The sequence below is a fragment of the Rhinoraja longicauda genome, chromosome 36, assembly GCF_053455715.1.
Source record: "Rhinoraja longicauda isolate Sanriku21f chromosome 36, sRhiLon1.1, whole genome shotgun sequence".
Lineage (NCBI taxonomy): Eukaryota > Metazoa > Chordata > Chondrichthyes > Rajiformes > Arhynchobatidae > Rhinoraja > Rhinoraja longicauda.
The window spans coordinates 17,662,874-17,732,471 of NC_135988.1; the positions used below are offsets into that span (position 1 = coordinate 17,662,874).

The 69,598-nt window shown below is 46.0% G+C and overlaps 2 protein-coding genes and 1 pseudogene across 3 annotated transcripts; 2 read left to right on the forward strand and 1 right to left on the reverse strand.

Annotated features, from left to right (window-relative positions):
- The first annotated feature begins 4,228 nt into the window (after positions 1-4,228).
- On the forward strand, positions 4,229-21,123 carry LOC144610268 (WW domain-binding protein 1-like). Its single transcript, XM_078428859.1, has 4 exons — positions 4,229-4,384; positions 14,400-14,502; positions 15,867-16,028; positions 17,529-21,123. The coding sequence occupies exons 1-4, from the start codon at positions 4,301-4,303 to the stop codon at positions 18,131-18,133; spliced, it is 954 nt and encodes a 317-aa protein (XP_078284985.1). The 5' UTR covers positions 4,229-4,300; the 3' UTR covers positions 18,134-21,123.
- A 9,882-nt stretch (positions 21,124-31,005) lies between these two features.
- Positions 31,006-31,428, forward strand: LOC144610433 (profilin-2 pseudogene; annotated as a pseudogene).
- Positions 31,429-31,721: 293 nt separating this feature from the next.
- polr3d (polymerase (RNA) III (DNA directed) polypeptide D) lies at positions 31,722-54,374 on the reverse strand. Of its 2 annotated transcripts, none has more exons than XM_078429094.1 (9): positions 54,298-54,374; positions 51,425-51,605; positions 48,583-48,626; positions 46,796-46,950; positions 41,965-42,089; positions 39,411-39,564; positions 38,010-38,281; positions 36,443-36,595; positions 31,722-33,757 (listed from the first exon to the last, which is right to left on the reverse strand). In XM_078429094.1, the coding sequence occupies exons 2-9, from the start codon at positions 51,587-51,589 to the stop codon at positions 33,638-33,640; spliced, it is 1,188 nt and encodes a 395-aa protein (XP_078285220.1). In that variant the 5' UTR covers positions 51,590-51,605; positions 54,298-54,374; the 3' UTR covers positions 31,722-33,637. The 2 variants fall into 2 exon arrangements, with proteins under 2 accessions (XP_078285220.1, XP_078285219.1); XM_078429093.1 differs by having other exon boundaries at positions 51,425-51,603; positions 54,292-54,374.
- Positions 54,375-69,598: the final 15,224 nt, after the last annotated feature.

Genomic DNA, 69,598 nt, shown 5'->3' on the forward strand with positions numbered 1-69,598 from the left:
CCAGAGGAGGTAGTTGAGGCAGGTGCGACAACAACATTTCGAAGATACTAGACCAAGTGGACCCGTTGGGTCCAAACCTCTCCTGTATTGGTGCAACACCCTCCCCTCCCCCCCTCCCTGTCCCTCTCCCCTCCCTGTGCCTCTCCCCTCCCCCCTTCCCCTCCCCCCCCCCACTCCATCCCCCTCAACCCCCCTTATTCTCCCTCCTTCCCCCCCCCCAGGAGATAGATTTAAACTTTAAAATGTGAATAACTTTTAAAATATAACATCGATTTCAATGAAACTTCTTCCATTAGCACCAAAGGGACGACGGTGAGTAAGGTGGGCCTAAAATTGCACGCTATCATGTACCGTTTTGGCTGTAGTTCAGGAACAAACAAAGAAACAAATGAGAGTTTTAGTATATAGATTTGGACAGGTACATGGATAGGAAAGTTTAGAGGGATAGGGGCAAAATGTAAGTAGATGGGATGAGCAAAAATGGGGTATATTGGTCAGCATGGGCAGGTTGGTCAAAGGGCGTTCTTGTTTCTGTGCTCTATGACTGTGACTACATGGCTGATTGTCAGGGTCTTCTGCGTGTTCATACAGAAATATTAGTAAGTTCTTCAGCCACTAACCACATTTGATTTTATCTTTACACCACTGCTGTGATAAGGCGGAAGTGATACAAATGCAACAGTCATAAACTTTAATTCCGGTCTCTGAATCGTGAACATTTCTATGTACAGAATTAAAGAAGTGATACTTATTTCTGATTTCATTGGAGCTCGGCTAAAACAAATCTCCAGAAACAATCTGTGTTTTCGAAATAACCTCCTGTTGTCTCAAGGCTACACAGCATGTTCTGGTTCACAGTAGTTAGATTTTATGGTCTCGTAGGAACATGCTCAGGAACAATGGAATAATTCACTGCATCCGACTTGCTATAAAATACTGTTTATTCATTTCACCACAAACTAAATTGCAGATAGATTCATACACTCTTACAGCACCGATCTATTCCTCTCATGAGTTTGTATACCTCTATAAGATCTCCAGGTATTTATTCACAAAATGCTGGAGTAACTCAGCAGATCAGGCAGCATCTCAGGAGAGAAGGAATGGGTGACGTTTCGGGTCGAGACCCTTCTTCAGACTGATCTGTCGGGGTTGTTGCAAAGTGAGTGGAGGGCTGCACGTTCAGGAGGGGAGAGGTTGGAGTTAGTCAGGGGAGTGGAGAATTTGAGGCGGTTAATGTCACGCCGGCAGTTGGAGATGAAACGTTCTAGTGAGGGTAGTTGGCCAGCCGGGGGGGTCCACGAGGAGGGGGTCCGTTGGAGACAGGGGAAGGGGTCATCAGTGGGGGTGAGGACTCCTTCCCTTGGAAAAAGGCTCGGAGGCGGAGGCGACAGAAGAAGAGCTCCACGTCATGGCGGACGCGGAACTCGTTGATGTGGGGGCGGAGGGGAACAAAGGTGAGGCCTCTGCTGAGGACAGACCGTTCGGTGTCTGAAAGGGGGAGGTCAGGGGGGATGGTGAACACCCGGCAATTGTGGGGGTTGGGGTTGGATGAAGGCAGGGGGGCAGGCGGAGGTGGAGGGGATGTATGGTGAGGGGGTGGTGGGTTGACAGAGCAGAGGGGGGCATGAGGACCGATGTGGGGAGTAGTTAGGGTCGTCTGGCTAGAGGGGGAAGGGGGAGACCCAGTGGAAAACTTGCTGTGGTTACCTGTTGTAGGGGGTGGGCAGTAGGACCCAGCGGTGCTGTGGGGCTTTGCCTGTTGGGGGCTGTGGACCAAGCGTAGTGTCTGTGAGCCGGGTGGAGCTGCGATCCGTTGCTGGTCCTGGGAACCGGGTATAAGATCTATAAGATCTCCCCTCATCCTCCTGCGCTCCATGGAATAGAGAGAGACCCAGCCTACTCAACCTCTCCCTGTAGCTCACACCCTCTAGTCCTGGCAACATCCTCGTAAATCTTTTCTGAACCCTTTCAAGCTTGACAATATCTTTCCAATAATATGGTGCCCAGAACTGAACACAATATTCTAAATGCGGTCTCATCAACGTCTTATACAACTGCAGCATGACCTCCCAACTTCTATACTCAATACTCTGACTGATGAAGGCCAAAGTACCAAAAGCCATTTTGACCACCTTATCTACATGCGACTCGACCTTCAAGGAACCATGCACGTACTCCTAGATCCCTCTGCTCTACATTACTACCCAGAGGCCTACCATTTACTGCCATTGTTCATTGTCCCAAAATAATAATATAATAATAATATTCATTTATTGTCATTGCAACGAGTACAACGAAATTAAAAAACAGCCAATCCTGACGGTGCGTACAAACATATATGCAATAAATGCAAAAACAAATAAATACATAAATACAATTAAATTAAGTACAAGATTTTTTAACGGTGTTGCCTAGTGCACAGGTAGTGTTCAGTTCTCGTATGGCCCTGGGGTAACACCTCACACTTCTCTGTATTAAATTCCATCAACCGTTCCTCCGCCCACCTGGCCAATCGATCAAGATCTTGCTGCAATCATTCTGCAATCGCTCAGAACCATCTTTACTATCTGCAAAATCACTAACTGGCCTTGCTGAGGCAGCGTGGTGTAGTTGGAACCTAGATATCTGCCTCTGCCCACCTATGCTCTCTCACCACTGGGTACCTGTCCCAATAGAAAGTTGTGCCCATAAAGATGAGGTTGAATGGCATTGTTGTTTTCTCATAACAACTTTTCCATGCAACGGGCCAGGCAGCATCTACAGGATGAGTTATAACACAGAATTAGAGTGTGGCTTTCTCCTGTCCATGACGATTCTGTGCAACAGAGTTAACATTTCAGGCCGATTAACTTTTGTCAGAGACATGACCAAAGGTCGTCAATCGTGACATCAACTTTTTACAATAAATTCTGTCTGGATTGCTTAATATGTGCAGCAATTTCCTATTTCATGTTAAGTTTTCGCATTGTGGAATATCAAAAATCATAGCTCCTTAAAAGTATAAGATGAAGTAAGTTGCCTACAACTTCTGTTCAAAAGAAAACACTTCGGAAATGCACAAAAATGTTCATAAACATCTATCGAGAGTGCGAATAACATTCCTAAAACCTGTGACACTAACCATTTTCAGAGGTTTGAGTCAGATTCTAACTTGAGCAGAATTTTTGTGAAGTCCTATTGACTGTTAACGATGGTGACGATCGGTTTCAGCTGAACAGAGGAACGGATTGAACAAAGAAGTTCAAATATAAATATAAAGTTGTTGAAACTTTCTCATCAAAGTCTTCTGGAAAGGTTTGTTGAAACTTTCTCAAAGTCTTCTGGAAAAGTTTATTGAAACTTTCTCAAAGTCTTCTGGAAAGGTTTGTTGAAACTTTCTCAAAGTCTTCTGGAAAAGTTTATTGAAACTTTCTCAAAGTCTTCTGGAAAGGTTTATTGAAACTTTCTCAAAGTCTTCTGGAAAAGTTTATTGAAACTTTCTCAAAGTCTTCTGGAAAAGTTTATTGAAACTTTCTCATCGAAGTCTTCTGGAAAAGTTTATTGAAACTTACTCATCAAAGTCTTCTGGAAAAGTTTATTGAAACTTTCTCATCAAAGTCTTCTGGAAAAGTTTATTGAAACTTACTCATCAAAGTCTTCTGGAAAAGTTTATTGAAACTTACTCATCAAAGTCTTCTGGAAAGTTTTCCCGGGATGTTGGACAGGCCCTCTGTCCAAGAGACATGAGGAGGGGTGGGCGAACGTCTTCGGATTAACCAATAGCCGACGAGTAAACGCAGAGGGCGGGACCTGAGGGTGATTGATGTGGTCATGGACCAATGGCGGTGCAGTATTGGCAGCATCCGTCCAATTGGAGGTGGTGGGCAGGATCTGGTATATGATTGACACGGATATTGACCAATGGCAACGCGGTTCCAGGCAGCAGCCGGCCAATGGGAACAGGCAGAGGGCGGGCGGTGGGTGATTGATGCGGTATTGGACCAATGGGCGGGATCTGTGGGTGATTGACATAGGCCTGGGCCAATGGTTGTACAGTATTTGACAGCATCCGCCCAATGGGAGCATGCGGTGGGCGGGTGCTGGATGATTGATGTGGTATTAGACCAATGGGAGGTGGTGGGCGGGACCTGTGGGTGATTGACATAGATCTGAGCCAATGGTTGTACGGTATTTGGCAGCATCCGACCAATGGAAGCGGGCGGTGGGCGGGAGCTGGGGGTGATGGCGGCTGGGGTGGCAGAGGCGCGACGGGTAACGGGCAATAGATGAGCGTGGAGAGCGGCCGTGCGCCGGAGGCATGGAGAAGATGATAGTCGGGTTCCTCCTCTTCATTTCCCCGGCATTTCCAGTCGGCCCATCGCGGATGGAGCTGCAGGCTGAGGTACGGCGGGCCGGGGCCTACGCGAGGCGTCAGCAGGCGGGCTAGGCCGCGGGGGGCGGCAGTGAATGGGGGAGGCGGGGAGGGAGCTCTACCTGGCTCCGCAGGCACAGTCAGTGTGCTTGGAAAGGACCCACCCAAAGCTCGGCCCGAGGCCTGGAAGCGGGATGTTTGAATAAGTGTGTGTATAATATGTATGTATATGTGTATGTATGTATGTGTGCGTACATATGTGTGTGTATAATATGTATGTATATGTGTGTACATATGTGTGTGTATAATATGTATGTATGTGTATGTATGTATATGTGTGTGTGTACATATATATATATGTGTGTGTTTATGTATGTATATGTGTATATATGTGTGTATGTGTGTGTATGTATATGTATATGTGTGTGTATAATATGCATGTATATATGTATATATGTGTGTGCATACGTGTATGTATATGTGTGTGTACATATGTGTGTGTATGTATGTGTGTACATATGTATATGTGTGTGTGTTTATGTATGTGTATGTATGTGTGAATATATATGTATGTGTATGTTTGTATATGTATGTGTGTGTGTATACACTTGTTATATTGTTTACTGTACTACATTTACATTCTGTTGTGCTGCTGCAAGTTATGGGCGGCACGGTAGCGCAGCGGTAGAGTTGCTGCTTTACAGCGAATGCAGCACCGGAGGCTCAGGTTCGATCCTGACTACGGGTGCTGCACTGTAAGGAGTTTGTACGTTCTCCCCGTGACCTGCGTGGGTTTTCTCCGAGATCTTCGGTTTCCTCCCACACTCCAAAGACGTACAGGTATGTAGGTTAATTGACTGGGTAAATGTAAAAATTGTCCCTAGTGTGTGTAGGATAGTGTTAATGTACGGGGATCGCTGGGCGGCACGGACTTGGTGGGCCGAAAAGGCCTGTTTCCGGCTGTATATATATGATATGATATGACTCTTGAGATGTTCGGACCCTGTGGGGGCAGCAGCCAGTGGGTGTTAAAGTTATACAAATGGGGTGTTTCTTTACAATGAGCAGGATCTACAGATGCTGGTTTACACTGATGATAGACTCAGTGGACAGGCAGCATCTCAGGAGATAAGGAATGGGTGTGATCTGAAGAAAGGTCTTGACCCAAAATGTCACTCATTCCTTCTATCCAGAGATGTTGTGTGTCTGGCTGAGTTACTCCAGCATTTTGTGTCTATCTTGTTTCTAAGTTCTTTATGTCAAAAGTTGGTAAATACATGAAGCAAAACATCAAAATTAATTAAGAGAGATGAGAAACAATTATGGCCTAGTACAGATGTTGAAACAAAGAATTGCAGATGCCAGTTAATACACAAAAGGACACAAAGTTCTGAAGTAACTCAGTGGATAGTGGATGGATATGGATATATCCTTCACGTGGATAGTGTTTTCCAGAGATCCTGCCTGATCTGCTGTGTTGTACCAGCACTCTGTGTCCATATGCCTCAGTGGAACACAGGAGCAGGTCCTTTGCCATGGCAAGTTAATAGGACACAAACTGCTGTATTAATTCAATGGGTCAGTCAGCATCTCTGGAGAACATGGAAAGGTGACTTATGTAAACCTGCCTTGTTTCTACATGCTGCCAAGTTAAACAAATTTCCTCAGTTGACACAAGGAGCTGCAGATGCTGGTTTATATATTTTAAAAAACAAAGTGCTGGGTAACTCAGTAGGTCAGGTAGCATTTTTGGAGGATGTGCATAATCTCCCCTGCTTGTAGCTCCATATCCCTCTGTTCCATATCTAAAAACCTCTTAAATGCCCCCATTGTATCTGGTTGTATCACTACTCCTGGCAACATATTTCAGGAACACCATTCGATTTAAAAAAAACCTGTTCTGCTCACATCTGTTTAAACTTGCCCCCTTTTACCTAAAAGCTATGCCCTCCGGTCTTTGACATTTCACAACTTCCTAATGGTTTATTTCAAAATTGTGACTTGAAATGCACATTCATAAAGGAGAAGAGGTTTAATAGTGACTAGTACCAAGAAAGCTATTGTAGCGTCAAGTAGGATGAGGGATAGTGGGTGGAAGGGATGGTTACTGCCTGTGGTTTCCCCCACAAATTGTACGCTATTCTGGCTTGGAGCTACTTCCATTACTGCTGGGTCTGAACCCAGAACCTACCTGCCCAGTGGCACTGTGGGAGTGGCTTCACTGTGGGATGGCAGTGGTTCAAGAATGCAGCTGCCAAGTGCACTCAAGGGCAAGTTGAGTTGGACAATAAATACTGGCCTTGTCACCAGTGCCTAGATTTCGAAAATCAATGGAACAAATGCACTTTAAAAGTATATGGCAGGCTAATGGGTCTTAAGAATTTTTCCACACACTGTTGGAATACAAATTGTTTTTTAAAATACAGCAGAACATCATAACAAATTGGAAGGAGCATAACCCAACAAAATTAGATTTGGAACCGTGTAATAAACAGTGCGGAAAATTAGTAGATTTTTTAAGGTGTGTTTTTGAGGGAAGAAGGAATTTGGAGGGAATTGGCAAAATTGGGGTGTTGTCATTTAAAAGAACAGGAATGGTAGATCAATAGAAATTAGGAATACAGAAGAAGCCTTAAAACTGCAAATCTTTTGTGGTAGTCAGATATTAAAGAAGATGATTTATTTTTATTTCCTGAGATAAAAAATGAATCATCTTCTTTAATATCTTTATTTCCTGAAATAAAAAATGCAAGACCACTGACAGGAGGTAGTTATGCCAAAATGTTGTAAATTACTGATGTGGCCTTGGTATGATTATTGAGACATTCATCCTCTACCTGTTCCCCCTTGGTCAATTAATCCGCCGTCATGGTCTCAACTTCCACTGCTTCGCCGATGATATCCAGCTCCTCATCTCCACCAAGTCAATCTCCCCCACCACACTCTACACTGACAAACTGCATCACTGAAATAAAATCTTGGCTTCAATCAAACTTCCTCAAACTCAATTGCAACAAATCTGAAATCATCATCATTGGTCCAAAAACGCTCACCAAATCCACCCAAAACTTCATCCTCAACATTGATGGTCTCCCAGTATCCACCTCACCTCACATCCGGAATCTTGGAATCATCCTTGATCAAACCCTCTCCTTCGACAAACACATCACAAAGACAGCCTTCTTCCACCTCAAAAACATTGCCCGTCTCCGTCCATCCCTCTCCTCCACAGCTGCAGAAACCCTCATCCACGCCTTCATCACCTCCCGTCTGGACTACTGCAACAGCCTCCTCTATGGCGCACCCTCAAAAATCATCAATAAACTTCAATACATTCAAAACTCCGCTGCCCGTCTACTCACACACACCTCGATCCGTGACCATATCACCCCCGTCCTTTATAAACTCCACTGGCTCCCCATCCCCCAGAGAATCCAGTACAAAATCCTCCTCATAACATACAAAGCCCTCCATAACCTGGCCCCATCCTACCTGACCGACCTCCTCCACAGGCACACTCCCACCTGCACCCTCCGCTCTGCCGCTGCCAATCTCCTATCCCCCCACATCTGGACCAAACTCAGATCCTGGGGGGACAGGGCTTTCTCCATCGCTGCTCCCACCCTATGGAACTCACTACCCCAAACCGTTAGAGACTCCTCCACACTCACCACATTCAAAACATCACTGAAGTCTCACCTGTTCAGTACTGCCTTCAACCACTGAAGGTCACCTCACCTTCTGTCTCCTTTCTCTGTTCATTTATTTATTTACTTATTTATCTATTTATTAATTTCCCTATGTTCTCAAAATCTCTGTAAAGCGTCTTTGAGTATATGAAAAGCGCTATATAAATAAAATGCATTATTATTATTATTATTATTCTGCCATTGTGTATTAGAGTCATAGGTGATATATTATAGTAATTGAAGTCCTATCTTCAATAATGATCATGGAACGATGAGAGTTATTGTCACAGGTGTCAAGGTGGTCCCCCATTGACACAACCACTTCCAGCCTCATTTCCTAAATGGAGGTCAGGTGTAATCCCTTCTCGAGTAAGGCTACAGAAAACTTTCCTGGACACCTAACATTCTATCCCATCTAATCCCTTTGCACTAAGGCCATCACTGTCATTATTGGGCACAATATAAATCAACTATTACAAAGGAGGAATGAAGATTGTTTGTAATGTTAAACTACCCAAGCGAAATATGAGGTGCTGTTCCTCCTGTTTGCATGTGGCCTCATTCTAGCAACGGATGAGTTGTTTTTGGTTGTAACCCATGTAGTCTTCTCATCAAGTAAGGTTATTTTTTACAGTGTGTTTCAAAAGAGAAAAGAGATGCAGTCAAGACCCATGCTCTGGTATTGCATGCTGGAATATCTTCAATTTTTGGGGTGTGTATTTTGGGGCAAGTGGCATTTGAGGAGGATGCAGGAGCTAATGTCAGGGTTTGAAATGATGGGGCAGAGTTGTTTTTTTTCTCAGCTGGAGGCTCTTGAATTACAGGTCATAATTAGAAGATAAGATGGCAATTATTAAAGACACGTGATGATAAAGGGAATGTTCTTGTCTTCCAATTTCTTTTTAAACCAAAGGTTTGTAGGTTCTCATTTCTTACCTGATCCACAATGGAACTGAGTTGCGGCCTGAAGGAAATTGACAGATCTGGAAGTTGAGTTACTGGTGAAGTAACACATAGACAAGTGGCGGCGCCTAACGGCTGCGGCTCGCTAGCAGTCTGTTCGTCTTTTTTTCCTTTTTTTTTTTTGTGTGTCGGTGTTGGGATGGTTTTTGGTTTTTTTTTGGTTGTGTATGTGTGGGGGGTGGTGGTGTGGGTGTGGGGGGGGGGGGTGGGGGAAACCTTTCTCTTTTAGGTCTCTTCCTCATGGCGCAGGGTGCGGCTCGGCCGCGGGGCCTAACATCGCCCGGTGCGGCTCGGCCGCGGGGCTTTTCATCGCTGGTGCGGCTTGGCCGCTGGACTTAACATCGCCCGGTGCGGCTTGGCCGCGGGGCCTTCCATCGCCCGGTGCGGCTCGGCCGCGGGACTTAGCTGCGCAAGGCTCGGTCGCGGGGCCTTCCATCGCCCGGTCAGCCGCGAGACGTTTCAGCGCCCGGTGCGGCTCGGCCGCGGGGACTTCCATCCCCTTGTGGGGACTGTGCGGGTCGGTCGGGGACGAGCTGTCTGTCCATGGGCGTGGGGAAGAGAGTGGAAGTTTTGTTGCCTCCATCACAGTGAGGGGATGTTTGGAGTCACTGTGATGGACGTTTGTGTTGGGGTTATGTGTCTTGTGTTCTTTTTTGTGTATGACTGCTATGTAGTTTCGTTCGGTACCTCGGTACCGAATGACAAATAAAGCTCTGTTGTTGAACTGTTGTCCTGTTGACTAGTGGAGCAATCTTGATGGACAAATAGTTTGCTCCTGCCATTGTCATCTCTGATCTAAGACAGGAAAAGTGAAAACATTACATTGGATCTCGGTTTCAACTTGGGGACCAATCTAGAATTCCTATTCTGAATTGTTTTCAAGCTACTCAACTTGAAGTGTGTGTTTTCTTTTAATGCTGTCAGTGTCTTGCCTCCTTAATTATACTTGATTATCTCTAATGGGCAGGCCAACTATTTGCATGCCTGATACCAGACTCCTGAAATAGACATTTTATTCTGAGCTATGACACAGGAAGAAATGACTAGGGGGATGCAGTAAATGATGTGAAAATATTTTCCGTCACCGTGCCGATAGTCTCATTCCTACTGACCAGTGGGTATACCCATCCCAATACTGCTTTAAATAGAAGAGCATTCAGGAAGGTGTTGAGAGCCTCAAAATCATTTGCTCTGAGTGCACAGAAGCCCAACATAAATGGTGGAACGAATCTTACAACCACCTCTTGCCCCACCTGTGACAGTTCAACCCTTGGAACCAAGGGACTGCTTGGCTGTTTCTTCATTAAAGGACCTATAAATGCTTGTCTTGTGATGGTTATTGTTACCTATAGACTAGGAGGACGTAGCATACGATGGAGAGTACTTGAGATTAAAATTTATTTTCAATCTGAGCAGTGGTGTGGTGTGCCACTGGGCAGCCATCTTGTACAGGATCATTTAAGTTATATATAGCACAGTGAGCAGTGTTTGATGAACTTGTTGAAGTAATTTAATCATGGTTGTGATGCTGAGTGAATATCAGCAGAGACCAGGGATAAAATTACTGCTCTGATCTTACGGATGTTTATTTAATTTTAGTTTATATTCTGACTGAGTGTGCCTCGCTAAATTCTGTGCAGGGAACATGAGGCTAAAGTTCTCGTAGAAACATAGAAAAATAAGTGCAGGAGTTGGCCATTTGGCCCTTTGAGCCGGCACCGCCATTCAATATGATCAATCTGATCCTCTAAAACCAGTACCCCGTTCCTGCTTTTTCTCCATAATCCCTTGATTCCTTTAGCCCTAAGAGCTAAATCTAACTCTTAGATGCTTCATTATTGTAACCGGGCATTTTGATCTCTAAGCTGCCAAAATGTTTTTTAAAGGAGGTGAGTAGAGCAGTTTTTGTTTGGTTTGGTGAAAACGATCATCTGCACAAAGGTGCTTCATTTAGGTAGGAAGATAGTTAGGGAAGAGACAAATCTCCCTTTTCCTTCTGACTCCTGAATAGACAATAGGTGCAGGAGGAGGCCATTCGGCCCTTCGAACCAGCACCGCCATTCACTGTGATCATGGCTGATCATCCACAATCAGTACCCCGTTCCTGCCTTCTCCCCATATCCCTTGACTCCGCTATCTTTAAGAGCTCTATCTAACTCTTGAAAGCATGCAGAGAATCGGTCTCCACTGCCTTCTGTGGCAGAGAATTCCCCAGATTCACAACTCTCTGGGTGAAAAAGTTTTTCCTCATCTCTGTTCTAAATGGTCTACCCCTTATTCTTAAACTGTGGGCCCTGGTTCTGGAATTCAATGGTCTAGAAAATGAAAGTTAATCCTCCTTTATCCCTTCTTGTTTACGGTTACTCCCTTTACTGTGGCACCTTGCCATTCGCGTTTTATCACACACCACCATCTCTGATCACATTTGTATTCCTCACCTCTTGCCTTCTCCTTTCTAGCGTCATCTTTCTTGTCTTATGAGTTCATCTTATCTGGCAAATTGACATCTCCCAACTATATTAAACAGTTAATCATAAAAGTTAATGTGATAAACTGTTCCCTCTGCACAAGAACAAAATATCAATATCTCTAATTAACTATATCAGTTAATAGCATAGATTCTCACAAGCACTATTCTCCTCTTTATCTCTGTACCGTCCACTCCCCTGACATTAATCTAAAGAATGGGCTCGACCAGACTGAGTGATCAGAGATGGCTGTCTGAGTTACTCCAGCATTTTGTGTCTACCTTCTCTTTCAAGTCTGCCATCATTTCAGGCTTCTTTGAAGACCCATCTTTAGGCTCTTTTCTGAATATATTAAAGTGGAAACTACTTGGGTGGGATTGCATTTCCTTTGGGGGTTTTGTTTAATTGGCTACTTGTTGCTAAACAATCATTTCATAATTTATGGACTTGGTTTTGTGTCCTAGATTCACTTTTGCATTCCACTGTTATTGCACAACTCTTAATCTGCAACTAATTTGCTAGTAACCTTGAGACCAGTTACTGAATGTAGTGGTAACTTTTGTATACAATTGAAATAATTTGATAAATGTTGAGTTTATCCTAATCTAGTCCGTGGTTGTAAAAGAGTTAAATATTTTTAGTCTTGCATTTTAAAGTTGCTATGCAATCAGATTCCAATTCTGAGTGAACTTGGCCAAAATGAGTGTCAGTTTATTTGAGGGTGGGGAATGGTGGCTGCTTTTGAGACTCGTGTGCCGGGGCAGCAGGGCAAAGGCCGCAGACACCAACAGAATGAACAAACTTATCAGGAAGGCTGGCTCTGTCCTGGGGGCGGAGTTGAATTTATGGGAGGTGGTCTTGGAGGGGAGGATGCTCCTCAAACTGCAGAGCATCCTGGACAATACAGCTCACCCCCTCCATGACACACTGGGACAGCCTGAGGTGTACCTTCAGTAACAGACTGGTTCCACCAAGATGCAGTACAGAACGCCACAGGAGATCCTTCTTCCATGTGGCTATCAAACTGTATAATTCCTCCCCCTTCTGTGGCAGCATAGACTGACTTCCCCCCCCCTCCCCCCCCCACCCAAATCTTTGCACATCCCAAATCCTTTCCACTCGTCACTTTAATTTAATGTTTCATGCATCTTGTGTTTTATGACTTCGCAGATCAATTTCCCTCCTGGAATAAATAAAGTTCTATCGTATTGAAAGACAGGTGCAAAAGCACAGGGTGTTGTTCACAAAATTAACTAATTTGGTAACCAGGGTAGGGCATCGGTTTAATTCAATGTGTTGAGTGTAAAAGGTGGCTATTCTAGGTTTAACAAAAAAGCTCAAATGAAGGACCCACAAGAATGTGTCACAGTCATCTGGAACAGAACCATGAAATTCTTACTTGCTACAGATTTACAGGCCCATTAATGCAATAACATAATAAATAATTTATTGTATTACTGATAACTAGAATTTTAAGTGACCAGACCATATTAGTGCAAACCAAAGAGTGTAATGTAATGGAGCCAAAGCAAGTAGTGCCTTATTGCTGAGGTAGGGTGATTCTTGGGGTTGCCCATTGTGGCTCAAGAGTCTGATGTTTGATGGGAAGAAGCTGTCTTTGAACTTAGAGGTCACAGTTCTCAGGCTGCTGTACCACCTTCCTGATGTTAGCAACAAGATGAGCGTGGCCAGGTTGGTGTGGATCTATGGTAGCACTTCCTTCAGGTCCCTTCAGTGGTGGGAAGGTCAGTACCGGTGGGATGGAGCGAGCAATGTCCTCTTTCTGCAGCATTCTTTGTTCCTGGGCATTTCAGTTGGCAAAGCAGGCTGTGCCGCATCCGGTCAGTCTGCTCGCTGCCATGCACTTGTAGATGTTCGGTAGTGTTTGACAACATGCTCAATCTCCCCAGTCTGAAGAAGTCGAGGCGTTGATGGGATTTCTTTATGATTGCATCGATGTGCTGGGCCCAGAGCAGATCATTAGAGATGTGCATGCCAGGAAGTTTTAGCTGTTGAATCTCTCCACTGCCATCTTGTCAATGAAGAGAGGTTAATGGATTCTTGTCTTTCCCTTCCTGAAGTCAACAGTTGGTTCCTTAGACTTGCTGGTGTTTAGAGGAAGATGATTGTTTTCTTACCATTCAGATTATCAATCTCTCCCGTACTCTTTGTTACCTGTTACTTGATTTTATGACTGAGTGTTCTCGAGTCTTATGACTATGTCTGAGTGATCAGAGATGGCTGTCTGATGTGGAAGAATGAGAATACAGAAGCACCCGGGTCAAAGGAGTTCCTGAAAAACAATGACGATCAGCGTGCAATGGGTATGCTTGGTGAGAATGTCATTGAGCAAGAGAATGGAAGTGTCACATTGCTGGTAGAAAGGACAACTGAGTGGTTCTGAATGCTGAGAGAAATAAATGTATTCTTCTCACTTAAGCATACAAGAACATCCAGATTTGGAATGTGTTGAAACGGTTCTTCAAAAGGATCAAATACATTGTGACTTTGGTCAATAAAATGATGTATAAAGTTGAATAAGAAAATAACTGCAGATGCTGGTACAAATCAAAGGTATTTATTCACAAAATGCTGGAGTAACTCAGCAGGTCAGGCAGCATCTCAGGAGAGAAGGAATGGGCGACGTTTTGGGTCGAGACCCTTCTTTCCAGCCTACAATTCCCAGCATTCCATCCAAGAACTTGCAGTGACATTTGCATCTTCCTTGTTGCTTTATAAAATATTCATTTTGTGTTGGTCAATTCTTTTAATTATTTGAGTTTTTTCCAGGTTTTGTGTGTTGGATATATTTAAAAGATCATTTCTCTTGATATAATCTTTTGAAACAAGTTTTCACTATCTTCACATTTCATTTCTTCCTTTTGACTGAGTTGACGTGTATTGTGAACTGTTTTTATTCTTTAGGCCAAAGAGCTCTGCTTTGCAGTGAACAACGAGCCTTACTGGTGTGAAACGGGGTACTGCTGTGGCGAGACGGAATGTTGCACCTACTACTACGAACTGTGGTGTAAGTTTCTAGACGAGCAACAGCATCCTGTTATAGCATTGCCTGCTTAATATTTTTTGGATGAGCAAAGTTAATGAAGATCGCAGATAGTTAGCCCCATTCCAGGACAAGACTTACAATACTTCAGTCAGTAGTTGTTGCACTTAAGGGCACTTAAGTGTGTTATTGCTACCCCTGCACAGTGTTTCAGTTCCTTCACGCCGTGCATCCAATGGAATGTTTTCTACATGTTATATCCCTGCCCTATGCCTCTGAGACAACCTTTATAACGACAGGCAGTGAGTGCCATGTCCTGGATAAAATGGAGAAGCTAGGCAGGTCTATATTGGAGCACTTTATTTTTTATCTGGACTGACTTTAAGTAATGCTGAGGGACCCCTGCATTGTTAGAGGTGCCATCTTCGCGATGATGTACTAAATCTAGACTTATTTATTCCACTTTTTAGACAGATCTTTCATAACCCATGGCATAATGTAAAAAAAGTCATATTTTTAGTTTTTATAAATTTTGGTGATTTTAATTTATCAAAACCCTCGGCCAAGACACTGTTACAGAATCTATTACATTTGTCTGTACGAGGACGCGTACACTTTTACTGCCTCCTCCACTTCCCCATGGAGAGGTGACATCTCTAATTAACAGTGCTGCAATTGAACATTAACCCAGAATTTGCACTAAAGCCATGGAGAGAAGCTGATATCTTCAACCTCCCTTGGGCAAGGCCCACTTTCCACCATTTTGCCTTTTAATTTGGCCTCTTTGGTAAACTGGTCAAAAATACTATATTTGAACACCTGCATCCTCCAGTCTCTTGTGGGTTGCCAAAACAATATTGAAGACAAATGATGATTTGCCCTGTGAATATGCTGTATTGGTATATAATGGTATGTGTTACACCATTGGAGTTAGATTTAGAGATACAGCGCAGAAACAGGCCCTTCAGCCCACCGGGTCCGCGCCGCCCAGCGATCGCCGCACATTAACACTATCCTACACCCACTAGGGACAATTTTTACATTTGCCCAGCCAATTAACCTACAAACCTGTACGTCTTTGGAGTGTGGGAGAAAACCGAAGATCTCGGAGAAAACCCACGCAGGTCACGGGGAGAACGTACAAACTCCGTACAGTACAGCACCCGTAGTCAGGATCGAACCTGAGTCTTCGGCGCTGCATTCGCTGTAAGGCAGCAGCTCTACCGCTGCGCCACCGTGCCACCCCACAAAGTTGATGATTCCAGCTGTACAAGTCAAAGAACTTGGTCGTTGCAGAACTGACTTAAACCGTAATGATTCACACACATTATCTTGTGCAAATAAAATGCAACTCTGAATGCTGCCACCTTTTATTTAATTTATCGCAGGGTTCTGGTTGGTCTGGACTATAATCATCATGCTTAGCTGTTGCTGTGCTTATCGCCATCGGCGGGTGAAACTCCGACTACAGCAGGAGCAACGACAGAGGGAGATCAGTTTGATGGCCTACCAGGGTGCCAGCACCTACTCAACACAACCACTGGATTTAAGTGAGCATGCTACTTTTATTCAATCATTGCAGAGATACATCATTGTGCAACAATGTAAGTGCTAAATCAAATTTTAAAATTATATTGATAAATTAGAATATGCTGGAGTGTATAGGTATCAATGTAAAAATGACCTGCTCTAATTACAAAGGGCATTGGTCAGATCGCACCTGCAGTAAGAGTACTTTTATATTCCTTTAAATTCTTTTGTGAAGGAGCAATAGATTTACTTTGGAGGTAATTGTTAGAAAGATCAGTGGGTAGATTCCTCGGGTAAAGGAGTAGCCTTATGAGGAATGATTGGTGTTTGTAAGAATGAGGTGATATAACTGAAAGGAAGGAATCAAAGCAAACAATCACTGATGCTGGCAATCTGAAACAAAGGTTGAGTGGGTTTGATAAAATATCTGAGTGGTTGTATCACCTCGTGGGAAAATTTACAACTGGGGGAAATTAGCTCAAAATAATGGGTCATCCCTTAACATTAGTGGCGAGGAGAATTTCTTCAGCGGCTTGTGAATTCTCTACCTCAGTAGGAGCTGAGCGACACTGACTAGTTAATTATCCTATTAAATAGCAGGTATCACAGAAAGCTGGAGTAACTCAGCGGGTCAAGCAGCATCTCGGGAGAGAAGGAATGGGTGACGTTTCGGGTCAAGACCCTTCTTCAGACTGATCAGTCTGAAGAAGGGTCTTGACCCGAAACGTCACCCATTCCTTCTCTCCTGAGACGCTGCCTGACCCGCTGAGTTACTCCAGCTCTTTGTGGTACCTTCAATTTGTTCCAGCATCTGCAGTTATTTTCCTTATTAAATAGCAGAGTGGGATCTGCAGGCAGTGTCCAAAACAGCAGGTCTGTAACAAAAAGTATATTCATGTTTTTGGTGTCACTTTTAAGACTAAAGAAAAAGGTGTTCAAAAGGTGCGGACTTGTGGACTTGTGCTGTTTGTTTCTGAATGGAGAGCTGAAAGAATTGGTTGCTTTTTTTCTTGCTGCTATTGTGCTACACCTGCTATGGTAGGTACTGAAATGATCCTTTGTTCTCCAATACTTAACTTCGAGTACAATTATGGTCAGTGCAGCAATAGTTTAATTTAGACACACAGCATGGAAACACGCCCTACGGCCCACCGAGTCTGTGCCGACCAGTGGTCACCCACACACCAGTGTCTAGTCCCACACACTAGGAACAATTTACAGGAGCCAATTTACCTACAAACCTGCACGTCTTTGTAATGTGGGAGGAAACCAGAGTACACGGAGAAAACTCGCATGGTCACGGGGAGAACGCACAAACTACGTACAGACAGCACCCATAGTCGGGCATCGAACCCGGATCTCTGGCGCAGTAAGGCAGCAGCTCTACTGCTGCGCCACTCTGCTGCCTCCACTGGGTCGCCCCACATATATATTTAACACGTCCCATACTTAACTAAAATGACAAGTCATGGGGCAACAGTTGCATTTCACCAGTTAATTCTTTGTTTTCCCCCATTTAGGGTTCTGGGCAAACTGTAAGCTTCCAGACTACGAAGAGGTGGCCGGCCACCCACCCACACCCCCTCCCCCCTACACTGAATTACAACAGCAAAACGCACAAACCTCGAGCCAAGAAAATGCAGTTGTGGAGAGCCAGCCTGCGCTGCCAGAGTCCGCAGACCCGGTGCAAGAGGAAGAGCCAACAATGCAAGAAGTGGAGTCCAGCTCATCTCCTTGTCAACAGGAAGAGGAGCATGGGGTGCCTGATGCCTCCGTCGACAGCTCTTCCAGTGAGCAAGTAAACGGTGATATCATTCAAAATGAGGAATCTGCTGATTTTAAGACCTTGGAGATGGATTCCCATTTGTGTGATCAAGGGGAAACGAAGGAAGATAACTCCTCGCGGCAGAGACGGATCACTGGAGACTCTGGCATAGAGGTGTGTGTCTGCCAAATGGACGAGGACCCTTACCATGAGGAGGTGGGGCTGATGGATGGTGGTGCCCAAGGGTGTTGTGAACCCCAGTCATCCTGCAACTCGCAAGTCTTCAAACACGCTCAAAACATGCAGCCGAAACAATGTTCTACAAAGGAACCTGAGGAAAAGAACAGTGACACAGCGTAAATGTGCCAATGTTACTGGTACTCTAGTTGAACAGATGGTGCAATCTATGACTGCTGACTGTTAAGCATTAATTCTGGGCTTGCAAAATTGCAAAATGTTTTCCATAAGGTGCCCCAAGTAAATCAGGTGAAAGATGCAGTCTATAGACACAGTTGTGTGATCTGTGTAGGATTTCACAATTGGATGGCCTGCAAATAGTCCAGATTTCATGTTGGCATTTTTAAAAAATGTGGTAGCAATATAATGCGTTGATAATTTTCAAACCTTTGTCATTGGAGCCTCTTATTGGAAAAATTTGAGGTTTGTTTTGCCATTTGAAGCAAACTCACTCCGTTTTTGTTTTAAACTTTGTAATGGTGGGAGCCTTTCTCTAACCTCCAAGTTCATTTAGAGTGGAAATTGAATCTTTTGGCCAGACCTCTTCCATTGCTGTTGTGTATTTTTTGGGATGTGCAAGAGTTTCTCAGGCTACTTTAACTAAAGATATCATTGATCATCCTCCTTGCAGTGTGAATGTTGCTTCCTATAGAGTTCTGGGCTAAAGGCCTGCCTCGAATTGGCTGGTCAGTGCAGTATGTGGTGAGTCTGTGCCCTGTGGTGCAGCATGTTAACTGCCATAACCCAGCAGTTTTTCATTGCTCGAGTAATTTATTAAAAGATGAATATGTTGGATTGCCACATGTTGCCCATCTGAAACTCCCCTGCTCCTGGTTATTTCTTTAAACAGGAGGCTTAGTTTTAATAAAAAGGTGTTTAGACTGCACTAATGCATTGCACATTTAAGTACGTTTACTTTTGAGTTTAATTTTAGATTTGGCATTAAGTATATTTCTGTGGTACTTTGGTACAAGGTTAACTAAACAAAAACTTTTTACCATTTGAATGATGATGTGCTAAAAGATATACCAATCCTTTTGTTTTCACACTAGGTATAGCATCTCCATTTTTTAAAAAAAAGCCAAACTTGAGGCAATCAGTTGTAGGGTAGTTGTACAGTTTATATCAGAAGCAAGGAAGTATTAGATGTCCACTGTGTTTTGCAGGTATCCTGCCAATTGATGCATAACCTGTGTTGATACTGGGATTCCAGCGACGCAGGGTGTTTAATATTTTCATCTAAATCATGAAAAGTATGCAGTAGTTATGCTCCCCATGCTTCTCTTTGGGCTAAGAACAGTTTGGACTATATAGACATTGAAATACTGCCAGGTACAGAAATGTTTCTATGGGGCAGCAACTGAAGACGTTAATAATTGACAATGTTAATACATTGGCTCGAGTGTTGTTTCTCCCATTGAAAATGTAGGCAATAACCCTGTGAAACTTTATTTCAGCCTTTGGATAGTTATAACAATTTTAAGTCAACGTTGAGTAGGAATGTACAACCTTAAGTACTTCAATTTACTTATTCCAGTTTGGAAGGTGGAAGGCATTCAGTATATCTAGTTACGACTTGATTGCATTGAAATAAAATAAAAAAGCATTGCAAGACCTATAAGCAAAAATAGAATTTTCCTAAAAATTAGACTCTAAACTTTCAATTATGTGATACTGCAGTTTGGGAATATTCTCTGTGGATTCTGCCAGACCTGTATTTTCTGTTCCTCCTTCCATTAAAAAAAATAACGAAAAGCCAGTCTTGTAACTAAAATGGTGCTAAACATATATAATGGAAAAGTAAAAGAAGTTGAATAAAACATCATGTTTTAAAAAAAAAGATAAAGCAATCGTAAATGCACAAGAATAAATCTGTCTATAGCTTTATTACTGATGACTTGGTCTTTTGTTTATAAAATATTTAATAGAAGGAAGGGCAGAAGAATAATTGATGCCTTGCAAGGAATTGAAATGTTCTAAAAAGGCAAGAGGATCCTGGGAGGTACAAGTGGTGAGTTTAAAATAAATCATCAAGTTAGATGTTGATTATAGCGCAATAAAATGAGCAAGAAGTGGACCACATTGTTTCAGTGTGCACTCTAAACGCAATAAGTTATTGGTTGATAAGTTACAGTCTGTCAAAATTGAAAAGCCGCATCTGCAACAGGTATTTAATAATGAAATACAGTCCCCCTGGAAACGTTTTTGTTCAGTGCTATAGTAAAGTGGGTAAAATTTGCACTTGCAGCTCGAGTGTAACTCCTCAGTATAGACTCTAATTCTGGGGGAGAAGAGAAAGCAGCTTCTGTGAACTGGCCTGCCAATGAATGACATTGAAAGCAGTTAGAGACTATTTAAATTGTACAACAGGCCCTTCAGCCCACCTGATCTGTGCTGACAATGTTTGATGAAAGATGAAGTGAAACAAAATGTAGCTATTACATGAAACGGAACTTGAGAGTTTAAGCAATCCAACCTGGTTGCCAGTTTTGTGACCTGTGGATATGAACAGCAATTTAACAAAAAATCTCTTTTGAACAAAGACAGTGACGTCTTGAGGCTGTTACATGTTGATATTTATAAATTATTGGGAAATAAGTTAACAAAACTAAAGGACTCCCCCTAAATTGGCTCAGGAGAACTTCAAAGGCTGGTTAGATGGGAGAAATAGCACATTGTGGCCATACTGTTATTAAGGAGGAAAAAAAAGATGATTGTAAACATTTCTTTTGGGTAAAGAATTACATAATACAATGAAGGATTGAAAGGGACGGTTGTAATTTCAAGGTTTTGAACATTCACACCTGAGCAAAATAGAAAATAGAAATAATTAGCCTGAACTTGGGAGAGCAGATGATACAGGCAATTGAACAATTCTTTCAATGACTTTTTATGTAAAGAATTGGTTGTCCTTTAAAATATTATTTTAAAGGGAGGTCACTTTTGCAGTCACGGAGTACTGTTATATTTTGATGCCTTTTTAATATGAAACATTTTAATTTTGTAATTTGATAGGGACACTGATAGAAATGCATGTTCTATGGTGTGATTTCATTGTACTCTGAATTATAGTGCTGAAGTCTTTTATATATTAAATAAATGAAAACTTTCTTTGCTGCTACTTGCAATTATGAATTGAGTTATTTTTATCACATTAGGATTTGATGACAAGCGGTCCTATCTGATTCTGGGTGTAGTTATGAAACCAATGAAAAATATGTTGGGATGGACACCGATCAGCTAAAACATTATAACCACCTGCCTAATATGCTGTTGGTCCTCCGTGTGCAGCCCCATACGCAGCAGGGTGCGATGCACTGTGTATTGTGACACATTCCTCTCGTGACCACCATTAACATTTTCTGTGACTTGTGCCACAGTCGACCTTCTGTCCATCCTCGGACCACTGTTGGTAGGTACTCGCCACTGCTGACCGGGAGCACCCCCAAGCCTTGCCGTTTCAAAGATGCTCTGACCCAGTCGTCTGGCCATAACAATTTGGCCCTTGTCAAAGTCGCTCAGCTCTTTACTCCTGTCCATTTCTCCTGCATCCAACACATCAACTTCAAGAACTGACTGTTCACTTGCTGCCTAATATATCCCACCCCTTGACAGGTGCCATTGTAACAAGATAATCAATGTAATTCACTTCGCCTGTCAGTGGTCATAATGTTTTGGCTGATCTGTGTGTAGGAGGCACATCACAATCCTAGGGGTGGCACAGCTGGTAGAGACCTGGGTTCGATCCTGACCTCGGGTGCTGTCTATGTGGAGTTTGCATGGCTGCATGGGTTTCCCTCGGTGCTCTAGTTTCCTCCCACATCTGAAAGACGTGCATGTTCGTAGGTTAATTGGCAATCTGTAATAATCGGCCTTTGTGTGTAGGGAGTGGATGGGAGAATGGGGTAACATGTGACCAATGTGGATGTATGATTGATGAACAAGTCACTGGGGATTTCTAAGGCATAGATTGACAGATTGTTGATTAGTGAGGCTTACGGGGTGAAGGCAGGAGAATGGGGTTGAGAGAGAAAGATCTGCCGTGATAGAATGGCGGAGTTGGTTCAAATGACCTAATTGTGCTCCTTTGACTTGTGGGCTTACGGTCAGCATGGACTCTGTGGGCCAAAGGGCTGTGTCTCTAAACTAAACTAAACTAAAATCAGAATCAACATTGCAAAGAAATATAGTAAAGCAGAGATCAAAGTGAGATAACATAGAACTAGTGTGAACAGGTGATCAAGGGTCAGCATGGACTTGGCAGGCTGAAGGCCTTGTTTCCATGCTGTATCACTAAACTAAACTAAAATCGATTCCAATTCAATCATCCACAGCATCACATCCTTCTGCCTTGTGTCTGACCCATTTATCCCAAACCTCTGGCCACAAAACTGGCAAGAGCAGAGCTGTTACTTTTCCAGAACCCTGGGTAAACAAAAATATTTGCAAATCAAACAGCCAAGGTTGGCGCCATGAATCTTTGTTGTCAGAGGGCAGTATTGAGCAGTGGGGCACTTTAACAAAGGACTCTTGTATACGGTAAATGCAAGGCCAGTTGTCTTGTGCTTCAGTGAGCAAATCAATGATGAGTTAGAACTCTGCATCCAAATGTGTGCACGTCTGCAAGCATTATCACGGTTTTACTGTCACCAATGGCTGGCTTCGGCCTTTATTTCCATTGACCTCACTTTTATTAATTTTGACTTTCAAAGTCTCTTGCCCTTTGGAATAGGGGCTTTTCACCTTTCCTCCTCCACCAGTTTTTCTCTGCAGCTGAAATCTGTTGCAATATCATCACTGATTACTACATTCATAAGATAATATACAGATTTGTAACGCAAATCCACATAATCAGATAACAAAACGATATAACACTGCTCCTTGGAGAAGACGCTGTGTGTGAAGAATAGCACCGTGCCACTCCTCATTTTATATTCCTTCAGGTTTACATCTGTCATTTTAATCCCATTACCTTTCATTTTATTAAGCAATCTTATGATGTGGTAATTTGTCAAATATCTCTCGAAGTCCAGACACAGATCCATAGATGTTGATTACATTAGTTAAATATAATTTACTTTCAACAAATCCCAGCTGACTTTTATTTATCAGCGGAGGCCCAAGAGACTGCAGACACTGGAATCATGAGTAAAATGCAATGTTCTGGAGGTACTTGGCAGGTTAGGCAGCGTCTGGGAAGGAAATTAACAAATGACAATTCTGAAGAAGATTCCTGCTCTGAAACATCACCTGTTCATTCCTTCCTCAGATGCCACCTAACCTGAGTTCCACCAGTACTTCTTCACTTATTAGCCCTTGCCCCCCCACCCCTCCCCATACCAATTCACTTTCCCTTGCACTATTATAGACAATAGGTGCAGGAGGAGGCCATTTGGCCCTTCGAGCCAGCACCCCCATTCAATGTGATCATGGCTGATCGTTCTCAATCAGTACCCCGTTCCTGCGTTCTCCCCATACCCCCTGACTCCGCTATCCTTAAGAGCTCTATCTAGCTCTCTCTTGAATGCATTCAGAGAATTGGCCTCCACTGCCTTCTGAGACAGAGAATTCCACAGATTCACAACTCCGACTGAAAAAGTTTTTCCTCATCTCCGTTCTAAATGGCCTACCCCTTATTCTTAAACTGTAGCCTCTGGTCCTGGACTCCCCCAACATTGGAAACATGTTTCCTGCCTCTAACATGTCCAACCCCTTAATAATCTTACACGTTTCGATAAGACCCCCTCTCATCCCTCTAAATTCCAGTGTATACAAGCCTAGTCGCTCCAGTCTTTCAACATATGACAGTCCCACCATTCTGGGAATTATCCTAGTAAACTACGCTGCACACCCTCAATAGCAAGAATATCCTTCCTCAAATTTGGAGACCAAAACTGCACACAGTACTCCAGATGCGGTCTCACTAGGGCCCTGTACAACTGTAGAAGGACCTCTTTGCTCCTATACTCAACTCCTCTTGTTATGAAGGCCAACATTCCATTGGCTTTCTTCACTGCCTGCTGTACCTGCATGCTTCCTTTCAGTGACTGATGCACTAGGACACCCAGATCTCGTTGTGCGTGCCCTTTTCCTAACTTGACACCATTCAGATAATAATCTGCCTTCCTATTCTTACCACCAAAGTGGATAACCTCACAAAGTGGATTATCTATCAAGGTCATAAATGATGGGAGCAGAATTAGGCCATTCGGTCCATCGAGTCTACTCTGCCATTCAATCATGGCTGATCTATCTCTCCCTCCTAACCCCATTCTCCTGCCTTCTCCCCATAACATTTGACACCTGTACTAATGTCTATTGTGGCGGCGCCTAACGGCAGCGGCTGACTAGCAGTCTGTCCGTCTTTTTTTTCTCCCTTTTTTTGTTGTGTGTCGGTGTTGGGATGGTTTTTATATATATTTTTTTGGTTGTGTAAGTGTGGGAGGGAGTGGTGGTGTGGGTGTGGGGGGGGACGGGACGACTTTTCTCTTCCTCACGGCGCGGGGTGCGGCTCGGCTGCGGGGCCTAACATCGCCCGCTGCGGCTCGGCCGCTGGACTTTACATCGCCCGGTGCGGCTCGGCCGCTGGACTTAACAGTGCCCGGTGCAGCTCGGCTGCGGGGCTTAACATCGCCCGGTGCAGCTCGGCTGCGGGGCTTAACATCGCCCGGTGCAGCTCGGCTGCGGGGCTTAACATCGCCCGGTGCAGCTCGGCTGCGGGGCTTAACATCGCCCGGTGCAGCTCGGCTGCGGGGCTTAACATCGCCCGGTGCAGCTCGGCTGCGGGGCTTAACATCGCCCGGTGCAGCTCGGCTGCGGGGCTTAACATCGCCCGGTGCAGCTCGGCTGCGGGGCTTAACATCGCCCGGTGCAGCTCGGCTGCGGGGCTTAACATCGCCCGGTGCAGCTCGGCTGCGGGACTTTTCACCGCTGGTGCGGCTCGGCTGCGGGACTTAACATCGCCCGGTGCAGCTCGGCTGCGGGGCTTTTCATCGCTGGTGCGGCTCGGCTGCGGACTTGACATCGCCCGGTGCGGCTCGACCACGGGACTTAGCTGCGCAAGGCTTGGTCGCGGGCCTTTCATCGCCCGGTTCGGCCGCGAGACGTTTCAGCGCCCGGTGCGGGGACTGTGCGGGTCGGTCGGGGACGAGCTGTCTGTCCGTGGGCGTGGGGAAGAGAGTGGAAGTTTTGTTGCCTCCATCACAGTGAGGGGATGTTTGGAGTCACTGTGATGGACGTTTGTGTTGGGGTCATGTGTCTTGTGTTCTTTTTTTTTTCTATGACTGCTATGTAGTTTCGTTCGGTACTTCGGTACCGAACGACAAATAAAGCTCTGTTATACCTGTTATACCTGTTATATTGTCTAATCAAGAATCTATCCAGTACAAAATCCTCATGACCTACAAAGCCCTCCATAACCTGGCCCCATCCTACCTGACCGACCTCCTCCACAGACACACTCCCACCTGCACCCTCCGCTCTGCTGCTGCTAACCTCCTGTCCCCCCCCATCCGGACCAAACTCAGATCCTGGGGGGACAGGGCTTTCTCCATCGCTGCTCCCACCCTCTGGAACTCACTACCCCAAACCGTCAGAGACTCCTCCTCACTCACCACATTCAAAACATCACTGAAGTCTCACTTGTTCAACACTGCCTTCAATCACTGACCGTCGCTCCACCTTATTCTTCCTTTTCTGTTCGTTTATTTATTTATCTTTATGTTAGATCTAATATGTAAAGCGTCTTTGGGTTTCTAGAAAAGCACTATATAAATGTAATGCATTATTATTATTATTATTATTATTATTATTATTATTATTATTATCTCTGCCTTAAAAATATCCATTCACTTGGCCTCAAGTGGCAAAGAATTCCACATATTCATCACCCTCTAACTAAAGAAATTTCTCCTCTTCCCAAAGGAATGTCCTTTACTTCTGAGGCTATGACGTCTGGTCCTAGACTCTCCCACTAGTGGAAACATCCTCTCCACATCCACTCTGTCCAAGCCTTTCACTATTCAGTAAATCTCAATGAGGTTCCCCCCTCATCCGTCTAAACTCCAGGGAGTACAGGCCCAGAGCTCATCATATGTTAACTCATTCATTCCTGGGATAATTCTTGTAAACCTCCTGGTCCCTCACCAGAGCCAGCACACGAACTCCCTCAGATATGGGGCCCAAAATTGCTCACAATCTTTGTTTTCTCAATGTTGATGTCAAGCTGGCAGATGTTAATTAACCGCATCTCCCTTGACATTGTCACATTAGCAAGCCTCCATTCCTCTAGCACTGCCCTTGTGTCCAAAGACAATTGTGGACACTATTCCACTTTCACGTCCCTTGGAATCCTAGAATACATTCCAGGAGGGCAGGAATAGGGTAGTGATTATGAATGATTAGCCATGATCGATCCTGACTACGGGCGCCGTCTGTACGGAGTTTGTACGTTCTCCCCGTGATCTGCGTGGGCTTTCTCTGAGATCTTTGGTTTCCTCCCACACTCCAAAGATATACAGGTATGTAGGTTAATTGGCTGGGTTAATTAAATGTAAAATTTGTCCCTAGTGTGTGTGGGATAATGTTAATGTGCGGGGATCGCTGGGCGGCGCGGACCCGGTGGGCCGAAGGGCCTGTTTCTGCTCTATCTCTAAATCTAAAAATCACATTGAATGGCGGTGCTGGCTCGAAGGACCGAATGGCCTCCTCCTGCATCTATTGTCTATAAAGAAGCTTTATTTTACCTTGTAATTTTGCTCAACTTTGAGCTGCCTCATCTCGTGTGTTACTGAAACTCTTATACCTTGGTTACGTCAAGACATGGCTCTTCTGAAGCACTGCTGACTCCTCTCCCTGCATCTACTCTGTCAAGTGGAGGTCTTGCTGAACGACTGCCCACATCCCAACACCAAGCTCCAACCATTCCTGTTCTTGCCGAGGTACACCGTCTCCCAGATAAGCAAGTCCTTGATTTTAAAGATCTAATCTTTGTTTTTAAATCTCGCTATCTTTTCTCCCTCTCCCTATCTCTGTCCGCCTGCCAAGAACTAAATAACTGTCTCCTTTGCTGATGATGGTCACGAGGACGGCACAAGTCCCCTGGTGTGGAATGTGAGGTTGTGAATTTGTGATTGATGATCCTGCAGATGGAGAAGGGACTGCTCTGGAGCCTGTGGAATGAAGTGAAGGACGGGCATCAAGGGCAGAGTCATGTTGATCAGCTTCTTGAAGTCCTCGTTCCAGAGGGTATTGCTTCTGCTCATTCATGCCAACACAACCAAAATTTTGAGTTACTGCTTTTTTTTGGCCTTTTTGTTGTTTTGTCCACACTGTTACAGTGTGGACACAGTCACAGTATGGTCTGTGGACCATTCCCAGTCTGACCTTTCTGTCATCGGCCTCCTCCAGTGCCATAGTGAGGCCCACCGGAAATTGGAGGAACAGCACCTCATATTTCGCCTGGGCAGTTTGCAGCCCAGTGGTATGAACATCGACTTCTCCAACTTTAGATAGTTCCTCTGTCCCTCCCTCCCCCTCCTCCTTCCCAGATCTCCCTCTATCTTCCTGTCTCCACCTATGTCCTTCCTTTGTCCCGCCCCCCTGACATCAGTCTGAAGAAGGGTCTCGACCCGAAACGTCACCCATTCTTTCTCTCCCGAGATGCTGCCTGACCTGCTGAATTACTCCAGCATTCTGTGAATAAATTGGTCTGTGGACAGCTTGATTATAATCAGCTGACTGGATAGCATACAACAAAAAGCTTTTCACTGTACCTCAGTACATGTGACAATGAACTAAGCATTAAATACAGCATGGAAACAGGCCCTTCAGTCCACCATTGCATATGCTGACCATCAAACGCCTATTGACTAATCCTATCCAGCCCATTTTGTTCTCCCCAACATCTCCCAGATTTTATCCCCTCACCACCACACTTAGAAATTTACAGCAGCCAATTAACCTCTGGGATTTGGAATGAAACCAGAGCACCCGGAGGAAACCCACAAGGAGAACGTGCAAACTCCACGCATTCAGCAGCCAAGTTTGGATTGGACCTGGGTCTCTGGAGCTGGGGCAGCTGCTCTACCTGCTGCGTCACCGTGCTGCCCTTGCGTTGTTTGTGAGCATGTTTCATCCATTTAGTGGCATTGTGTGTTTAGTATTATGCCTTTAAATTCTACGTTTGTGCTGAGTTTTCACTGAGCCATCCATCCACTCAGTGTGGGTTCTGGTTGCCCAGCTATACGAAGGATGTCATTCCGATGGGATGAATGTAGAAGAGATTCCCCAGGATGTTTCGTGGACTTGTGTTATTGGAAGAAGATGCATAGGCTGGTGTACAAGATCATTGGGGAATGGGGATGCGGTGAATGCGCACTGTCTTTTTCTGAGACCAAGGATTCCAAAACTAGAGGGCACATGCTTAAGGTGAGTAGGGCGAGATTTAAGAAGGACCTCAGCAACTTTTTCCACTTGGAGGCTCGTCCATATCTGGAATGAGCTGCCAGGAGAAGCTATACAATTATGACTCTTACAAGACATTGGGAGTTGCATGGATATTGTAGGAGCCATTTATGCTTAATTCAATTACTGTCGTTGTGTTGTGGCTATGTTTTAATGTTTCTAGTTTATGCCCTTTTTGCTTGCTTGTGGGTGTGACTTAATGCGTAATGGGGAGTGTCTAGATGGGAGGAGGCTAGTTAGTGTGTGTCGACAGAGGTTGTGGGTCAGTTTAGACTCGGAGGATGGTGAGCGTACAGTTCTTTACCATGCGCTCGCACCGGTTATATTTGTAAGAACCATACGGTAATAACGGCAAGAATTCTGAGATATTGTTAGAAGAAGAAACAGTTGATAAAGTACGGAAAGTGATGAATTACTCTTTGATTTGTGCTATTTTAATAAAAACTAATTAATGAAGAAAAGTTTGGAAGATTCGTTTTGTCATATCAGGGTGCGACGTGTGCGTAAGCTATAACGACATTTCATCCCCGAGAAGTAATGACTATCGAGGTGGGATTTCTAGATGGTATAGAAACTGCCATTACAGATATTAAGGATTTCTAAGGGAGGGTCTCGACCCGAAACTTCACCCATTCCTTCCCCAGAGATGCTGCCTGTCCTGCTAAGTTACTCCAGCTTTCTGCGTCTATGTTTAAGGCTTTTTAAAGGCTATGGGCCAAATGGTACACACCTAATATGTTAACCTAGTTGGCATGAACAAGGTGGGCCGAAGGGCCTGTTTCTGTGTTGTACAGCACGGACTCTAATTATTTGTACTGCATCCTCAGTACTTTGAATGTAACTGGTAGAGCAATGATGATTCATGCTCTTGACTCTTCATGTCTCTCACATCATTTTGAATTCCGATCACTGTGTTCAAAGGGTCCTCAGACTTCCACTTGCATTATGTGTGCTGGTCATTAATAATTCCCAGAATTTTAGAGAGATGCAGATTAATCAAAAGCAGTCACCAATTTGATTGCCAGTGTGAGCAAGCAACAAGGAGGGTAGCATATTGTCTACATGGATTTTAATAAAGCTTTTTTAATGAGTTCCCACATGTTCGGCTGGTGAGGAAAGTAAAAGCTTGTGGGATTTGATGTGAAAATGGTAAATTGGATTCAAGATGGGCCATGTCAGGAAGGAAAGATTGTGGCCATTTGGTTCTGATGAAGCTTTGAACTATTGGTGGGGGAAGTTTCTCATTCAGGGAGCAATGTCGAAGCTAAAAAGACAAGACTGTAGTTCAGGCTAGCAAAATGGGTAATGACAACTAGGGATTTCATGAAGGGATGAAGCATTTCAACATAAGAGGGCACCTCCCATTGTGATCACAGCAGGAATTTGGGCCTGAGCTGCAGGGAGTTTGGGAAGGACTTTATTCCTTGAAGTGCAGGAGGTTGAGGGATGATCTTATAGAGGTGTACAAAATCACGAGGAGAATAGACAGGGTGAATGTACAGAGTCATTTACCAAGGGCAGGGGAATCAAAAACCAAAGGACATAGGTTTGATGTGAGAATAGAAGTGTCTTGTTCAAATTATATAGGGCCCTGTTGAGACCATATTTGGAATACAGTGTGTAGGTCTGGTCACTCGTAAGGAGAGTACACTTGTGATAGAGGATTGCAAAAGTCATTGGCTGATCTCCAGGATAGCAGGCTTGTTGTACGGGAAGAGATTGTGAAACCTTGGTGTATAAAGCCTGGAGCTAGAGTACTATCTAAGTCACCTTTATCCCATTGTGAACATTGGACTTTGTCTATCCTCTCTATTATACTTGAGTTTGTCCTGATTTGTATTTATGTATAGTATTATCTGTCCGGATATCATTCAAAACAACGTTTTTCACTGTACCTCAGTATATGTGACAAAAGCAGGGTTTGACAGTTGCCATAACTGGGAAATGGAACGCAGGCAAGAACAAAGGGTGGATTGTGATAGGGTGGAGCCCAAGATAAAATGGGTAACAAATTGCTGGTGACCAAGTGAGGATGTGAGGACTTGATACTGGCAAATAATCAGTCTGAAGAAGGGTCTCGACCCGAAACGTCGCCCATTCCTTCTCTCCTGAGATGCTGTCTGACCCGCTGAGTTACTCCAGCATTTTGTCAATAAATACCTTCGATTTGTACCAGCATCTGGTGTTATTTTCTTGCACTATTTATCCTACTGGAGGTGGTTTACACCACAATCTTGCCTGTTTGTCACTGATATATATATATATATATCTGGTGTAGAAAATAGCCTGACAAAACCATTATTGACAGAAAGGGTTCAACATTTAGCATGATGTCATAAAAGGCCCACATTGTCCCTGCTCTCTCTCTTTATGACACTCACAGTTTAAAATAATCTGGCCTCTAGTTTCAAAAGCCTTATCCTGCGCCCATGATATTCTAACCCAACAGCAGGTATTGATGCAGTGTATTGGCTACTCCACACAGCAGCACCCACTCTGACCAACTTCGAACCTAACCTCACACCCCCACAATGCTGGGCTGGGAAGACTACGTGAGAAGTTTACTTGCGGACGGGCTATGCCAGGACGCTGCCGTCTTGGCCTGTTCCTGCCCCAGGCTGCTGGCTGCCAAAGAGGGCGGGCTGTTCAAGCAAATGAGCTCAAAGGAAATCAGGACCATCATGAGCAGCGAGCGGAAGGCCTTCCTGGTCAAGGGGCTCACCATCGGGGGCAAGAAGTGTTTCGTCATCCGCGACAACTTCCAGCAGGATGGGGATTATACCATGGACGTCCGGATGAAAAGGAGAGACGGTAACAACCCCTGCAACAGCATCGCCATTGCTCGGTCGACAAAGGTTGTCGTCATGATCATGGGCAAGAGAGGTGTCCACGGAGGAACGCTCAATAAAAAGGCCTTTCAGATGGCCACCTACATACGAAGATCAGGCTGTTAGAAGAGGCATCAGTTACTGCTGTCACTACTGGACAGTTCCATGAATGCAACTGGATTTCCAGATGTTAGGTCAAAATGCTTTGACACCATGGGCAGCTCCAACTATCCATTGTGTGACCAGACATATTGCTGCCTGTGCTAATGGTGGCCCTCACATTCACCATATATATTCATGGAAATTATTTGCGTATTTAAAAATCTATGTATGTTGTGCTCTTATTGCAGAAGTGAGATTGCTGTGTGAATGGAACAGGTATGTTTAATCATATTTTTCCAATAAAGATCAAAGTCTTAGATGTTTCACTGTTTTTAAGACATTTGATGCTCAGAAGATAAGTGCACAATTGGACGAGCAACATCTAGGAATCAGAATAAACGTACAAGGAGCCAATGGCAACATTTAGCACCAAGTATTAGAAGGATGAGAGGAGATCTTATCGAAACGTATAAGATTATTAAGGGGTTGGACACGTTAGAGGCAGGAAACATGTTCCCAATGTTGGGGGAGTCCAGAACCAGGGGCCACAGTTTAAGAATAAGGGGGAGACCATTTAGAACTGAGATGAGGAAAAACCTTTTCAGTCAGAGAGTTGTGAATCTGTGGAATTCTCTGAATGCATTCGAGAGAGCTAAATAGAGCTCTTAAGGATAGCGGAGTCAGGGGGTTTGGGGAGAAGGCAGGAACAGGGTACTGATTGAGAATGATCAGCCATGATCACATTGAATGTCGGTGCTGGCTCGAAGGGCCGAATGGCCTCCTCCTGCACCTATTGTCTATTGTATTCCGTTCCCTACCACGTGCAAACTAAGTTAAGGTAATGCAGCTGCCTAGACACACAAAGCTGGAGTAACTCAGCGGGTCAGGCAGCATCTCGGGAGAGAAGGAATGGGTGACGTTTTGGGTCAAGACCCTTCTTCAGACTTAATGCATCTACCTCACTGCTCCAGAGATCTGGGTTCAATTCTGATCTGTCTGTCTGGAGTTTGCATGTTCTCGATGTGAATGCATAGAAACTGCAGCACTTAGCACTTGGAGTTATAAATTACCAGGTGTGTGTGGAAGGTAGGTTTTAAGCTGCATGTAGGTGCGATGAACAGCCAGGGGCTAGTCCGGTCTCCACAGGTACAAGTGGTAAAAACAAGATGTAGAGTGCTACAATTAAAATGTCTAGCACCACTTCCAACTCATTCAGATTCACTGCGGGTTTGTTAATATTACAATTTTTACATGTATATTAAAAAAAAGATTGTTCTGTTAAGTAGTCTCTGGAATAAAAAGACATCCCATTCCTGAGTTAAGGACTCAAATATATTCCAGCTCTGGGAAACAAATTACACCTTCTGTTAATAATATTTGAAGCATATTTAAATAATTCATACAATTCCAAATTACTCAGTCCAGGCAACACACATAGGTAGTGGCAATAATCAATGTAAATGTTGACTGCTGCATTGGGTCACGGACAATGCACCCACATCTTCTGCCCCAAACAGTCCTCATCATCACTGTCAGAGACAGAAGGCAAGGGTCTTGGACTGGAGGTACGATCCAGTTATGGGATTCATTCATCTGTCCCTGGCAATGGGAACCGAGGAAGTGAAACAGTGCAAATGTAAGCACAGAGCTCAAACTCTCAGGTCACAGCAGCGCAGAGAGACACCATTCTCGAGGCTGCTTTAGCTCAGCTAGGCTCCTGCACCACCTCAAGCCTCACTTTCGTTGACGTTACTGACTATTTAACCACAGTGTGACTGTCATTGCACATCTCTCACATAGCCACGCGCGCAGCCATGTGGACCATCACCGTCCCAGCAGGCCCACACTAAATGCTGGAGTAACTCAGCGGGTCAGGCAGCATCGCTGGAGAGAAGGAACGGGTGACGTTTCGGGTCGAGACCCTTCAGACTGATGTCAGACTTCTCTCCAGTGATGCTGCCTGACCCGCTGAGTTAGTCCACCTTCGATTTAAACCAGCACCTGCAGTTTCCGTTCCTACACACCTCACCAGCAGACTCTGCAAGAGTGAGATGCAATGAATTCTCATCTTGCATGTTACAATCCAGAAGTAACTTTCGCACCCGTCTCCCGTGAGGACTGTCCTTTCGAGGTTCCGCGGAGCCTTCCGACGGTTAGAGACAAGACGCGGAACGCAAGCTGACGACCCGTGTTGTTTTGGCTTTGTTTTCTTGTGCAAGTTCGTGATTTCCCGCTACTGTCTTTGCGCAAGGAGTGCTTCAAAGTCGGGGGAACAGACCAGCTTGTGCTTGATGTGCCCCAGCACGGTCATCTCCCCTGTCCTGTTCTCTCCAATCCCAATGGAAACCAGCTCCTGAAACAACGGAGTAGAACAGTCAACATGACGTTCCATAACGCCACGGTTATCTTCAGAGGGAAAGCAAATGAGATCTTGCATTCTTTAACACCCAATGTGAACTCAGGAGAACTCACCAGTTTTACAACATGACCACAAGCTGAACAAACCGAAGAATCGAATAGACAGGAAGCCACAGTTTAAGAATAAGGGGTAGGCCATTTAGAACTGAGATGAGGAAAAACTTTTTCAGTTAGAGAGTTGTGAATCTGTGGAATTCTCTGCCTCAGAAGGCAGTGGAGGCCAATTCTCTGAATGCATTCAAGAGAGAGCTGGATAGAGCTCTTAAGGATAGCAGAGTCAGGGGGTATGGGGAGAAGGCAGGAACGGGGTACTGATTGAGAATGATCAGCCATGATCACATTGAATGGCGGTGCTGGCTCGAAGGGCCGAATGGCCTCCTCCTGCACCTATTGTCTATTGAAGTCCATCGGGACCCTTCTTCAGACACGACCACATCAAAATCAAGTCCCCCAAGGCTCAGTCCTTGGCCCCCTCCTCTTCATCCTCTACCTGTTCCCCCTTGGTCAATTAATCCGCCGTCATGGTCTCAACTTCCACTGCTTCGCTGATGATATCCAGCTCCTCATCTCCACCAAGTCAATCTCCCCCACCACACACTCTACACGGACAAACTGCATCACTGAAATAAAATCTTGGCTTCAATCAAATTTCCTCAAACTCAATTGCAACAAATCTGAAATCATCATCATTGGTCCAAAAACGCTCACCAAATCCACCCAAAACTTCATCCTCAACATTGATGGTCTCCCAGTATCCACCTCCCCTCGCATCCGGAATCTTGGAATCATCTTTGATCAAACCCTCTCCTTCGACAAACACATCAAACACATCACAAAGACAGCCTTCTTCCACCTCAAAAACATTGCCCGTCTCCGTCCATCCCTCTCCTCCACAGCTGCAGAAACCCTCATCCACGCCTTCATCACCTCCCGTCTGGACTACTGCACCCTCAAAAATCATCAGTAAACTTCAATACATTCAAAACTCCGCTGCCCGTCTACTCACCCACACCCCGATCCGTGACCATATCACCCCCGTCCTTTACAAACTCCACTGGCTCCCCATCCCCCAGAGAATCCAGTACAAAATCCTCCTCATAACCTACAAAGCCCTCCATAACCTGGCCCCATCCTACCTGAACGACCTCCTTCACAGGCACACTCCCACCTGCACCCTCCGCTCTGCTGCTGCCAATCTCCTATCCCCCCACATCCGGACCAAACTCAGATCCTGGGGGGACAGGGCTTTCTCCATCGCTGCTCCCACCCTATGGAACTCACTACCCCAAACCATTAGAGACTCCTCCACACTCACCACATTCAAAACATCACTGAAGTCCCACCTGTTCAGTACTGCCTTCAACCACTGAAGGTCACCTCACCTTCTGTCTCCTTTCCCTGTTCGTTTACTTATTTACTTATTTATCTATTTATTCATTTCCCTATGTTCTCTAAATCTCTGTAAAGCGTCTTTGAGTATATGAAAAGCGCTATATAAATGTAATGCATTATTATTATTATTATTATTATTATATGCACCACTTTGGTTCAGTGGTTGAATAACACTTCAATGTCACTTGTACAATGAAATTTAATTTTTGTACACTTCATTAAAAATCTTACTACATGTAAGCACAATTATACCGATTTCCTCCCACACTCCAAAGACGTGCAGGTTTGTAGGTTAATTGGCTGGGTAAATGTAAATATTTTCCCTAGTGTGTGTAGGATCGCTGGTCGGCGCGGACCCGGTGGGCCGAAGGGCCTGTTTCTGCGCTGTATCTCTAAAACTAAAACCTGAACTTGTCAGGGAACTAAGGGCGGTATTTGGGGACTAGAAGGAAAATTCACCGTGGAACCTTCGACAAAATATTTATACCGTAACAAATGTCAGCGGCAAATGTCAGTGTCTGAAGAAGGGTCCCGATCTGAAATGTTCTCCTGAGATGCTGCCTGACCCGCTGAGCTACTCCAATACTCAGTGTCTTCTTTAGTAAACCACTTTCACTCTCATGCTCTGTGCATGCTCTCTACACATTTCATCAGATGTGTAAAAACTCACGGAATTTCCCCTGATGAGGAGCCGTGCATTTTGGGCAAAGATTAACCTGTCCCCTTTATCACCAACCTCTTGCAGCAACTATTGTACAAGGACAGGACAGGTTTGGAGGGACCAGTGTAGCTGGGACATGTTGGTGGTATGGGCAAGTTGGGCCGAAGGGCCTGCTTCCACACTGTATCACTCTATGACTAGTGTAGCTGGGACATATTGGCGGTATGGGCAAGTTGGGCCGAAGGGCCTGTTTCCACGCTGTATCACTCTACCACTCTTTAACAACAATCAGAAAACCTGAGGGGCTCACGTTGTTGACCTCCCCGTGGTGAGCCCTGTCAACTGACCTCAGTCAGGCGAACGACAACAAACAGAGACAGCAGAAGCAGAAGCAGCTTCATAACTTCTGCTGCCTCAAACACAAAAAGACACCCTTAAGTTTTCCCGAATCGTCAAAACGATCAATACTGGTGGAGTGAAGGGCTACATCGCCACTGTGCATCTCAGTAACACTCCCAGAAAAAGGCTAACGTTGCTGCAGCTGGGAAAACACGATGTGGTACGTACCTGGAGAAATGGACAGGTTGTTCCCATGGTAACATCCAGGGTGACCTTCCCGAGAACCAGCTGCACTCTCCCCGACCTCCTGATCAGCAGCTTCCCAATCTGACCCTCCGCTAGGTCCATCAGCGAGCAGGTATTTTCAGCTTGTTTCTGTTCCTGTACAACACACACACACAGAAGCTGAGAAAGGAACTCAACCATCACGGGCAGCACAGCGAGAGTTGCTGTCTCACAGCGCTAGTAACCCAGGTTAATCCTGATCTCGGGAGTCATCTGGATGGAGTTTGTACTTTCTCCCCGTGACCCGTGTGGGTTTTCTCCGGGTGCTCCTCCCACATTTTAAAGACATGCAGGTTTGTAGGTTAATTGGCCTCTATAAATTGTCCCTCGTGTGTCGGGTAGTGCTAGTGTACGCGGTGATCGCTGGACAACGCGGGCTCAGGAGAGACGAAACTCCACGCTGTATCTCTAAAGTCTAAAGTCTAGACATAATCATCTTCCACTGTCACCAGCCCATGTAGAGTCCATTTACACTTCTAGTCCAGGGATATTTATGGCACTAGAGATGGTAACATTCAGTGGATTATAAAGTAATGCAATATTTCTTTATATTATCCAAAACCCAAGATTCATCATGTGCTTTAAGTTTCTAAATAGAATCCACTTTTAAAAATAGAGAAACCTCAATTAGATTCCAGCGAGTAATATAGTGTTTCATTCCTGAGACACGATTTTTCTTTTTAGAAATGACACCCCAACATTATATTCCAGTTGCAACTCATTCCTGGGTAACCCAACACTACATTTAATAAATCGCAGAATCATAATTAGTAGATTTCTAAATCTCTGAGTATTTATACCGAAGCTTGGAAAAACCTGCCGACCGGGGATAAGCTGGAGGACCCTTGCAGTAGAACTAGTAATGGTATAAGACAAAATGTGTAGGAAGGAACTGCAGATGCTGGTTTAAACCGAAAATAGACACAAAGTGCTGGAATAACTCAGCGGGACAGGCAGCAGCTCTGGAGGGAAAGAATAGGTGACATTTCAGGTCGAGACCCTTCTTCAGGCTGAAATTTAGAAGATTGAGGGGGGATCTTATAGAAACGTACAAAATTCTTAAGGGGTTGGACAGGCTAGATGCAGGAAGATTGTTCCCGATGTTGGGGAAGCCCAGAACAAGGGGTCACAGTTTAAGGATAAGGGGGAAGTCTTTTAGGACTGAGATGAGAAAGTTTTTTTTCACACAGAGAGTGGTGAATCTGTGGAATTCTCTGCCACAGAAGGTAGTTGAGGCCAGTTCATTGGCTATATTTAAGAGGGAGTTAGATGTGGCCCTTGTGGCTAAAGGGATCAGGGGGTATGGAGAGAAGGCAGGTACGGGATACTGAGTTGGATGATCAGCCATGATCATATTGAATAGCGGTGCAGGCTCGAAGGGCCGAATGGCCTACTCCTGCACCTATTTTCTATGTTTCTATGTCACCCATGCCTTCTCTCCAGAGATGCTGCCTGCCATTGAGTCACTCAAGCGTTTTGTGTCCATCTTTAGTAATGGTACAATACTAGCCTGGTTCTTCTCCTGTTTCAGGAGCACGGTCTGCCCGTCCTCGTTCTGCACCTCGGCTTTCGTTGGCTTCTCTTCGAAGGTGGGGGCCTGGCCCGGCAACGTGTCGGGGAGCTGAAGGAACAGTAGCTCGTCGTCTTTGCTCAAGTTCAGCTCCTGGAGCAGCTCAGCTACCGACAGGTCCTTCGGTGTGACCGGGGCCTTCCTCACCACGCTGGGCTTGCCTGACGCCAGAGAGTCCTTTGCCACATCTTCACCGCCGGGTTCAGCCTTCACTGGAAGAACAAATCCAAATAATGCAGATATAACAGGTAGAAGGTGTCACAAAATGCTATTGCTATTGAGGGCGTGCAGCGTAGGTTTACCAGGTTAATTCCCGGAATGGCGGGACTGTCGTATGTTGAAAGACTGGAGCGACTAGGCTTGTATACACTGGAATTTAGAAGGATGAGAGGAGATCTTATCGAAACGTATAAGATTATTAAGGGGTTGGACACGTTAGAGGCAGGAAACATGTTCCCAATGTTGGGGGAGTCCAGAACAAGGAGCCACAGTTTAAGAATAAGGGGTAGGCCATTTAGAACTGAGATGAGGAAAAACTTTTTCAGTCAGAGAGTTGTGAATCTGTGGAATTCTCTGCCTCAGAAGGCAGTGGAGGCCAATTCTCTGAATTCATTCAAGAGAGAGCTAGATAGAGCTCTTAAGGATAGCGGAGTTAGGGGGTATGGGGAGAAGGCAGGAACGGGGTACTGATTGAGAATGATCAGCCATGATCACATTGAATGGCGGTGCTGGCTCGAAGGGCCGAATGGCCTCCTGCACCTATTGTCTATTGTCTAAAATGCTGGAGTAACTCAGCGGGTCAGGCAGCATTTGAGGAGAGAAGGAATGGGTGACGTTTCGGGTCGAGACCCTTCTTCAGACTGATATAACAGGTACATCACATGCAGCCCTACCTTGGATCCTTAAAGCAGCATACAGAGATGCAAAGTTAACTTTAGCTCTCATTCCCCTTTCCCCAATGGAGCCAGCTACCCAAAGCAGATACTGGACTACAGATAATTCTGTTATAAGTGTAGGAAAAAAAAACTGCAGATGCTGGTTAAAATCAAAGGTAGACACAAAATGCTGGAGTAACTCAGCAGGTCAGGCAGCATCCCGGGAGAGAAAAAGAATAGGTGACATTTCGGGTCGAGACCCTTCTTCAGACTGATGTCAGGGATCCTGCATATATTTCATTACAACGATTAACGAAGATAGGTGCAAAATGCTGGAGTAACAATTAAGGGGCAGGCAGCATCTCTGGATAGAAGGAATCCGCTGAGTTACTCCAACATTTTGTCTTTCTTCGGTGTAAACTGGCATCTGCAGTTCCTTCCTACACATAATGAATTAATGAAGTACCTTTCACAGAGGAGATATCCAGCTCCATCTTTTCCTCGCTGGCGGTCACCTCCTCAAGCTCAGTGTCGTCCTTGAACAGCCAGCCGGACTGGGCCAGAGGGAGCTGCACCGGCATGTTGCGGGCATCGTTTTTCAGTCCAGGGTCATCGATAAACTGCACACACAAGCAAGAATCAAACACGTTTGGCGCAACGATACAACTTAAACAGACAGAAAAAAAAGAGATGAATAAATGAGCAAGCAGCTCAAGTAGGAAAGGGATTCACTACAAGCCTTCTCATTCGCTCGTCTGGGCTGATCTCAATGTCGTAGCGTACACAATTGTGATCAATTTGCAGCAAGCTCCAGTAGGTTGCTGTTGTACATTAAAAGGTGTTGTAGGGCGCACACACACACTATCCAAATCCTGTCCCAATACACACCAATCGTCCTCAGTGAAAGGCACAGTTCCTTCCTGCAGTGCAGCCCCACATACACACCCGCTGGGTCTTGCCTGGTAGGATCGCAATTGCCAGTGCCAGCAGGGTATCATATCAAAGGGCAGTTGTACAGGGCCCTAGTGAGACCGCACCTGGAGTACTGTGTGCAGTTTTGGTCTCCAAATTTGAGGAAGGATATTCTTGCTATTGAGGGCGTGCAACGTAGGTTTACTAGGTTAATTCCCGGAATGGCGGGACTGTCATATGTTGAAAGACTGGAGCGACTAGGCTTGTATACACTGGAATTTAGAAGGATGAGAGGAGATCTTATCGAAACATATAAGATTATTAAGGGGTTGGACACGTTAGAGGCAGGAAACATGTTCCCAATGTTGGGGGAGTCCAGAACAAGGGGCCACAGTTTAGGAATAAGGGGTAGGCCATTTAGAACTGAGATGAGGAAAAACTTTTTCAGTCAGAGAGTTGTGAATCTGTGGAATTCCCTGCCTCAGAAGACAGTGGAGGCCAGTTCTCTGAATGCATTCAAGAGAGAGCTAGATAGAGCTCTTAAGGATAACAGAGTCAGGGGGTATGGGGAGAAGGCAGGAACGGGGTACTGATTGAGAATGATCAGCCATGATCACATTGAATGGCGGTGTTGGCTCGAAGGGCCGAATGGCCTCCTCCTGCACCTATTGTCTATTGTCAGAGGTGAACCTCTGCTGACCATGTACAGGGCAGGGTCCAGGACTGGGTGGTGAAGACGTCACCAAGACACAGTCATGACTCTTACACTGCTGTCTTTTCTATCCTGGGGCACTGAGATCACAGTTGAGTTACAGTGATCTTCCAACCAGAGCAGCTAATACAGTACAGACCAAGTCAACACTGGACTTTGTTGCCAACAAGGGGCGGCACTGTGACACAACTGGGAGAGCTGCTGCCTCACAGCACAGGATACCCGGGTTCCATCCTGACCTCGGGTGCTGTCTGTGTGGTATTTGCACGTTCTCCCTATAACCGCGTGGGCCTCCTCCCACATCCAAAGAACGTGCGGGTTTGTCGGTTAATTGGCTGCTGTAAATCGTGTAGGGAGCAGATGGGAAAGGGGGATAACAGAGAACTTGTGTGAATGGGTGATCGACGGTCGGCATGGACTGAGTGGGCCGAAGGGCCTGCTTCCAGGCAGTCTCTCTGAAAGGCAAATGTGACACTTTTCCCTCTTGAAACTAATCTCCCACCATGTGAACCGGCACAGATCTACTGCACTTTATTCTGTTTAAAACTGCTCTCATTTGTTTCATTGGGTTGTATAAATGAATACTGACTAGCTAATTAATTAATTGCATCGTATGGGAGGCGCATTCCCAATCTCGTTGTACTCCTGTACAATGACAATAAAGATATATTGCATTGTATTGCCTGCATCCCACTGCTTCCACCAAACAGTGCTTACATCGTAGGGAGACACAAAATGCTGGAGTAACTCAGTGGATCAGGCAGCATCTATGGAGAGAAGGAATGGGTGACATAGACAATAGGTGCAGGAGGAGGCCATTCGTCCCTTCGAGCCAGCACCGCCATTCATTGTGATCATGGCTGATCGTCCCCAATCAATAACCCGTGCCTGCCTTCTCCCCATATCCCTTGATTCCACTAGCCCCTAGCGCTCTATCTAACTCTCGCTTAAATCCATCCAGAGATTTGGCTTCTTCTGCCCTCTGTGGCAGAGAATGTCACAAATTCACAACTCTCTGGGTGAAAATGTTTTTTCTCACCTCAGTTTTAAATGGCCTCCCCTTTATTTTAAGACTGTGGTCCCTGGTTCTGGACTCGCCCAACATTGGGAATATTCAGAATTTAAATGAGATATAGTGATTGAGTATTGAGGTGCTAAATTAACATCCAAACTGAGTCCTGGGTCTTTCCACAAACACATTAATTAATTGCCCTATCTAGACCACCTACTAGGTTCCCGCCCCCTCCCCTGACATCAGTCTGAAGAAGGGTCTCGACCCGAAACGTCACCCATTCCTTCTCTCCCGAGATGCTGCCTGAGTTACTCCAGCAGTTTGGGTCTACCTTCGATTTTAACCAGCATCTGCAGTTTCCCCCCCCCCGACTCCAATGCTTACATCGTCCCGGTCCAGCATGCGGAGAATCTTTTTGGTTTCTTCCTCCGACTCTCTCTTTTCCTTCTTGATGTTAATAATTGGGGACGTTCCAAACTCCTTCATGTCCACGGAGGAATCCCAACCAGCTGGAAGTGAGACACGGAAAGAGAACATTTGGAAAACCGGAGCGCCGATAACCAGCGGACGAAATGCTGGCATCTTGGAATACAAATGGTGCCCGAGGAAAGCTACATAGATCATAGAACGGAAAAAGGAACAGGAATAGTCTGAAGACGGGCCCCGACTCCAACGTCCCCTCTCCATTTTCTCCAGAGATGTTGCCGGGCCCACTGAGTTACTCCAGTATTTTGTGTCTAACTTAGGAATTGGCCTTTCTAAGTACCCACCACTTTCTGTATTAAAAAGCCTGCCCCACACGTCTCCTTTAAACTTTGCATCTCACACCTTAAAGCTGTCCCCTCTAGTTTAGTTTAGTTTAGAGGTACAGCGCAGACAACAGGCCCTTCGGCCCACCGGGTCCGCGCCGACCAGCGATCCCCGCACATTAAAACAATCCTACGCCCACTAGGGACAAACTTTACATTTACAAAGCCAATTAACCTACATACCTGTACGTCCTTGGAGTGTTGGAGTGTGGGAGGAAACTGAAGATCTTGGAGAAAACCCACGCAGGTCACGGGGAGAATGTAAAACTCCGTACAGACAGCACCTGTAGTCGGGATGGAACCCGTGACCGTCTTTGACATTTCCACCCCTGCAAAAAAGGTTCTGACTGTCTACCCTATTTATGCCTCTCTTCATTTATCTACCTCAATTGGGTCTCCCCTCAACCTCCGATGCTCCAGAGAAATCAATGCAAGTCTGTGCAATCTCTCTTTGTAGCTGATACCCTCTAATCCAGGCACCATTCTCCTAAGATGAGGAACGGCAGATACTTGTTTACACAAGCACTATTAACTATTGGTTCACAAACAAATGACACAGAGAGCTGGAGTAACTCAGCGGCTCAGCGAGCATCTCTGGAGGACGTAGCTGGGCAACATTTTGAGTCGGTAAACCTCTTTCCACCCTTTCCAAAACCTCCACATCCTTCCTTTTGCTCTCTGAATTTGAGGAAGAACGTCCTTGCTATTGAGGCAGTGCAGAGTAGGTTCACAAGGTTAATCCCCGAGATGGCAGGAGTGTCATATGAGGAAAGATTGGAAAGACTGGTCTTGTATTCACTGGAGTTTAGAAGGATAGCCAATAGGTGCAGGAGTAGGCCATTCGGCCCTTCGAGCCAGCACCGCCATTCAATGTGATCATGGCTGATCAGTCTCAATCAGTACCCCGTTCCTGCCTTCTCCCCATACCCCCTGACTCCGCTATCCTTAAGAGCTCTATCTAGACATTCTAGCCTTCCATCACAGTGAGGAGGGACTGGAGGAGACTCACTGTGATGGATGTTTCTTTTGTTTGGTGTTAGTTTATGATTGTATGTGTTATTGCATTTTTATTGATGATACTTATTGGTCTTATTGTTGAACTGCGGGTAATGTTTCATTTCACTACACATTTATGTGTATGTGACAAATAAACGACTATTGACTATTGACAGCTCTCTCTTGAATGCATTCAGAGAATTGGCCTCCACTGCCTTCTGAGGCAGAGAATTCCACAGATTCACAACTCTCTGACTGAAAAGGTTTTTCCTCATTTCCGTTCTAAATGGCCTACCCCTTATTCTTAAACTGTGGCATATATAGAAACATATAAAATTATAAAATGACTAGACAAGCTAGATGCAGGAAAAATGTTCCAAATGTTGGGGGAGTCCAGAACCAGGGGCCACAGTCTAAGAATAAAGGGGAGGCCATTTTAAACTGAGGTGAGAAAAATCTTTTTGACCCAGAGAGTTGTGAATTTGTGGGATTCTCTGCCACAGAGGGCAGTGGGGGCCAATTCACTGGATGAATTTAAAAGAGAGTTGGATAGTGCTCTCGGGGCTGGCGGAATCAAGGGATATGGGGAAAAGGCAGGCACGGGTTACTGATTGTGGACGATCAGCCATGACCACAATGAATGGCGGTGCTGGATTGAAGGGCCAAATGGCCTCCTCCTGCACCTATTTTCTATGTTTCCTGTAATACAGTTGGCTAGTTCCGGTACTGGTGAGCTCCCTCAGCTCCAGATACCATTTGCTTTCCTAACTGCTTGCTAATCTGCTTATTAATTTAGGGTTGCTTTGAAGATATCTCGGCACCTCTCCACACTAACCATTTTCAGTCTCTCAACACTTTAAGAGTACTCTTCCCCTTCTTTATTTATTCCAAAGGGAAAGATACCAAGTACCTCAGTTATACCTCAGTTATGTCAAGTCAGGGCACCTCCAAAGCTCCGCGGAGTCAACCCTGTCACATCATCTTCTGGATAAAAGCATCTCAAAGGTGAAGCTATATTCACAGCATGGCAGGCATGCCAATATTCTGCACTCTGTATCTTTCTCTTCGCTCAACCTTTTGTACTTGGCTGGTTTGTATTCACGTATCATATTATCTGATTTCACTGCAGAGCATGCAAACCAAATCCTCAGTACACACAAAAATAATAAACCCAGACCTAAATGTTATGAGCCTTTTTGCAGCAAGCCGAAGAAACAATCCTGACCCATCAAAAGGATAAAAAAATAAAGTTAAAATCACAACCTTGCATCCAGCCAGCAAATGTGTCGTTAAATACTGGCAATGTTCAGATAAGCTCAACCTCCTTGGTTGAGGGCACGGAAATACAGTCTACAGAAAGAGGTGTTGATACAGTGTCTGCAAGGGATGCTCCATCTGACGCTAGTCTAGTTGGATTCATGTACCGTGGCGATTAGAAATGACACTCAGCAGAACATGCGAGGGTTAATCCCTGGGGTCTGATCTGCACTGCTGTTCACTGTCAGCTAAGATGTAAAAACAAATAATTGATGGCACTGTCAGACACTTGATGTAGAGTCTAGCGAGAGCCAATAAATAGAAATTGTTCCCATCGACTGGAAGGTCAATCATCCAAAGGAGGCAGATTTAAGATGAACCATAAAACAACCAGAAGTGACATTGGCCAAGAACATTTTGATTGGTTGCGATGTGGAAAACATTCCAGTATACACTGGAATTTAGAAGGATGAGAGGAGATCTTATCGAAACGTATAAGATTATTAAGGGGTTGGACACGTTAGAGGCAGGAAACATGTTCCCAATGCTGGGGGATTCCAGAACAAGGGGCCACAGTTTAAGAATAAGGGGTAGGCCATTTAGAACTGAGACAAGGAAAAACTTTTTCAGTCAGAAAGTTATGAATCTGTGGAATTCTCTGCCTCAGAAGGCAGTGGAGGCCAATTCTCTGAAAGCATTCAAGAGAGAGCTAGATAGAGCTCTTAAGGATAGCGGAGTCAGGGGGTATGGGAAGAAGGCAGGAACGGGGTACTGATTGAGAATGACCAGCCATGATCACATTGAATGGCGTTGCTGGCTCAAAGGGCCGAATGGCCTCCTCCTGCACCTATTGTCTATTGCGAAAACAGAGCAAAAACATTTAATAATACCTTATACATGGGAATTGGACCAATATCCGATGGAGAAAGAATTGTAACGAAATGAGAAAAGGATCAGGGAAGTGGAATGAAGTAGTTTGTTCATTTGAGATGGCCACTGGAGATAAGGTGTGCTGAGCGACCAATGATTTGACCTAATGGTGACGCAGGTAGGCAGGGTGGTGAAGAAGGCTTACCTTCATAGGTTAGGTTGTTGAGGAATGGAGTTGGAACGTCATTACAGGTGTACAAGATGTCGGCGAGGGTATATTGTGCACAGTTTTGGTCACTCCGCTGCAGGAAGGATGCCATTAAACTGGAAAGGGTGTGAAATGGAAGGAAAAACGAGATCTGGGTGTCCTAGTGCATCAGTCACTGAAAGGAAGCATGCAGTTACAGCAGGCAGTGAAGAAAGCCAATGGAATGTTGGCCTTCATAACAAGAGGAGTTGAGTATAGGAGCAAAGAGGTCCTTCTGCAGTTGTACAGGGCCCTAGTGAGACCGCACCTGGAGTACTGTGTGCAGTTCTGGTCTCCAAATGTGAGGAAGGATATTCTTGCTATTGAGGGCATGCAGCGTAGGTTTACTAGGTAAATTCCCGGAATGGCGGGACTGTCATATGTTGAAAGACTGGAGCGGCTAGGCTTGTATACACTGGAATTTAGAAGGATGAGAGGGGATCTTATCGAAACATATAAGATTATTAAGGGGTTGGACACGTTAGAGGCAGGAAACATGTTCCCAATGTTGGGGGAGTCCAGAACCAGGGGCCACAGTTTAAGAATAAGGGGTAGGCCATTTAGAACAGAGATGAGGAAAAACTTTTTCAGTCAGAGAGTTGTAAATCTGTGGAAGTCACTGCCTCAGAAGGCAGTGGAGGCCAATTCTCTGAATGCATTCAAGTGAGAGCTAGATAGAGCTCTTAAGGATAGCGGAGTCAGGGGGTATGGGGAGAAGGCAGGAACGGGGTACTGATTGAGAATGATCAGCCATGATCACATTGGCTCGAAGGGCCGAATGGCCTCCTCCTGCACCTATTGTCTATAATTATGACTTTTAAAAGACGTTAGTTTGGAGAGGGTCAGGAAAGGTTTGGAGGTAAATGGGACTAGCTCATTTAGGCAACTTGGTCAACAAGTACGAGTTGGGCTGAAGGGCCTGTTTAGATGCTGTATCGCTCTTTGACTCTTCTGTGCTGCCAGATTTCACAAACATGAATAGAAAAGCTATAGACTACAGGGTTTGAAGAGCCCACACACACTTCCCATTTCTCACCTCTCTTCTTCATCATTTCAGCGGGGCCCTGCTCGAAGATGGAATGGGACTGGATGGTCTCGGGTCTGCCTCGCCCTCGCCCTCGACCATCTCTCTGCCGATCTCTTTCTCGCTCTTTCTTCTCTTTCCTCTGTGAAGCATCCTCCTCCTTTGGTCTGCAGGGAGTGAAATCACACTTCACGTGACACGGTTAAAAGCTCTGCCAGTTGCTAACTGAGCCAAAGTAGATCTTTACCTTGAAGAAGCAATGGGACATCTTGAATATTGCATTATCTGTGGACTTGATGCCCAACACTAGCTTAAGTGTGCGGAGACCTGTAAAGGAATGTCGTTCCATTCGGGGCAAAGAGGCAGCAGATGGGACTTAATTTGGGGAAATGTTAGTTGAAAGAAATGCAAAACTTATTTTAAAAGATGGAAGACAAGTAAATTATGAATTGCAGAATCTGGGCACACAGGTTAACAATTAGAACAGTTAACTGAAGTGTTTATTGTCGGTGGTTAAAAAGCATGAGGATGGAAGTCACTATAGTTGCACAGGGCTTTAATGAGGCCACATCCCAAAACCTTTCCTCAGCCATGATTTCCTCTCCACCATGTGCCAGGGGTCTCAAGTGGTTCTGTTCAATCTCCTGCACTTTTCACTCTATTCTCGAACAGAAAAAGGGCCGTGTTCCCCCGTGTCCACTCCCCCCACCCCAGTAAGCTCTGCATTCAAAGGATCGTCCTCCTCCATCTCTCCGATCCCTTCAACGTAGGGCTGCCAACAGACCCATCTCCCTCTCCCACCGCCAACAGACCCATCTCTCTCTCCCGCTTCATCAGTCTTTACGGAACAATGTACACCACTGAGGTTCATTCTTCCAACTCCACCAATACCCATTCTTCTTGTCAGTGCAACATGCCCTATGATCTTCTTCCTGTCATTCAGGAACTAAACACTCCTTTCAGGTGAAGCAGTGATCCACCAATGTATTATACAGGTGCTCCCCGACTAACCATCGACTTACGATATTCCGACTTTACGACGATGCAAACGCTGGGCAACGGCAGTGCGCCGCAGCTCGCCTCCGGCCACGTGATCAGGTGTATTCAATGCATTTCGACGTACGATATTTTCAGTTTGCGATGGGTTTCTCGGAACGGAACCCCATTGTAAGTTGAGGAGCACCTGTACTGCATTCAGTGCTCACAATGTGGCCCGGTCCACATTTGGGAACCTCCATTCAATTCTCAAGAGTAACACTGACCTTCTAGTTTATTTCTATTTTAATTCTCCATTGTATTTCCACTCGGAGCTCTATGTCTGACCTCCTATAATGCTTCAACAAAACGCATTGTGGGCACAAAAAAACATATACTCCGTTTTAAATTTGGCACAGGATTCAGATGCCAATTCAAACATTTCAGATAATCAATTCCAATTAGTTTTCTCTTTTCTCCTACATCAGGTTTAATTTATGTCTGAGTGCCAACTTCCCTCCTGTCTGTCAGCCTGCGCCACTACAATGTGCATCATTCACGATTACCTGGTCCCTACAGGTACAATAGCAATGCTGAGGGGATATGTAGAGAGGGACATGAACAGGCAGGGAATTGAGGGGGATGCATCACTTGCGGGCAGACGTGCAGTTTCAATTAGCATCATGTTTAGCACAGGCAGCGCGGGCCAAAGGCCGATTCCTGTGCTCTACTGCTCTAAGTGCAATAATCTGTTTTAATTATTTAAAAATGGAGTGAAACAATAACAATCTGCCACAAATTCTTCGTTGCAAGGCAATACTTACTCTTCCTTAACTTTCCTGCTGATGATGTTGGGAGTGAACGTTTTCTGTAAGAGAGGATATCAGATATCATTCTTGGGTCACATGAGCACACGATGATGAAATAGACTTCACTGCCTACGTTTGACTGGATGCCAATGACTTCATGACTCCAACCTACTGCGCCATTATCGTTGGTTATTCGGGATGGCAGTGGTGAAGTATGAGAGGCTGATGAGGGGCTGAGAGTACACCAGGCTGTTGCTCGATTGGAAGGGGCAAATAGGCCACCGCACATCCCCAGTGTCTTGAGAACTGTTCAAGCTTCATTAGCTTCACTACTGTTGCCATGTCGAGTGTCTAGGTCGGTCATGTGGCTTAGTTCTTTTACATTCCACAAAGGTTTTGCACAACCGAGAAACTTGCTGCGTCACTTCAGAGAAGGAGCAAGGCTCAACTTACATCGTCATGGGCCTGTCGTAACCGCGGCCAGGCAAAACTCAGCAGATGTCATTCAAAGGCAGATGGCTGAACAGGTGCCCAGCGCAAATATTTGCTTTATTTACTTCATTCGCCGAATTTAAAGTTTCCAACCGGCATGGTAAGAGGGAGACTGGAAAAACAGCAAGCAGTGTGCCCACCAGTTGGTTACCAGCGTCAGAACTGTCAGCGATCACCCGTACCAACTTGCAATGGATTATATCATTTCATACCAGAAACCAAAATAGAAAAACACCAATGCTTTTTATGGAGACACAAAGGTGCCTTTAATAAACATACGTGTCACACGGCAGGAAAACACAGTCATGACACTTAACATGTGAAGAGGTTCCAGCATGTTGTAGCTAGCAGTGCACACCGTCACCAGAAAAATAGTACGTTTTTTTTCACACACAGAGTGGTGAATCTGTGGAATTCTCTGCCACAGAAGGTAGTTGAGGCCAGTTCATTGGCTATATTTAAGAGGGAGTTAGATGTGGCCCTTGTGGCTAAAGGGATCAGGGGGTATGGAGAGAAGGCAGGTACGGGATACTGAGTTGGATGATCAGCCATGATCATATTGAATGGCGGTGCAGGTTCGAAGGGCCGAATGGCCTACTCCTGCACCTATTTTCTATGTTTCCATGTTTCTAGTAATGGAACGGATCATTATCACAATAAAATACAAGTGGAGAACAAACAGATATGGTGTGGCTAGCTGAACAAAGGTTATATATAATACATTCAACGCCTATTTCACTGTCAGGCTTGCTGATATCTTCAAGGTGACAGATACAGAAGTCGGACGTTGGGAACATTACAATCCCAGTCACTTCCACAGCGGTCACATGATCCCGTGATGAGGCACCGTATAAATAATTCCTGTGTTTAAATCTGACGTACTCTGAATCGTGGCAGCAAATTTGCGTACAACAATCTCCCACAAATAGCAGTAAAATAAATTAACAGTTTTAAGTGTTGCAATTTCACATCAAAATATTGGCCAGAACCAGTCTTTTAAAGAACCGGTCTCGAGTCTGAAGAAGGGTCTCGACCCGAAACGTCACCCGTTCCTTTTTTCCCCTGAGATACTGCCTAGCCCGTTGAGTTATTCCAGCATTTTTTTCTATCTTCAGTCTTTTAAAGAGACGGGGTTTGAATATTTAATGTCCACGGAAGGATACAGAGTGTTGGTTTGACATCTCCACCGAAAGACAGCAACGTGAACAGCTTAAGGAACTTCCTGCACTGCACGAACCTCAGCTCAGATTAGCTGCTGAAGTGTCTTGAATGCCATGGAGTTACATGACTGACACAAGCACTGATCACAACCCCCCCACTCCCATCAAATCCTTGCTGCATGTTTTATAATCTCAGAAAGCACCAATGAGTTCCAATAGAAACTAACAACGGGAACGGGAAATGAAAAATAACATTCCTGCAAATGCTAAACAAATAACTGCTGTTGGCAAAGAACACATATGATCCAAAACTTTAATAGTCTGGATGATTTTTCATCCTGTTTTCACTCCAGGTCTCCAGAAGACACAATCTCTCCTTTTAGCTCTGCCAATTGCACAGAGTCCTTAACCCAGAGTAGAGAATCAAGAAGCAGAGGACATGTTTAAGGTGAGAGGGAAAAGATTTAATAGGAACCTTAGGGGCTACTTTTTCCACAGAGGGGGGTGGGCATAAGAAGAGGTAGTTGAGGCAGGAACTATAACTAAATTAACATTTGAACAGGTACATAGGTACCTGTAGGAAAGATTTTGAGGAATATGGGGCAATGCGGGCAAGTGGGACTGGCAGAGATGGGAAATCTTGGTTGGTTTGGCAGGTTGGGCCAAATGGCCTGTTTCCATGCTGTTTGACTCTTAAGTTGAAACCAGAACCAGTAAAACATCTGGACTGCAATAAAACGGAACTGCAGATGTTGGTTTGGACCAAAGACAGACACAAAATGCTGGAGTAATTTAGCAGGTCAGGCAGCATGTTTAGTTTAGTTTAGAGATACAGCGCGGAAACAGGCCCTTCGGCCCACTGAGCCCACGCTGACCAGCGGTCCCCGCACATCAACACTACCTACACACACTAGGGACAATTTTACATTGATAGCAAGCCAATTAACCCACAAACCTGTACGTCTTTGGAGCGTGGGAGGAAACCGAAGATCTCGGAGAAAACCCACGCAGGTCAAGGGGAGAACGTACAAACTCCGTACAGACAAGCACCCGTTGTCAGGATCAAACCTGGGTCTCTGGAACTGTGAGGCAGTAGCTCTACCACTGTGCCACCTTACCACCTTGGATAGGTGATGTTTCGGGTCAGGATCCTGGTTCAGTCACTCTGACAGAAACAACTGGACTGGCTCTCCAAGGCTGCTGACCTTTTTCATTCCTCCCAATGTCAGATCCCGTGATCGGATGGAGGGCAGGCGGCCCGGAGTGACGGCGGCTGGAGTCCGGCGTCCCGGCAGCGCCCTGCCCACGGCGATGGGAGGCCTGGTCCCGCTGGAGGTGCCGGGATCACCGCTGGCACCCTTGTCAGACATCGCAGCTCACTACTCTGCAGAGCAAGAGAACAAGCACAGTTTCAAATAAACAGGTGACAACTTCGCCATGACTTTACAGGAACTTTTTTTACTCGAACCACATCCTCCTCTTCCCGCGTGTTTGAGAAGGAACTGCAGATGCTGGTTTACATCAAAGTAGACACAAAATGCAGGCTTAACTCAGCGGGCAAGGCAGCATCACTGGAAAAAAGGAAGAGGTTACCTTTCAGGTCGAAGGTATGGGTCAAAATGTGGTTACAATGGTCAATAGACAATAGGTGCAGGAGGAGGCCATTCGGCCCTTCAAGCCAGCACCGCCATTCAATGTGATCATGGCTGATCATTCTCAATCAGTACCCCGTTCCTGCCTTCTCCCCATACCCACTGACTCCCCTATCCTTAAAAGCTCTATCCAGCTCTCTCTTGAATGCATTCAGAGAATTGGCCTTCACTGCCTTCTGAGGCCGGGAATTCCACAGATTCACAACTCTCTGACTGAAAAAGTTTTTCCTCATCTCCGTTCTAAATGGCCTACCTCTTATTCTTAAGCTGTGGCCCCTGGTTCTGGACTCCCCCAACATTGGGAACATGTTTCCTGCCTCTAACGACCTTTCAGGTCAAAACGCTTCTTCAAAGCTGGCGAAACTTAGCGGGTCAGGCAGCATCTCTGGAGAAACGCAATAGATAACGTTTCAAGTCAAGACCCTTCTTCAGACCTTTTCCTTTTCTCAAGAGATGCTGCCTGACCCGCTGAATTTTTACACGTTGCGTTTTACTCGACATTCCAGTATTTGTAGTCTCTCGTCTCTAGGTTCATTGTTTACTCTTAATTACCCTCTATAGAATCACACAGCATGGATTATTCCCACTATCCTGTGTATTGGCCCATATCCCTCTAAACCTATCCTATCTATGTACCCAGTCTTTAATGTAAGTTAATTGCAAAAAACAAATAAACATGTTGATGGGCAAATGTGTGAGATAGAAAGTTGAAGGGACATAAGGAGAGTACTAAAGGGACTGCTTCCAGAATGGACCAACTGGGCCAAATGGCCTCATCCTCTGGGCACTTGAATGAACAACATAGAGCGATACGGAATTAATGCAAGCAAGTGGTATTCGTGTAAAAAAAGACACAAAGTGCTGATGTAACTCAGCAGGTCAGGCAGCATCTCTGGAGAATATGTATAGGTGAGACCCTTCTTCAGCCACTCGGTCTGTTGAAGAGTCCTGACCCAAACGTCAGCTACCCATGTTCTCCTGAGATGCTGCGTGACCCGCTGAGTTGCTCCGGCTCTTTTCAATCATCCTTCACTCCGTTCCCCTCTCCACAGATGCAGCCCGGCCTGCTGAGTCTTGCTGCTGTTTGCTCTTTTCAGTTCGGATTTCCAACATCTGCAGAATGTTAAATTCCTTGCAAACAGAGGGCGATGAATGAGGGCAGAAGAGAGAGAGAGAGGAGAGAGAAAAAGACAGTAAAAAAGAGACACACAGACAGAAATAGATAGTTACTCCAGGGATGCTGCCTGACTTGCTGAGTTACTCCAGCATATTGTGTCTTCCTTCGATTTAAACCAGCATCTGCTGTTCTTTCCTACAGACAGAGACAGAGAGGGAGGGAGAGACAGAGAGGGAGGGAGAGAGACAGAGAGGGAGGGAGAGACAGAGAGGGAGGGAGAGAGACAGAGAGGGAGGGAGAGAGACAGAGAGGGAGGGAGAGAGACAGAGAGGGAGGGAGACAGAGAGGGAGGGAGAGAGACAGAGAGGGAGGGAGAGAGACAGAGAGGGAGGGAGAGAGACAGAGAGGGAGGGAGAGACAGGGGGGAAGGGAGAGACAGAGGGGAAGGGAGAGACCGAGGGGAAGGGAGAGAGACAGAGAGGGAGGGAGAGAGAAGAGAGGGAGGGAGAGAGACAGAGAGGGAGGGAGAGAGACAGAGAGGGAGGGAGAGAGACAGAGACAGAGAGGGAGGGAGAGAGACAGAGAGGGGGAGAGAGAAGAGATGAGAGAGAGAGGGAAGAGATGACAGAGAGACAGAAGAGATGGGAGAGAGACAGAAGAGATGGGAGAGAGACAGAGAGGGAGGGAGAGAGACAGAGGGGAAGGGAGAGAGACAGAGAGGGAGGGAGAGAGACAGAGAGGGAGGGAGAGAGACAGAGAGGGAGGGAGAGAGACAGAGAGGGAGGGAGAGAGACAGAGAGGGAGGGAGAGAGACAGAGAGGGAGGGAGAGAGACAGAGAGGGAGGGAGAGAGACAGAGAGGGAGGGAGAGAGACAGAGAGGGGGAGGGAGAGAGACAGAGAGGGAGGGAGAGAGACAGAGAGGGAGGGAGAGAGACAGAGAGGGAGGGAGAGAGACAGAGAGGGGGAGGGAGAGAGACAGAGAGGGAGGGAGAGAGACAGAGAGGGGGAGAGAGAGAGACAGAGAGGGAGGGAGAGAGACAGAGAGGAAGGGAGAGAGACAGAGAGGGAGGGAGAGAGACAGAGAGGGAGGGAGAGAGACAGAGAGGGAGGGAGAGAGACAGAGAGGGAGGGAGAGAGACAGAGAGGGAGGGAGAGAGACAGAGAGGGAGAGAGAGAGAGACAGAAGAGATAGGGGGGAAAGAGATTGGTGGAGAGAGAGATTGGGGAGAGGGATGGGTGGGAAGATGCTGCCTGGGTCCAAGCGAGGCCGGCGCTACCCAGGCCCCGCTGGGCCGCAGTTACCTGCTCGCTCGCTCGCCTGCCGGTCCTGTGGCCTACTACCCGTCTCCACTAATCCGGATCTATGTCTATTTATTCAGGTTCCTTCCCTCCCCCCCTCCCTCCCTCCCTACCCCTCAGCCTTGGGCCCTGGATCTCGCCGGCCAACTGCCTCCGCCGCCATCTTACTGCCGGCCCCTCTCCGCCGCCATCTTACTGCGGGGCAAGTCGCCGGCTTCCCACGAGGTGAGCATGCGCGGTGGCCTGCCCCGCACAGACATGGCGGCGCTGAGGGGGGGGGGGGGGGCAGAAAGACAGGTGACATGCAACCATGGCTGATCCATCTCTCCCTCCTCAACCCCATTCTCCTGCCTTCACCCCCCCCCCCCCCCCCCCCACCCACCCCCCTAACCCCTGACACCCGCACTGATCAAGAATCTATCTCTGCAGAGGGACTGAGTGAGTTTCTCAAGAGTACAGGTCTCATTCACTGCACTGGAAGTGGCTATGTTTTAATATTCATTTTGTGTATCTGCCACAAATTTGGTTGCAGCTCTCTTGTAATTAAATGCAACACCTTGGCTTTGATAGAAAGATCCTATTAAGATCTCTGGAGTTTGGAGAACTTAGTCACAATACCAAGCACAGAGAAACTTCGAAACAAAGAAAATAGACGCAGGAGTAGGTCATTCGGCCCTTCGAGCCAGTCTCGACCTGAAACGTCACCCATTCCTTCTCTCCTGAGATGCTGCCTGACCTGCTGAGTTACTCCAGCATTTTGTGAATAAATACCGCCATTCAATATGAATCAGTACCCTGTTCCTGCTTTCTCCCCGTATCCCTTGATTCCATTAGCCCTGAGAGCTATATCTAACTCTCTCTTGAACACATCCAGGGAATTGGTCTCCACTGCCTTCTGTGGCAGAGAATTCCACAGACTCACAACTCTCTGGCTGAAAAAGTCACGGTAGTTGTAAGAATATAATTAAGTGTAAAATTAGCTGGAATCAATTATAAGATAACTGATAGGATGCATTACAAACCAAGAACCTTTTCATTTGCTAAAATGTTCTTTCTTTGATTTTGTGGTTACTTCAGATGCATAAATTCTTCAGGTTTAATTATGGAATTTAGCTTTAAACACACATTCTGCTGGAGAAACTCAGCAGGTCGGGCAGCTGTGGAGGGAAATGCACAGACGATGTTTCAGGTTGAGATCCTTTATCTTCCACAGATGTTGCCTGGCCCGCTGAGTTCCTCCAGCAACTTGTATTTTACATAAGATTCTGACATCTGCAGTCTCTTGGGTCTCCATGGAATTAGGTTTGTTGAGAGTACTGTATCATTAGGTCCCTCAGAGTAAGCAAGGGTTTTTTTTAAATATATACACTATTCATAACAATATATACAGGAAATCCAATACAATCAGTACAAATCTTTCTTTATATTCATTATGCCAGAAAATCAATTCTGTATATTCATTGTAGCATTAAACTAATACATTTAATTTACAACACATTGATGGCTTTTATGTTTCCTCTTTAAGCTATACTCCCAGGAATTGTTTGAGAGGCTGGCACGCAAGGTTCTACCCACCTTGTGATAGCAGGACCTTAGACTGTGGTCAAGCAGTGGAAGATTTTGGTGGCTTGTTTAGGTTTAGATTTATTATTGTCACGTGTACCGAGATACAGTGAAATGCTTTGTTTTGCATGCAGTCCAATCAAATCAGATAATCCTATACATAAATACAATCAAGTCAAATTCAAGTACAATAGGTAGAGTAAAGTGGAAGATACAGAGTGCAGAATGTAGTTCTCAGCATTGTAGTGCACCAGTTCCATAGACCTATGTCCGCTTTGCAGTAGAGGAGAATCAGGCAGTACCCTAAATTATAGAAGGACCATTCAGAAGCCTGAAAACAGAGGGCAAGAAGCTGTTCCTAAACCTGTCCCTAAATACCACCAAGACCAAGGAGCTGATCATCAACTTCCATAGGTCACATAATGGGGAATACGCCCCGATCTTTATCAACAGGGACAGTGTGGAGAGAGTGTCCAGCTTCAAGTTTCTGGGCATCACATTTTGGAGGACCTAACATGGTCCAATAACACTGCTGCGCTGGTCAAGAAGGCACAGCAACAACTGTTCTACCTAAGAACACTGAAGAAGTCTGGTCTATCCCAACAGCTACTGACGACATTCTACCGCTGCACCATAGAGAGCATCCTAACACATGGCCTCCCCGTGTGGTACCTCAGCTGCATGGAGGCAGAGAGGAAAGCTCTTCAGCGGGTAGTCCATTGAGCTCAGAGGACCAGCTACCAGCCTTGGAGGGCATCTACAACACACGATGCCTCAGAAAAGCCACCAGCATCCACAAAGACTCTTCACACCCCTGCAACAGTCTGTTCGAACTCCTTCCATCAGGCAGATAATACAAGGCCTTCTACGCCCGCACCTCCAGACTCAGGAACAGCTTCATCCCCAGGGCCATAGCTGCTATGAACCGGTCCTGCTGAGCCGGATGGTCACATCGCACAGTGATCCGGCACAGATCTACTTGCACTTTATTCTGTTTTAAAACTGTTCTAATTTGTTTCATTGGGTTGTTTAAATTAATACTGACTAGCTAATTAAATTATTGCATCGTATGGGAGGCGCATTCCCAATCTCGTTGTACCCCTTGTACAATGACAATAAAGATATATTGTATTGTATTGTATTGTTCCTGAGTCTGGTGGTGCACATTGCTGTCTGTTTCCTACGATGGAGATGGAGATCTGGAGAAGGAAGAGAAAAATCAGAGATAACCCAGGTGTAGTTGAGAGCAAGGTGGAAGTTAATGGCAAAAGTGATGAGATTGTCAATTCCTACAGGAGCGAGATCAAAGTCGTAGTTAAAGAGCCAGGAGCATGTGCTGGAATTGTATTGGAACGAGAACTGTCCCACACACAGAAATCAGTGGCAAGTCTGCTTCCTGAGATAAACACAGGGGTCCATAACATGTCAACGGTAAGACAGGAAAAAGCTGGAGTAACTCAGCGGATCAGACAGCATCTCTGGAGAAAAGGAATAGGTGACAATTCGGGTCAAGACCCTTCTTCAGACCAGGGTCGACCCGAAACATCTCCTATTCCTTTTCTCCAGAAATGCTCTCTGAGGTACTCCAGCTTTCTGTGTCTATCTTGAGTTTAAACCAGCATCTGCAGTTCCTTCCTACACATGTCAACGGTAAGTCTGTTCTTAGACTCTTCGGTCCTTCCCCACAGTGACTCTGCAGTTGCTGCACTGAGCGTCAGTTTGTCCCTCAGCATGTACAGGCAAGGAAAGTGTGGTCTGCTAACTCTTCAAACCAGTTGCCTGTGTACGAAGTACGTTGGAATGTATCCAAAACATCTTAAAGACCTGTTCCTTCTTTAGTACGCTTTTACAGCTATGGTTATTTTTTACTACTGGAGTTGTGAATGAGATCTGAGAAATATGTTTCACACTTCAAGTAACATAGGCACCTGGAGATTTGCGGTAGTGACAAGATTGTACAATATGCCCATAACACAACCATCAGCAGCTGGTAAAGATACACCTCTCACTAAGACTGGAGAGGCTTTTCACAGCCAAAGCACCTTATATTGAATGAAGCATTTTACACTGGATAGTTTCTGCCATAATGTAACAAAACATGGAATCAAACTCATGCTTCATCTCAGAGTTAGCTACCGTGGGGAAAAAGACTGTGACTATCTTATCTATGCCCCTCATCACTCTGAGAACCTCTGCAAGGTCACTCCCTCAGCTTCCTTCACTGCAAGGAAACCAATAGAAGCTGCCATCAAATTTGCTGGGACAATGTTTAAAATCCTATAGTTGGGTGTTTTTCATACATCAAGTGCAGAATGAGTCAAAATGACCTCCTTTTTCATTCCGTGTAAGAAAATAACTGCAGATGCTGGTACAAATCGGAGGTATTTATTTCACAAAATGCTGGAGTAACTCAGCAGGTCAGGCAGCATCTCAGGAGAGAAGGAATGGGTGACGTTTCGGATCAAGACCCTTCTTCAGACTGATGTTAGGGGGCGGGACAAAGGAAGGATATAGGTGGAGACAGGCAGATAGAGGGAGAACTGGGAAGGGGGAGGGGAAGAGAGGGACAGAGGATTTCATTCTAATATCTCTGTATATCATATTGCTTAGAGGGACTCTGTGCGGCCAAGCAAGCATTTGCCAACTCTCCAAGTATTCCCAAACTGGACCTTCGGCCCACCCAATTCCTGCCGACCATTGATTACCCTTCACCCGTGTTCAATGTTAACCCACTTTCTCATCCACTCGGCAATTTACAGAGAACCAATTAACCTACAGGTCTACATGTCTTTGAGAGGTAACCGGAGAACCCGGGGAGACCCATGTGGTCACAGAGAGAACGTGCAAACTCCACGCAGACAGCATTCGAGGTGAGCATCAAACCCACAACACTGCAACTGTGAGGTAACAGCACTTTATATTCTGTACGATTACACAGTGAAAATTGTACTGACCAACATTACATTTGCTCCAATGACTGCATTGCATGGAAAATGATACATAGACCTGTCATGTAAAAATATTAACCTCATTTCTACCCATTTTACTTATGAAGGCATTGGCCTTTTGATCAGGAAGGTTTTCAAAGACACTAGGACTCTCTCGGTATGTAATCCCAGTAGCAATTCTTCATCTGTGAATAATGCAGCGATATTAAATCTTTTAAAATTTCCAGACCAAACGTACAAAATATGGCCACGTAATTTATCATTGTCTGCAGTTTTTTTATTGCCTGATTCAATATTGCTCCTCACTATCACTTTTTGAATCATATTATATTCATCAGTGAGTCTGTTTGCTCGATGTCGTGCTGCCTCCACTGGCTCCAGCAATCCATCTTCAGCTCCTGGCAATTTTCCCTTAACACATCCTCTTAATCATTGGAGCATTTGGAGAGTATTTCTCCTTTGCACTGCGCCTGGCTCAATCTATAAATCAGAAGCTGTAGGTCTAAGCCACTACTCTATTCCTTCCTGCAATAGGGTGGCACGGTGGCGCAGCGGTAGAGTTGCCGCCTACAGCGCTTGCAGCGCCGGAGACCCGGGTTCGATCCCGACTACGGGCGCTGTCTGTACGGAGTTTGTACGTTCTCCCCATAACCGCATGGGTTTTCTCCCACACTCCAAACCCGTACAGGTATTTAGGTTAATTGGCTTGGTATAAATGGAAAATTCTCCCTAGTGTGTGTGGGGATTGCTGGTCGGTGTGGACTCGGTGGGCCGAAGGGCCTGCTTCCGCGTTGTATCTCTAGACTAAACTAAAATGAAATAATCTGGGTGATAAGGCAGAGAGGCAAGGAGAGCGATTTTCAGCTGGGGCAGTAAACCAGGAACCATATCCAGCAGAAAGAACAGCCATCCTACACAGGCACCGTGGCACAGTGGGTAGAGCTGCTGCCTCGAAGCGCCAGAGACCCAGGTTCGATCCTGACTAGGGTGCTGAATGAATGTTAGGGAACTTTAGATAGTTCCTCTGTCCCTCTCTTCCCCTCCTCCTTCCCAGGAATGGAAAGGCAGAAGGGAAAATCGGAAGTGTCGGTATTACAGTATAGCAAAGGGGATTATAGAGGCATGAGGCGGGAGCTGGGCAAAATTGACTGGAAGGAGGTCCTAGCAGGGAAGACGGTAGAACAGCAATGGCAGGTATTCCTGGGAATAATGCAGAGGTTGCAGGATCAATTTATTCCAAAGAGGTGGAAAGACTCTAAGGGGAGTAAGAGACACCTGTGGCTGACAAGGGAAGTCAGGGACAGCATAAAAATTAAGGAGAGGAAGTATAACATAGCAAAGAAGAGTGGAAAGACAGAGGATTGGGACTCTTTTAAAGAGCAACAGAAGATAACTAAAAAGGCAATACGGGGAGAAAAGATGAGGTACAAAGGGTAAACTAGCCAATAATATAAAGGAGGATAGCAAAAGTTTTTTTAGGTACGTGAAGAGGAAAAAAATAGTCAAGGCAAATGTGGGTCCCTTGAAGACAGAAGCAGGGGAATTTATTATGGGGAACAAAGAAATGGCAGACGAGTTAAACCGTTACTTTGGATCTGTCTTCACTGAGGAAGATACACACAATCTCCCAAATGTTCTAGGGGCCGGAGAAACATAGAAACATAGAAAATAGGTGCAGGAGTAGGCCATTCGGCCCTTCGAGCCTGCACCGCCATTCAATATGATCATGGCTGATCATCCAGCTCAGTAACCTGTACCTGCCTTCTCTCCATACCCCCTGATCCCTTTAGCCACAAGGGCCACATCTAACTCCCTCTTAAATATAGCCAATGAACTGGCCTCAACTACCTTCTGTGGCAGAGAATTCCACAGATTCACCACTCTCTGTGTGAAAAAAACTTTCTCATCTCGGTCCTAAAAGACTTCCCCCCTATCCTTAAACTGTGACCCCTTGTTCTGGACTTCCTCAACATCAGGAACAATCTTCCTGCATCTAGCCTGTCCAACCCCTTAAGAATTTTGTACGTTTCTATAAGATCCCCCCTCAATCTTCTAAATTCCAGCGAGTACAAGCCGAGTCTATCCAGTCTTTCTTCATATGAAAGTCCTGCCATCCCAGGAATCAATCTGCTGAATGGAGTTTGTACGTTCACCATGTGACTGCGTGGGTTTTCTCCGGGAGCCCCGGTTTCCTCCCACACTCTAAAGACATGCAGGTTTGTAGGTTAATTGGCTTCGGTAAAAAATTAAATTGTCCGTAGCATGTATATCAGCCGTGGGACCAATCTCAAGCCCAGTTTTGTCCAGCATGGGGAAAACAGGCTGAATGGCCTCAGTCATTGTCAGAACTATGATTAGAAAATGCTTTTCAAGTTGTCTGCTAATTTGCATTGCTTTGAATATTGGGCAAGTGCAAAGGATGTTCATTGCAAACAATGTTCTTGTCTTGTCCTTTGAGAGGCCGCTGTGAAAGTGCCAGTCTATGGCCGTGCGGGGAAGGGGGGTCAACCAGACCACCTCCCAGCTGCCCATGGAGCCCAATCGGAGACCACCCCTCAATCCATGAGAATTGTTCCCCTTACAGTACTTTCATGCAACACTAGGCGGCGCTCTATTCCAGCAGCTGCTACCTGTTAGTTTTACAGCCTTTAAAATCCCTTCAGAATTTGGTACTCTGCATTGTGTTCAAATGTGTCATTCTTTCACTTCAGATGTCAAAGACTCCCAGACTCATATGGCACAGAAATAGACCCTTCAGCCCAAGTCATCCTTGCCGACCAAGATGCCCCATCTCTCCCCACTCCCCTCTCTCAGCTTCCCTCTCCCCTCCTACAATCAACCTGGAGAAGGGTTTTGACCTAAAACATCATTTATCCATGTTCTCCAGAGATGCTGCCTGATGCTCGTGTCCTTGCGTGTAGGAACCACCATTTTGCATGCCCCATCTAAGCTAGTCCCATATGCTCCCCATTTGGCTGATGTCCTTCTAAACCTGTCCTATCCATGTACCTGACCAAGTGTCCTTTAAGGGCAGCACAATGGCACAGCTGATAGAGCCGCTGCCTCACAGTGCCAGAGACCCAGTTTCGATCCTAACCTTGGCTGCTGTCTTTGTGTGGTGTTGGCACGGTTTCCCAGTGGGTTTCCTCCGGGTTCTCCAGTTTCCTTCCACATCCCAACGACAAGAGAGAGCTGGATCTGAATGCATTCAAGAAAGAGCTGGATAGAGCTCTTAAGGATAGCGGAGTCAGGGGGTATGGGGAGAAGGCAGGTACGGGGTACTGATTGAGAATGATCAGCCATGATCACATTGAATGGCGGTGCTGGCTCGAAGGGCCGAATGGCCTCCTCCTGCACCTATTGTCTATTGTCTATTGACATGCGGGTTTATAAGTTAATTGGTCCCAATAGATTGCCCGAGTGTGCAGGGAGTGGATTAGAAAGTGGGATAACATGTTGTTGTTCGTCCTTTGGGTTTGAAGATGACCATGACTTCACTTTCAGTTGGAGCATTGGTGACTGTGGGTCCGGAAGTGACTGGTGAGGCCAATCCGGGCCCGGAAGGCACGCCCACACGTAGGACACAAGTGGATGGGTGCTGCAGTGGAAGTGGAGGTTGCCCGGGCCTTGCGGGCGGTGCGTTTCCTCTGGGCCTCTGCAGTGCGTCTGTTCTCTGCTGCACGTGCTCCTGTGGTGAGCTTGCTACGCCAGGTTGGACGGTCCAGAGCAAGAGACTCCCAAGTGCTGAGGTTGATGTCCAAGTCTTTGAGGGACACTTTGAGGCAGTCCTTAAAACGTTTCTTCTGTCCTCCTACTGAGCGCTTGCCCTGACACAGTTCTCCATACAGAAGCTGTTTTGGCAGTCGACTCTTGGGCATTCTGACGACATGGCCTGCCCATCTGGCTTGGGCTTTCCGTAGGAGGGTGTGAACGCTGGGGTTTCCGACCCGTTCCAAGACCTCTGTGTCGGGAATTTTGTCCTGCCACCTGATGTGTGAATGGACGATTGATAATCAGCATGGACTCAGTGGGCTGAAGGGCCTGTTTCCATGCTGTATCTCTAAACAATACAACACGATGGAAGGGAGATTGGTCTGCCAACTGTCCTAAAACACAACAAGATGCATGAAACATGAAACTAAAGTGACAAGTGGAAAGGATTGGATATGTGCAAAGATTGGGGGGGGGGGGGGGGGGGGGGAGGGGAGTCAGTCAACCCCTAAACTAAACGTAACTAAAGTAAACTAAACTAAATTAAACTAAATACTGTTATTAGTACCTGCTTAGACAACCTGCTCTGGCAGGTCAATGAGATTGATCCCCGGGATGGCGGGACTGACATATGAGGAAAGATTGAAAAGACTGGGCTTGTATTCACTGCAGTTTAGAAGGATGAGAGGGGATGTTTTAGAGACGTATAAAATCATAAAAGGACTGGACAAGCTAGATGCAGGAAAAATGTTCCCAATGTTGGGCGAGTCCAGAACCAGGGGCCACACAGTCTTAGAATAAAGGGGAGGCCATTTAAAACTGAGGTGAGAAAAAACTTTTCCACCCAGAGTTGTGAATTTGTGGAATTCTCTGCCACAGAGGGCAGTGGAAGCCAAATCACTGGATGGATTTAAGAGAGAGTTAGATAGAGCTCTAGGGGCTAGTGGAATCAAGGGATATGGGGAGAATGCAGGCACAGGGTATTGATTGGGGACGATCAGCCGTGATCACAATGAATGGCGGTGCTGGCTCGAAGGGCCGAATGGCCTCCTCCTGCACCTATTTTCTATGTTTCTATGTCATTCCATATACCCACCACCCTCTGAGTGAAAACGTTGCCTCTCATGTTCCGATTAAATCTTTCTCCCCTCACCATAAACCTATGTCCTCTGGTTCTTGATTCCCTACTCTGGGTTAAAGACTCTGTACATTCACCCGATCTATTCCTCTTATGATTTTGTACGCCTTTATAAGATCACCCCTCAGCCTCCTGCACTCCGAGTAATAAAGATGTATTTTAAACACCACGCAACTTTCAATTAACCGAGGAAAACAGGAGGAGATGTAAGAAGAGACCCTTCTTCCCAGAAGAAGAGACTCTTCTGAAGAAGGGTCTCGACCCGAAACGCCACCCATTCCTTCTCTCCAGAGATGCTGCCTGTCCCGCTGAGTTACTCCAGCATTTTGTGTCTACCTTCGATTTATAGACAATAGACAATTCCACATACCAGAGGAGTAGGCCATTCGGCCCTTTGAGCCAGCACCGCTATTCAATGTGATCATGGCTGATCATTCTCAATCAGTACCCCGTTCCTGCCTTCTCCCCATACCCACTGACTCCGCTATCCTTAAGAGCTCTATCTAGCTCTCTCTTGAATGCAGCATCTGCAGTTACTTCCCACACAGGAAGAGACGTAAATTGACAGGGAAAACCAACTGAACAGTTCCAGGAGGCAGAGTTTCAGGTAGGGAGCAAAGTGACACTGGCAGAAAGCGGAAATAATCAGAGCTAACCTTGGAAATTGGACACCAAGGTTATAATGTATACTTCAGCTGAGGGGAGATGGAAACACAGGGGTTAGCAACCTATTGGAATTGCAGGAGCAGGAAGGTGAGACCACGCTACTGAATCACATTCCATCCGCCAGCACTGCTGGAGCTGCAACAGCTTGCAATCACTGGTCCTTGTTACGATGGCCCAGTGCTCTCCCTGCCAGGCTGCGGAACCATCTGCTGCAATGCTGAGCAGTTCACTCAGGTAGATCCCCCAGCTCCATTCAAAAAACAAATTCACTGCAGTGGCCATAAATCTGAAATAAAACAGAAGGAACTAAATGGAACTACCAGGAATGAGTAGGTTAACCTGTGATGAGCGTCAGTCGGCACTGGGCCTGTACTCGCTGGAGTTTAGAAGAATGAGGGGGAAACCTCAATGAAACGTACAGAATAGTGAAAGGCTTGGATAGAGAGGATGTGGAGAGGATGTCTCCACTAGTGGGAGAGTCTAGGACTAGAGGTCGTAGCCTTGGAATTAAAGGACGTTCGTTTAGGGAGGAGATAAGGAGAAATTTCTTTAGTCAGAGGGCGGTGAATCTGTGGAATTCTTTGCCACAGAAGGCTGCAGAGGCCAAGTCAGTGGATATTTTTAAGGCAGAGATAGATAGATACTTGATTAGTGCGTGTGTGAGAGGTTATGGGGAGAAGGCAGGAGAATGGGGTTAGGAGGGAGAGATAGATCAGCCGTGATTGAATGGCGGAGTAGACTCGATGGGCCGAATGGCCTAATTCTACACCTATTCATTATGGCGTTATGGATGAGAACTGTGAGTCAGGCAGAGAAATAATAGACAATAGACAATAGACAATAGGTGCAGGAGGAGGCCATTCGGCCCTTTGAGCCAGCACCGCCATTCAATGTGATCATGGCTGATCATTCTCAATCAGTACCCCGTTCCTGCCTTCTCCCCATACCCCCTGACTCCGCTATCCTTAAGAGCTCTACCCAGCTCTCTCTTGAATGCATTCAGAGAATTGGCCTCCACTGCCTTCTGATTTACAACTCTCTGACTGAAAACGTTTTTCCTCATCTCAGTTCTAAATGGCCTACCCCTTATTCTTAAACTGTGGCCCCTTGTTCTGGACTCCCCCAACATTGGGAACATGTTTCCTGCCTCTAACGTGTCCAACCCCTTAATAATCTTATACGTTTCGATAAGATCTCCTCTCATCCTTCTAAATTCCAGTGTATACAAGCCTAGTCGCTCCAGTCGTTCAACATATGACAGTCCCGCCATTTCGGGAATTAACCTAGTAAACCTACGCTGCACGCCCTCAATCGCAAGAATAGCAAGAAACATATGCGTGAAGAGTGGCACAGTGGTGCAGCGGGTGAAGCTGCTGCCTCACAGCAACAGGGAGCCCGGGTTCGATCCTGACCTGGGGTGGTGCTTGTGTGGAGTTTGTACGTTCTCCCTGGGACCTCGAGGGTTTCCTCTGAGTGCTCTGGTTTACAGTATAGTTTACTGTCACGTGCACCGAGGTACAGTGAAAAGCCTTTGCTGCGTGCTACCCAGTCAGACTGCACATGATTACAACCGAGTCATTTACAGTGTTGCTGTAGGAGGAGAGGCATTTAAGAGCGTGGAGCGATTGTAATATGTAAGTGTAGATCTGCTTCTGTGGCTAGCACGCGATTAGTCACATGGGTTGGACAACCTCCCACATCCCAAAGATTGTGAGAGTTTGTAGGTTAATTAGCCGCTGTAAAATTGCCACTAATGTGCAGGGAGTGGGCGCGAAAGTAGGATAACATAGAACATGTGTGAACATGTGATCGATGGTCAGTGTGGGCTGAAGGGCCTGCTTCTATTCTGTATCTTTCAACTCAATTTAATTAAGGTGAAGGGGGAAAAGATTTAATAGGAATCTGAGGGGTAGCTTTTTCACACAGAGGGCGGTGGGTGTATGGAACGAGCTGCCAGAGGAGGTAGTTGAGGCTGGGACTATCCCAACATTTAAGGAACAGTTAGACAGATACGTGCATAGGACAGGTTTGGAGGGATATGGGCCAAATGCGGGCAGGTGGGACTAGTGTAGCTGGGGCATGTTGGCCAGTGTGGGCAAGTTGGGCCATGCTTTGACTCTCTATTATAGACAATAGACAATAGGTGCAGGAGGAGGCCATTCGGCCCTTCGAGCCAGCACCGCCATTCATTGTGATCATGGCTGATCATTCTCGATCAGTACCCCGTTCCTGCCTTCTCCCCATACCCCCTGACTCAGCTATCCTTAAGAGCTCTATCCAGCTCTCTTGAATGCATTCAGATAATTGGCATCCACTGCCTTCTGAGGCAGAGAATTCCACAGATTCACAACTCTCTGACTGAAAAAGTTTTTCCTCATCTCAGTTCTAAATGGCCTACCCCTTATTCTTAAACTGTGGCCCCTTGTTCTGGACTATTACTATGACTAATTCAATTCAATTCAATTTAATCCAATTCAGTTTCAGGTCCAGAGATGAACACGTTTCATTGACTTCCTTTATCATAGTCATGGAGCACGGCCCAACTCACACATGCCACCTCGATTCCCCATCCAAGCTATTGGCATTTGCCTGTGCTTGGCCCAAATCCTCCAAGCCTTCCCATCCGTGTATCCCTCTGAATGTCTTTCAAACTTAAACCCTGTCTTCACCTCCACCATGGATGACAGAACCTTTCACCATGCCTCGTCTATTTTCCCACGTGTCTACACTCACCCTCTCCCCTCTGAACCGAAACAAGAAGTAAGTTACCCTGGACTTTGTCTTCCACCCCACTGATCTTCACACTTCAAAGAGATTGCACCAGTGGAGATAACATCGCCCACCCTGTCAGCATTTCCAGGCCAATGTTCCTTTGCAACTCCATTTCACTCTCCCTTCAATCTATCTGTGGATGGGCCGATTGCTGTGCATTGATGAAGATTACTGGAAGCTTGAGGAACAGTACCTCATCTTCTGGGTGGATACATTACATTCCTTTTTAATTCCTACTCAATTTTAGTTCACCAATGATTGCTCGCCTGCTTTCTTTGTTTGCATCAGAATTGGCCGGTTCTGCGGTGAGACCATCCGTTTAATATTAACTCCATGTTTCTCTCTCCACAAACACTGCTGGATCTGCTGGGCATTCCCAACATTTTTCCCCTTTGGTTTCAGAACTCGCAGCATCTCTGGCCCGCACTTCACAGCTTTTACATCCCTTTGACTGTTCTCGCAATCTCTAACCTCCCTCATTAATCCATCCCCCTTAACCATGGACCCAGGGTTATAATGGCAAACATTCCTCATGGGTAGCACGGTGGCGCGGCGGTAGAGTTGCTGCCTCACAGCGCCAGAGACCTGGGTTCGATCATGACTACAGGTGCGGTCTATATGGAGTTTGTTCGTCTTCCCCGTGACCTGCGTGGCTTTTCTCCGGGTGCTCCGGTTTCCTCCCACACTCCAAAGAAGTACAGGTTTGTAGGCCAATTGGCTTGGTAAAATTGCAATTTGTCCCTAGTGTGCGTAGGATAGTATTAGTGTGCGGGGATCACTGGTCGGTGCAGACTTGGTGGGCAGAAGGGCCTGTTTCCGTGCTGTATCTGAACTAAACTGAGTCTCTTGAATGTGATGCCAGAGGTGGTGGTGGAAGCAGACACGTTGGTGGTATTTAAGAGGTATTTAGTGAGGCACGTAGATATGCAGGGAATGGTGGGATATGGGCAGAGGAGATGCTAGTTTAACTTGGCATCATGCCCAGCATAGACATTGTGGGCTGAAGGGCCTGTTCCTGTACTCTGCCGTTCCAAGTTTTATCGACGATCTGCGTTCTGTTGGTTGGGGACTCGTCTAACGGTGGAAACTATCTCGTCATCTAATGGAACCCATTCCCAATATTGAAGATATCTACCAGATCTCCCCTGCTTCAGTCTACTCTTTGATGAAGGAGCGTGGAGTGGCCTGTCTACCCTCGCCCATTGCCTACTGAGGAAGCAAACATTTGGAGCTCTAATCTTCAGCCTGAAGAAGGGTCTCGACCCGAAACGTCACCCACTGCTTCTCCCAAAACGCCACCCATTCCTTCTCTCCAGAGATGCTGCCTGTCCCGCTGAGTTACTCCAGCATCTTGTGTCTATTTGGATCTTTCAGAAGGTCCAGCCATATCTATTTGATCCCACATCTTTCTTTTAACAAAGACGCTAACATTGGTGATTGTATAGGTGGGTTTGGCCATTGGCGGTCGTGCTGAGGGGAGGGGAGGGGAGGGGAGACAGGGGGCTGGGAACCGTACATTGAGCGGGGATGTGTACCTGGGGGAGGAGAAGTCTCCCCGGAGACACCGCGAGTGTGGATTATGCAGCGAATTGACGTCGGATCAGCTGTTGCCGGGAGGCAGGTCCTCCGAGAACAGAGCAGCGTCTGAGACGGAGGGAGAAGGAGATGCACTTGGAATGAATTCAGTCAGCTCTACCCGCAACCCCAGCCCAAATTAAAGAGAGTGAGAGAGAGAGAGAGAGAGAATAAAATCAGTTGAACGACAGACAGGCAGCTGCGATTTTGCTGGTCGCTTCCATTGAAGAGTTGAGAAGAGGCTGCAAATTGCAGGTAGGTGCATTCATTGAGGAATATGCTTCACTGTGGGTTGAATGCAGGAATTCATTGCAGGGGAAGGGGGATAGTGGGTGCCCAAGGGTGGTTGTACAATGTAACCCCCCCCCCCCCCCTCCATCCCCACCCTCGCCCCGGCTGGGGTTCACAGGGACCAGGGCTTGTGTTTGGAGGGGGCTCCTAGTGCCACGCCAACACCCACCGTCCCTTCCACCACCCTTTATAACGGGGAGGGTGGGGGAGACGATGGGGAAGGGATGTGGGGGTACAGGGGGCAAGTGGCATTCACGGCCCCCCCCTCCCCATGTAAGCAGGGGGTGGGTGGGGGTAGGGGTGGGTGGGTGGGGGTAGGGGTGGGTGGGTGGGGGTAGGGGTGGGTGGGTGTGGGTGGGTGTGGGTGGGTGTGGGTGGGTGGGGGGGAGCGCCGCTGACATTGGGCTGGTCACTCATTTCAGCACCTTGGACAGAGAGAGGTCCCGCTCACTGCCTCTGGCTCGGGATAGCAGGCACGGCCCGGAATGGCCGGGCACGGACCCCATCTGAAATAAATCAAACCCATCCGCAACCAGGCAACAATAATTGAATGGTTTCTCCCTCCCCCCTCCCCCCTTTCATCCCCGCTGCGGCTAAGACGCATTTTTAAAGGTTGGGATTCTTATTTTTTTGGTTGCCTTATTTT

Bases quoted from the DNA above. Each gene is read 5' to 3' on its own strand.
- polr3d (XM_078429094.1), bottom strand. From the start codon at position 51,589: ATGTCTGACAAGGGTGCCAGCGGTGATCCCGGCACCTCCAGCGGGACC. The intron at 38,282-39,410 runs GTACTTCATTAA...TTGTTCTTCCAG, and splicing joins GGATATCTCCTCTGTGAAAG to TGAAGGCTGAACCCGGCGGT. The intron at 36,596-38,009 runs GCTAGTATTGTA...TGTGTTGTACAG, and splicing joins TGAAACAGGAGAAGAACCAG to GAACAGAAACAAGCTGAAAA.
- LOC144610268 (XM_078428859.1), top strand. From the start codon at position 4,301: ATGGAGAAGATGATAGTCGGGTTCCTCCTCTTCATTTCCCCGGCATTT. The intron at 14,503-15,866 runs GTAAGTTTCTAG...AATTTATCGCAG, and splicing joins CTACTACTACGAACTGTGGT to GGTTCTGGTTGGTCTGGACT. The intron at 16,029-17,528 runs GTGAGCATGCTA...TCCCCCATTTAG, and splicing joins AACACAACCACTGGATTTAA to GGTTCTGGGCAAACTGTAAG.